This window comes from Choloepus didactylus, chromosome 9 (genome assembly GCF_015220235.1).
Source record: "Choloepus didactylus isolate mChoDid1 chromosome 9, mChoDid1.pri, whole genome shotgun sequence".
In the NCBI taxonomy this organism is placed as follows: domain Eukaryota; kingdom Metazoa; phylum Chordata; class Mammalia; order Pilosa; family Megalonychidae; genus Choloepus; species Choloepus didactylus.
In genome coordinates this window covers 3951341-4023429 of record NC_051315.1, presented here as the reverse complement: position 1 = coordinate 4023429, position 72089 = coordinate 3951341, and the positions used below count along the sequence as shown (strand labels likewise).

The 72089-nt window shown below is 45.4% G+C and overlaps 2 pseudogenes; both read left to right on the top strand.

The window, feature by feature from the left end:
- Window positions 1–58394: 58394 nt before the first annotated feature.
- Window positions 58395–59011, top strand: LOC119544776 (annotated as a pseudogene).
- A 3778-nt stretch (window positions 59012–62789) lies between these two features.
- On the top strand, window positions 62790–64701 carry LOC119544552 (annotated as a pseudogene).
- Window positions 64702–72089: the final 7388 nt, after the last annotated feature.

The following is a 72089-nucleotide window of genomic DNA, read 5'->3' as shown; positions in this document are numbered from 1 at the left end:
AACATATAGACAGAAGATCAATAAGGAAATAGCATGACTTGAATGATACTATAAACCACCTAGACCTAAGAGATAAAAAGAACATTTCACCCAACAACAGAATACATATTCTTCTCTTGTGAACATGGATCATTCTCCAGGATAGATCATATATTAGGTCACAAAATAGGTCTCAATAAATTCAAAAATATTGAAGTAATACAATATATATGAAGCGAAGCTAGAAATCAATACCAAGGAAGAAGTGGAAAATTCACAAATATGTGTAAATTAAACAATTCACTCCTAAACAAAGGGACGAAGAAAAAATCACAGGGGAAATTACAAGATAGTTTCAAGTGAATGAAAATGAAAACATAACATACCAAAACTTATGGGATGCAGCAAAGGCAATGCTAATGGGAAATTTTTAGCTGTAAATGCTTACATTGAAAAAGAAGGAAGATCTCAAATCAGAGACCTAACTCACACCTGAAAAATCTAGAAAAAGAAAAGCAAACTTAACCCAAAGTGAGCAGAGGGAAAGAAATAACAAAGATTTAGAGCAGAAATAAATGAAATAGAGAATAAAAAAATAAAGAGAATTAATAAAATCAAAAGTTGATTCTTTGAAAAGATCAATAAAACTAACAAACCATTAGCTCACTGACAACAAAAAAAAGAGAGAGAGAGGTTGCAAATAACTTTAAAACCAGAAATGAAAAGGGGAAATTACTACTGCCACCACAAAATAAGAAGGACTAAGAGGGTACTATGAACAACTCCATGCCAATAAATTAGATAACCTAGATGAAAAGGACAAGTTCCTAGAAACACACAAACTACCTACACTGACTCAAGAAGAAATAGGAGGTCTCAACAAACCAATAACTTGTAAACAGATTTAATCAGTAATTTGAAAACTCACAATCGAAAAAAAGCCCAGAACCAGACAGCCTCACAGATGAATTTTACCAAACATTCTAAAAAGAACTAGTGCAAATCCTGCTCAAACTCTTCCTAAAAAAAAAATTGAAGAGGAGGAAAAACTACCTAACATCACCTTCATACAAAAGCCAAATAAAGACAAGACAAGAAAAGAAAATTACAGGCCAACAACCCTTATGAATATAGATGCAAAAATCCTCAACATAATATTAGCAAGCTGAATCCAATAGCACATTAAAAGAATTATACACCATGGTCAAGTAGGATTTACCCCAGGCATTGCAAGAGAGTTTCAAAATAATAAAATCAATTAATGTAAAACACAATATTAACAGAACAGGGGGAAAAACACATGATCATCTCAACTGATACAGATAAGCTATTTGACAAAATACAGCACCCCTTCTTGATATAAACACTAGAAATAAAAGGAAACTTCCTCAACAAGATAAAGGGCTTGCATGAAAAATCCACAGGTTACATCATACTTAATAGTGAAATACTGAACACTTTTCTCTTAATCAGGAACAAAACAAGGATGCCCACTGTGACTGTCATTATTCAACATTATACTGGAAGTTCTATCCAGAATAATTATGGAAAAAAGGAAATAAAAAACATCAATTTGGAAAGAAAGAGGTAAAACTTTCCCTATTTGCAGATGACAGGATCTGATATAAAGAAACTCTGAAAAATCCCCAAAAAGCTACTAGAGCTAATAAAAAATTCAGGAAATTGGGCAGGGTGCAAGATCAATATGCACAATTCAGCAGTGTTTGTATACATTAGAAATGAACAATCTGAAGATGAAATAGAGAAAAAAATCCATTTACAAGAGTAATTAAAAGAATCAAATATCTAGGAATAAATCTAACCAAGGATATAAAGGACTTGTGCACAGAAAGCTACAAAACATTGATAAAGGAAATCAAAGCAAACATAAATGGAAGTACTTTCCATGTTCATGGATAGGAAGACTAAATATTAAGATGTCAACACTACCCGAAGCCATTTTACAGGTTTAATGCAATCCCAATCAAATTTCCAATTGTCTTCTTTGCAGAAGTGGAAAAGCCAATCATCAGATTTATATGGAAGGGTAAGGAGCCCCAAATAGCCAAAACCATCATGAAAAAGAAGAATGAATTTGGAGGACTCACACTTCTGATCTTAAAACTTATCACAAAGCTATAGTAATCAAAACAGCATGGGGAGAGGATCTAAGATGGTGGCATAGAGAGGAGTGGAAGCCAAGTAGTGCCCCTGGAGCAACTTTAAAAAAAAAAACAGAAACAACTGGTAAATAAGCTGGAATAACTGCAGGGGGAAAAACGTGACCATCCGCTCATCATACACCAACCTGAATTTGGAGGAATGCCTGAAATCACAGCATAAAACCTGGAAGTAAAATCTGTGGATCTGGTTAGGAGAGACAGGGCAAAAAAACACCTCCATGAAAAATACTAGATAAAGGCCAGAGGGTCACCCAGAACACCAGTTCCAGCAATGCACCAGCTGGACAGGGTCTGCTGGATCTGCAGGGACCATGCACTTGGTGAGGCCAGGAGTCTGCATTCTGGGATGAGTGAGTGGGCCTGCTGAATGTCCAGCAGCCACACTGTGGTGTGGGGAAGCCATGGGTTGGTGTTTGGAGTCAGACTAGTTCTTTTTTAAAAGCCCAAAAGTGGCTGTGGATACAGTGGCGGGGACCACACAGGGAAGCACAGCAGGAACAGCATCTCCACAACCTGTGGGTTCACCTCAGTATCTGGTGTGGATGATAGCCTTTCATACACCCACTGCTAATTGTCTCAGAGCAAGGCAGGCAGAGGTTAGCCAAAAGGAGAGAGAAAGCACACCCCTTGCAGCCATCTTCCTGGTGGGCTGGGAATGCTCCTGCCCAGCACTGGCACCACAGCCCAAAGCTGCGCCAGGAAACCCAGTGTGACAGGACGTGTTTCCAGTAATGCATGCACACACTACAGTGTCTGGGGTGGACAGTGGCCTTTTGCACACCCCCAGCTGGTTGTCCCAGAGCTGGGGAGGGGGCATAGTGGTGTGAAATGGGGGAGATTGGCACATCCCATTCAGCTATCCTTTCAGCAGGCTGGGAACACCCCTACATGGCCCAGCAGCCCAGAACTTCCCCTCAGGGATGGTGCACACTTGTGATGTAGCACAGTCTTCCCTCAGCAGAGGCCCTAGAAGGGCATGGCTTGGAAGAAGGACCCACTCAGAAATCCCAGGGACCATACACCAATACCAAGGACTTGTGGGTCAGTGGCAGAGACAATCTGTGTGAGACCAAACTGAAGGTTTAGACTCTTGGAACAGACTTAAGTCTCTGGGAACACTGGGAGATTTGATTGTTAGAGCCACCCTTCTCCCTAACTGCTCAGACACACCCCCCACACTCAGGGTGGGCAACACCATCTACACACACAAAACTGGTACACCAATTGGACCCCACAAAAATCAGACCCCCACACACCACAAAGACAAAGTGGGGGAGAACTGGCATGAGGGGAATAGGTGGCTCACAGACATCACCTGCTGTTTAGTTAGAGAAAGTGTACACCACCAAGCTGTAGATCTGACAAATTAGAGAGAAGTCTCTGAATCAGCATACATATCTGAAAAGAACCCTATCAAGGTAAGCAAATGCAAAGAGGCCAAAAGCAACAGAAAATTTTAAAGCATATGAAAAAAACAGATCATATGGATAACCCAGACCCAACCACCCAAATCAAAAGATCAGAGGAGACACAGTACTTGGAGCAATTAATCAAAGAACTAAAGACAAACAATGAGACCATGGCACAGGATATAAAGTACATGAAGAAGAGCATGGCACAAGATATAAAAGACATGAAGAAGACCCTAGAAGGACATAAAGAAGAAATTGCAAGAGCAAATTTTAAAAAATAGATGATCTTATGGAATTAAAAGAAACTGTCAACCAAATTTAAAAGATTCTGGATACTCAGTTCAAGACTACAGGAAGCTGAACAATGAATCAGCAACCTGGAGTACGACAAAATGGAAAATGAAAGAACAAAAGAAAAAATGGGGAAAAAATTGAAATGGACCTCAGGGATATGATAGATAAAATAAAATGTCCAAATATAAGACTCATTGGGATCCCAGAAGGGGAAGAGAAGGGTAAAGGTCTAGAAACAGTTTTCAAAGAAATTGTTGGGGAAAATTTCCCAAACCTTCTACACAACATAAATACACAAAGCATAAATGCCCAGTGAACTACAAATAGAATAAATCCAAATAAACCCACTTCGAGACATATTCTGAATGGACTGTCAAATACTGAAGAGAAGGAGCAAGTTCTGAAAGTAGCAAGAGAAAAGCAATTCACCACATACAAAGGAAAAAACATAAGACTAAGTAGTGACTACTCTGCAGCCACCATGGAGGCAAGAAGGCAGTGGCACAACATATTTAAAATTCTGAGAGAGAAAAATTTCCAACCAAGAATTCTTTATCCAGCAAAGCTCTCCTTCAAATTTGAGACAGAGCTTAAATTTTTCACAGACAAACAAATGCTGAGAGATTTTGCTAATAAAAGACCTGCCCTACTTAAGATAATAGAGGGAGCCCTACCAACAGAGAAACAAAGAAAGGAGAGAGAGAGATGGAGAAAGGTTCTGTGATATTAGACAATGATGCATTTTCTAAGCCATATAGTGACCACTGAATATAAGTTTGGCTTTACTATCATCATAGTCATCATAAGGCATAACCCTATATTAAATTATTTTTAATTCCTTATTTCAGAGAGGAATAAATAGACACTGCAGAATGGTGACCTTATGAAGGAGAAAACATGCTTGGTATCACATCCTATTCCATGCTATCATTTGTTTCACTCTATTTCAAATGGATAACTCAGGTTTATGGTATGGCATTCTTTCTGAAACACTAGAAGCCAGAAGATGAAGATACTTGCCTCACTTTTCTGGCTTGCTGATTGTAAATGGGGTCATCTCACTTAACTTGTAAGATAACTCTTAGTTTCCTAATTGATAAAACAGGAATTAGAAAATATAGACTTCTTTTGAAAATCCAAAGGAATACTCTTATACTTTTTGAGACCATTGAAAAATATGTGTTCTCAATTATGTTTTATTGGTTGGTGTAGATGAGATGCCATTTTCTGGAGATAGGCATGGGATATATAGAGCAAAGGCATATAGGGAGCAGTGTTGGTGAAAATGTCTATTTATATATGGAGAGACATCTGTTATTGTAGTCATTGAACCACTGAATTTAAGTGGTAATTATTAACTTCTATTTTATACACTGAAACAAAAGAACATTAATTGTGGACCCAAGATTTGCTATTTATTGCATAGTTAATGGAAAATAGTGAACAATTTTAGCTTCTGAGTTCAGATAGAGAGTTTGGCAAAAAAAAAAAAAATCTGTTTACTCTCTGATCCCTAAGATTGTATAGTTTACAGTGAGAATTCCTATAAACAAAACAAAATTATCTCAATGCATTTAGTTCCTTGGTTCAGATAAAAATAATTTGAATAGCAAGGGTTATGTGTAGACATGTTTGTAAATACACAAAAGAGGAAGAAGGGGAAGTATTGATCTGCATTCAGATTTATTCCGCAACCTATGTATGGTGAGAATAGTGCAACAATGGCCTCATCTGTAAAATTTATAACATGGCCACTATTTTGTGATATCAAATAAGAAGATTATAAATATCTGAAAATTAAGTACTATTCTGAAACTTTAAAAAAATAATAGAGGGGCATATAGGGAAAAAATATACCTATTGCAAACTACTTACAGTTAGTAGTATTTTAATGTTCTTTCATCAACAGTTGCGGGACACTGATTACGTGCCTTAACTTGGCGGGCCTGGGCTGGGGGACCGGATCCACCCCTGGGGAGGGTAGTGGGTACGGGTGAGTGCGCCCTCCACAGCCCCCCGGGCCTGGGAAAGTGAGGCCGGAGGCAGGCCCCATTTCCTCACCCAAAATACCAGTGTTGGGGAGGCTTGCCGGAGGGAACCGCCTTTTCCCCACCCCCTTATCTTGCCCGGACACTCCCCGTTGCCAGAACAACTCCCCCACTGCCAGTGCGCATGCACCGTTGCCAGAGCAACTCCTGCCCGTGACAAACAGCTTCCGCGTCCTCTCAGAACCAATCCAAGCCTTTAACCCTTACAGCTACCCCGCCCTCTAAACTGCCCGATATAAACTTGTACTCTCCCCTAATAAAGTTCTCTCTCTTGGTTTTCATCATCCTAAAAGAAACGTGTCCCGCCTGTTCCTTTCTCGCCGCCCTCCATACTTGCACGCCTCCCGCCGGGGACCTGGCCAAGTCCCCCGCCTCGCCCTCGCCTCCGGGAAAGAGCCCCCGCCGCCGGTACCCTCGGAGCAATCCTGGGAGCCTAGGATTTAGCAACCGGCCGCCACCCTCCCCCAGACGAATCAACTGCGACCGCAAACAGTAACAAATGTACTATAACAATAGTATGAGTCAACAATGAAGGAGGGGTAGTTAGGGGTATGGGAGGATTTGAGTTTCCTATTTTTTTTGTCTGTATTTCTTTTCTGGAGTAATGAAAATGTTCTAAAAACTGAAAAAAAAATTAAGTGTGGTGATGGATGCACAGCTGTATGATGGTACCAGAAGCAATTGATTGTTTGATTGTACACTTTGGATCTTTGGATAATTGTGTGGTATATGAACAATCTCAATAAATAAAAAAAATTTAAATAAAAAAATAAAAATAAAAATAAAAAACAGCATGGGACTAGCACAAGGATGGTAGTTAGGTCAATGGAATTGAATTGAGAGCTCCAAAATCAACCTTCACATTTATGACCAACCAATTTTTGATAAGGGTGCCAAGTTGATTCAATTGGGAGAAAATAGTCTCTTCATCAAATGGTGCTGGGAAAACTGAATGTCCACATGCAGAAGAATGAAGGTAGACCCCTACCTCACACCATATACAAAAATCAACTCAAAATGTATCAAAGACCTAAGTATAAGAACCAAAACTATAAAACTCTTACAATAGTTGTCTTTTTCTTACTCCCTTGTTATGTTATAGTTTGTTTGAAATGTTTTTTTACTGTATTTTTTTTATTTCTTATACAGTTAATTTAAAAAAAAACTTAATTAAAAAAATGAAAAAAATATGCAGAGCCCCCTTGAGGAGCTGATGGAGAATGCAGGGGTGTTGAGCTTCCCCAACTCGATGGTTGCTGACATGCTCACAGACATAGGGGACTGGTGGTTTGATGGGCTGAGCCCTCTACCATGGGATTTGCCCTTGGGAAGACTGTTGCTGCAAAGGAGAGGCTAGGCCTCCCTGTAATTGTGCCTAAGAGCCTCCTCCCGAATGCCTCTTTGTTGCTCAGATGTGGCCCTCTCTCTCTAGCTAAGCCAACTTGGCAGGTGAAATTACTGCCCTCCCCCCTACATGGGATCTGACACCCAGGGGAGTGACTCTCCCTGGCAACATGGAGTATGACTCCTGGGGAGGAATCTAGACCTGGCATTGAGGGATGGAGAACATCTTCTTGACCAAAAAGGGGATGTGAAAGGAAATGAAATAAGCTTCAGTGGCAGAGAGATGCCAAAAGGAATCAAGAGGTCACTCTGGTGGGCACTTGTACGCACAACATAGACAACCCTTTTTAGGTTCTAACGAATTGGAATGGCTAGCAGTAAATACCTGAAATTATCAAACTACAACCCAGAACCCATGAATCTTGAAGACAATTGTATAAAAATGTAGCTTATGAGGGATGACAATGTGATTGGGAAAGCCATATGGACCACACTCCCCTTTGTCCAGTGTATGGATGGATGAGTAGAAAAACGGGGGCAAAAAAAAAAAGGCACTCAGTGTTCTTTTTTATGTTATTTATTCTTTTTCACTTTAATTTTTATTCTTATTATTTTTGTGTGTGTGGTAATGAAAATGTTTAAAAATTAATTTTGGTGATGAACACACAAGTATGCAATGGTACTGTGAACAATTGAATGTACGCTTTGTATGACTGCATCTATGTGAATATATCTCAATAAAAATGAATTTTTAAAAAATCAAAAAAAAATGAATAAATAAATAAAATAAAACTCTTACAAGAAAACCCAGGGGAGCATCTTCAGGACCTTGTGTTAGGCAATGGCATCTTAGACTTGACATCTAAAGTACAAGCAATAAAACAACATAAAAATGGGACCTCATCCAAATTTAAAACTTTGGTGCATCAAAGGATTTATCATGAAAGTAAAATGATAATTGACAGAATGGGAAAAAATATTTGGAAACCATATATCTTAAAAGGGATTAATATCCAGAATATATAAAGAAATCCTACAACTCAAGAACAAAAAGATAAACAGACCAGTTAAAATAGGGCAAAAGGCTTGACTAGATATTTCTCTTAAGAAGATATACAAATGGACAAAAAGCACATGAAAAGATGCAAAACATCATTAGCCATTAGGGAAACGCAAATCAAACACACAATGAGATACCATTTCACACACCCTAGAATGGTTACTATTTTTTTTTAAAATGGAAAATCACAAGTGTTGGGGAAGATGTAGAGAAATATAAACACTTGTCTCTTGTTTGTAGGAATGTAAAATGATGCAACTGGTGTGGAAAACTGTTTGGCTGTCCCTCAGAAAGTATAGAATTCCCGTATGACCTGGCAATCCCACCTCTAGGTATATACAAAAAGAACTGAAAGCAAGAACTCAAAAAGATATTGCACACTGATGCTTATAGCAGCATTATCCACAATTGCCCAAAGATGGAAGCAACCCAAGTGTTCATCAATCAAAGCTATAAACAAAATATACTAGCTGCATACAATGGACTAATATGCAGCTGTGGAAAGGAACAAAGTTCTGATACATGCAACAACATGGATGAACCTTGAAGACATCATGTTGAGTGAAATAAGCCAGACACAAAAGAACAAACATTGTATGATCTCAATTGAACAATTAGAATAAGTGAGTTCATAGAGTCAGAAACTCAAATATTGGTTACCAGGGGTGGGAGACGGGGTAGGGAATGGGGAGCTAATGCAAATTTCTATTTGGGGTGATGGAAGAGTTTGGTAATAGATCATAGAACAACATTATGAATGTAATTAATGGCACTGAATTGTATATTTGAATGTGGTTAAAGGAGAAATCTTAGGTTGTATATATGTTACTAGAATAAAAATTTTAATAAACCATAAGACTGTACAACACAAACAACGAATCTTGATTATAATAATATCCATTCATCAATTTTAACAAAAGTACTACACTAATTCAAGGTGTTAATAATGGGGGGGTGGGAATTCTGTATTTTCTGCATAAATTTTCTGTAAACCTATAACCTCTCTAATAAAAATGTATATTAAAAGATTTAAAAATTTATAATATATGATACAGTGCTATACTATACAATAGACAATATGATGCAATACCATGTGATATGATACACTAAATGATATGCTGCACTCTGATACAATATGATGTGATACAATACATGATACTATATGATACATGATACAATACAATAAAATATAGTAAGTATAAAACTTTGGAGAATAAAAGGATATGCATTGCTCCCTCCCCAGGAAGCTCCCTGCCCCCCAGCCACAGGGATCCTCTCCCCTCAGAGCTAAATGCCTGCACTAATCCCTGGTGCTCTGTCCTTGCTGTCTTACACTTGCCCGAGGTGAGACCATTTACCGTGGTGGGAAGGAGGGGTTCTTCAGAGTCAACCCACCATCCCTCACTGATATTTATGAGGTTGTCGCAAGGTGACACAGAAGTAGTCACAAATGAAAAAAGGGCCTGCCTTCTGATACCTGTATTTTATAGAAAGCTAAGGATGCAGACAGTTTTGGCTACACAGACAAATGACTCTGTACCTGATTATCAAGCTCATGAAACAACTCTTTCACATTCATCCACAGCTAGGGGTACCAAAAGTACTCCAATAAAGCATGTTTATGATATTCAACCCCTCCCCAGGCCACCTATGCCTGCTCATCCTGCCCCCTGAGTGGGTCCTCCCCAATTTCTCAAGGTCTGGTTCCATTTTGAGGCAAAAGGGAAGGAATAGGGAGGTGGAAAGGCAGAGAAGGGGAGGAACACACAAGCACAGATCACCCAACAAGACTGCAAACCTGTACTCCAGTTTTCTGCCCCCAAAATGTAGCATATTTTGCTGCCCAGGGGGAATGCACAGCTCAGTTGCAAAGAATGATGTTCCCAAAGGCCTCTGAAGCATGGGCCTTGGCCTTCCAGTAAAGTCATGGCAAGCCCAGGACCTTTTAGGTGTGGACTCCTGTTTCAAATGCACCCTGGGAAGGAAGCACTATATATAAGATGGATCAGTGGGGGACTGATCTGCATGAAGTGGGTACAGAGCCCTCTGCCCCCCTCATTCCAGCCTGGGGCCCCTGAGGCACAGCCTGAGGGCTCTACAGACAGCCAACCCATCTCTAGACCCCATGGCCAAGGAGGGCCCTCAAAGCAGAGCTGCAGAGCTGGACGGTGCTATTCAGGCACCATGAATTGTGGAGCAGGAAAAGGCTTAACCCGAAGAACACGCACTGATGTTCTCATGGGGGTGTGGTGGGGTCCTCACAGACCCTCTGGGGAAGCTACTCTGCTCTGCTCTGCTGACACTGTGGCCAGCGCCAAGCATGCCCCTCTGGGCCACTCTGCACCTGCAGGTCCTGGGGCCACCAGGGGATACTCTGTCCAGCCCCCAGGACCCACAGCATCTCTGAGGCCTGTGGCGCCAACAGAGTCCCTGCCTTGCTCAGAGGCATGAGCCCACCAAGGATAAGAAAGGCAGAAATGCAAACCCCATAACAGTAGTTTATGAGCTTCTCCTGAACAGGCACAGCTCCTTTCTCTCTCCTACTCCCCATCATCACAGACCTGCCCTGTGACAGCAGGGACAGTGAAAAGGGAGACAGTGACCAGTGCCTTCTCAACCCCTCACACTGCACCGGGAACACTGTGGAAGCCCAGCAGATGTTATTTTTCTTTTCTGACCCCCACCGCAGCCCCATCACCATTGGCCCACCCACCTCCCCAAACCCCCACCCCTGCCTGCCCATGTTCCTTCACCTCTGAGTTAGTCAATGAAGTGCCAACAGAAACAGAATGCATCCCAGTTGGTTCACATGAAGAGGCAACTCACAGAGGCTCAGGTGGGACCAAGAACAAAACAGAGATGGGGCTCTCGGAGGCCACACACAACAGAGACATCAGCATCTTCATCTGCCAGGAGCAGGGCAAGAAGTACCCAGCATGGAGCACAGAAGCAGGGAGACAGGAAAGAAACACACCAGCCCCTCTCTCCTCCCACTATCATCTCCAGCCAGAGCCCTCCACTACCAAGTACCCCTGGAGAAAACAGGCAAGGGAACCCCAGGGTGGGGGTACAGAGGGTCCCCTTCCAGCTCATAGCCCTGACCATGGGTGCAGAAAGTTCCCACCCAGCTCATATCCCAAGACATGGGTACAGAGGGTCCCTCCTGGCTTATAGCCCAGGCCATAGGTGCAGAGGGTCCCTCCCAGCTCATATCCCAGGACATGGGTGCAGAGGGTCTCTCCAGCTCATAGCCTGGGCATGGGTGCAGAGGGTCCCTCTGGCTCATAACCCAGGCCATGGGTGCAGAGGGTTTCTCCCAGCTTACAGCCCAGGTATGGATGCAGAGGGTCCCTCTAACTCATAGACTGGGTTGTGGGTGGAGAGAGTCCCTCCCAGGCACAGAGCAGGGCTGAGAAGCATGAAGAATTGATCAGTGCAGGAGAGCAGCCAGGACACCCCACAAAGAGCACACCTCCCCTGAGACCTACAGCCTGTGGGACATTTGTTACTCTAAGCATCAATTTTCAGTCATCCTGCGGTGGCCGAGTTACCATTTCCTCCTGATGTAAGTCACCCTGTGACAGGGCCAGGCAAGGACTCAGCCACACATAATGGACCTCCCTCCCAACCAGGTTTGTCCCATCTACTTGGGGCAGGGACACCAATATGAGGAACACAGTCCTGTGGCAGGTGCAGCAGGCAGTGTGGAGGGCATGGGACATGGAAGGGTGAATGAGGGGTGCAGAGCTGTAGCAATGGGAAAAGCAGGGTGGCAGAAGCATGGAGGGTGCAGTCGGGCAAAGACCATAGACCCAGGGCAGACTGAGACCTGGTGCAGGGTGGGGCCTGGGTGCTGCCTCTCTCAGGGCTGGTTGAGGCTGGCAATTGGAGTTCCTCCCCTGGATTTGAACAGGGTGCCTGGATCCTGAGGACCATGGAGGGTCCATCCAGTAGGGCCCTGTGCTGAGGCCCCTGGGGCTCTGAGACAGACATGATCAGAGCCAGGCCTTGGGGCAGGGGACCCCAAACACACATTTTTACAGACCCTCTACAAGCTGAATGGCATGCACAAAGTCTGAGCATGTGTTTGATTCAGGGACATGGATTCCATCTGCATGTTATTCGTTTATCCATGTTGATGTGTGTGCATGTGGATTCATGCCTACATGTTCATTTATCTGTGTTGCTGTGTGCATCTGGGTGTTCTTTTATATATGTTGCTGTGTGCACCTGTGTGTTGTATATTTATCTATGTGGGTTTGCATGTGGATTCATGCCTGCATGTCATATATTTACCCACGTTGATGTGTGTGCATGTCGTTTCACACCTGCTTGTCTCTTATTCGTGTGTCACATCTAATCTCCCCTCCTCCTGCAGGGCCTTGTGCCACCCCCCATGGATACTTAAGGCATCCTCAGTGAGGCTGGCTGCCTTCCCGATTCCAACCACAGGAAGGCCTCTGCTCCACATAGTTCAAAGCCAGCAATGGAGACATGAAAAATTTCATCATTTGATTCCCCTAATCATAATCTTGTATGAAGCAAAGCTCTGGGTGACAGTGTTTTTGACACCTTAAAAGAGTTTTGCAGAGTTAAGAGATAAAATGATGTTGGTTGGTTGCTCTTAGATACACCGGATAAAGTTATAAGAGAAAGGGACTAGCTAAAGGCTTCAAATTTGAAACTTAAGCACCATATGACAGATGTAAAGGATTCTATGGGTACCTTGAAAGAAAGTCTTATTTCCTATGGCTACAGACTTGAGATTTCTGAAAACCAGACCCAGAGTCTCATTGTGTGAGTGGCACATTTACAACATAAACTAAAATCTCAAGCTTTCAGGGTGTCTGCTGCTAAAGTAAAAGCATTGATTGGAAAAGAATGGGATCCTGAAACTTGGGATGGGGACATATGGATTGATAATAATGGCAGTGAGGACATTGGAACCCTGGATTCTGCTGAGTCTTTTCTAGCTATACCTGTAATGGTCTGCCCTGAGGAAACAGCTACCCAACCTCCATCCTGCTTTGAGGAAACAGCTTCCCAACCTCCAGTCTGCCCTGAGGAGCCTGCCATCCAACCTCCACCTAAAAAGATTAACCCTTCGGTGCCTGCTAAACCTATAATCATCTCCCCTGAGGAAGCAGCCCTCACTCCTCTGTCTGGAAAGATTAACCCTGTTTCACTAGATGAAGCTGCAATGGAATCTCCTGAGGTAAATGGATTGGGGAATACTTCTAATTCTTTTCATGACCCATCCCCAACATCAGTTTTTGCTTCAAGACATATGACTAGACTAATGTCCTATCAGGCCCCAAAGGATGAGGTACAAAGTGTGACCCATGAGGAAGTATGCTATACTCCAAAAGAACTGCATGAGTTTTCCAATTTATATAGGCAGAAATGAGGGGAATATATGTAGGAATGGATATTAAGGGTGTGGGATAATGGCAGAAGGAATATAAACTTGATTAGGCTGAATTTATTGATATGGGCCCACTAAACAGATTCTGCATTCAATGTTGCAGCATGAGGAGTTAGAGTACAAACATATTCACAAAAAAAAGGAGGAAATATTCATACCATCATAGTCCTCATTTCTATAACTGATTATAGTCCTCATTTCTGTAACTGGTCACATGGTCATAGTTCATATTTATCACTACCTTCTTTACTACCCACTCCATGTTCCCTTTACCATCAGCAAGCACTTCAGCTTTCCATGGTCCTTTGCCTTTTGGGGTGATCCAAACCTTCATTCCTGAAGTTCCTTTGCCATTGGTAGTCCTGCCTGGATTGGGTTGTTGCAGTTTTCCATTGACTTTAATCCCAGGGCATGGTAGTACTAAGAGACACTCTAGGGGATCTCCTGTATTCCAGGAAAACTCTTCTTTACCTCCATTGTGTAGTTGCAGTGCTATTTCTCCTTGAGAGTCAGGATCAATCACCCCAGCCAGTACAGTAGTCCCCTTCCTTGCCTGTTGATTCAGAGACAGGAGAAGCCCAACATGGCCAGGTAACAGTCTTAATTTCCAGTTCAATAGAATTGTTGTTCTGTTTCTTGGTGTAAGCTTTCTTCATTTTGGAACTAAGACTTGTAGACCAGCAGAGCTTAAGGTTGCAGGGACAGGAAGCAAAAATTTTCCTAGTGGATCCTAGGAGTGATAGTGGTGCCACTCCTGTTTCCACCCCTTGATTCCCGGACCCATGAATCCTGGCTATGGGAGAAACAGCACCATAGAGTGGATGCTGATTCAGAGCATACACAGCCTCCTGGAGAACAGTGCCCCAACCATGCAAGGTACTGCCACCTAGTTGGTGTCATAATTGAGTCTTCAAAAAGCCATTCCACCATTCTATCAACCCAGCTGCATCTGGATGACTGGGAACATGGTAAAACCAGAGAATTCCATGAGCATATACTCATTCCCTCCCTTCATTTGCTATGAAGTGGGTTTCTTGATCATAAGTGTTGCTGTGTGAAATACCATATTGGTGGATAAGGCATTCTGTAAGTCCAGGGATGGTAGTTTTGGCAGAAGCATTTCATGTGGGGAAGGCAAACCATTATCCAGAGTATGTGTTTATTCCAGTGAGAGCATATAGCCGCCCCTTCCATAATGGAAGTGGTCCAATGTAATCAACTGCCACCAGGTAGCAGGCTGATCACCTTAGGGAATGGTACCATAGAGGGGAGTGTGGGTCTCTGCTGCTGGCCAGGTCAGCCTTGGTGAGTGTAAGCCCATGTTGCTGAGCTCATGCATAACCTCCATCCCTACCGCTTGACCACTTTGTTCATGAATCCATTGGGCAATGACAGGAGTGGCTGGGGGAAGAGGTTGACTGGTATCTACTGAACTGGTCATCTTATCCACTTGATTATTAAGATCTTCCTCTGTTAAAGTCACCCTCTGGTGAGCATTCACATAGAACACAAATATCTTCATGTTTTTTTGCCCACTAAGAAAGTTCTGTCCACATACCTCTTCCCCGGACTTCTTTGTCACCAATTTTCCAATCATGTTCCTTCCAAGTCCCTGATCATCCAGCCAAACAATTAACAATAGTCCATGAATCAGTATACAAAGTCACCTCTGGCCAGTTCTCCTTCCAAGCAAAGTGAACAACCATGTGCACTGCTCGAAGTTCTGCCCACTGGGAGGATTCCCATCACTTCTATCCTTCAGGGACATCCTAGAAAGGGGCTGCAGTGCTGCAGCTGTCCACTTTTGGGTGGTGCCTGCATATCATGCAAAACCATCTGTAAACTAGACCCAAGTTTTCTCTTCCTCAGTCAATTGATTATTAGGAAATCCGCAAGAGGCCATAGCTGTGGGCTGGGAAAATGAAGGTAAGGTGGTGAGATTGGGGCCATAGGCATTTGGGCCACTTCCTCATGCAACTTACTTGTGCCTTCAGGATCCACTCGAACCCGATCTCATATATATCATTTTCATTTTATGATTGAGTGCTACTGTGCACACCCAACTTTATGGCTTGGAGGATCAGACAACACCCAGCTCATGATAGGCAACTCAGGTCTCATGGTAATTTGGTGGCCCATGGTTAAGTGTTCTGTCTCTACTAAGGCCCAAAAGCTGTTTCTCAAAAGGGGATGTTATCTGCGGAGGATGGTAAGGCTTTACTCCAAAATCCTAAGGGTCTGCATTGTGATTCTTCTAAAGGCACCTGCCAAAGGTTCCAAACAGCATCTCTATTTGCCACTGACCCTTCCAGCACCATTGTATCAGCTGGATCATATGGTCCAAGTGGCAGAGCAGCTTGCACAGCAGCCTGGACATGTCACAGAGCCTCATCTTGTTCAGGTCACCACTCAAAACTAGAAGCTTTTCCGGTCATTCAGCAAATGGACTGAAGTAGCACACCAAAAGAGGGATATGTTGTCTCCAAAATCCAAAGAGAACAACCAGGTGTTGTGCCTCTATTTTTGTCATAGGAAGGGCCAGATTCAACAGATTATCCTTCATCTTAGAAGGGACATCTTTACATGCCTCACACCACTGGACAACTAGAAATTTTACTGAAGTGGAAGGGCACTGTATTTTTTTTTTTTTTAATTTTCTTCCATCCTCTGACATGCAAATGCCTCACCAATAAGTCTAGAGTAGTTGCTACTTCTTGCTCACTAAGCCCAATCAACATAGTGTCCTCAATATAATGGACCAGTGTGATGCCTTGTGGGAGGGAGACATGATCAAGATCTCTGTGGACAATTTTATGATATAGAGCTGGAGAGTTGATAAACCCATGAGGGAGCACAGTGAATGTATACTGCTGGCCCTGCCAGCTGAATATAAACTGGTTCTGGTGGTCCTTACTAACAGCTATCATGAAAAAAAACATTTGCCTGGTCAATAGCTGCATACCTGTTACCAAGGGATGTGTTGATTTGCTCAAGCATATGGAACAGCAGCTGCAGTTGGAGTCACCACCTGGTTAAGCTTACAATAATCTACTGTCATCCTTCAAGACCCATCTGTTTTCTGCACAGACCAAATAGGATTGTTGAATGGGGATGTGGTGGGAATCACCACCCCTGCATCCTTAAGTACTTAAGAGTTGCATTAATCTTTGCAATCCATCCAGGAATCTGGTATTGCTTCTGGTTTACTATTTTGCTAGGCAGGGGCAGTTCCACTTGGCCTTTCCTACCAAAATAGCCTCCACTCCATGAGTCAGAGAATCAATGTGTGGATTCTGCCTGTTGCTAAACATGTCTATTCCAATTATGCATTCCAGAACTGGGGAAATAACCACAGAATGCATGTGGGGACTCACTGGACCCACTGTGAGATGGACCTGAGCTAAAATTCCTTCAATCATCTGACCTCCATAAGCCCCAACTCTGGCTCATAGACCAGAGTGACATTTTAGATCTCCTGGAATTAATATCACTTCTGAACTAGTGTCTAATAATCCCTGAAATGTCTGATCATTTCCTTTTCCCCAATGAACAGTTACCATGGTAAAAGGCCATAGATCCCCCTGGGGAAGGCCAGAAGGAAGATTAACAGTATAAAGTTTTGGCAGTATAACAGGGTCTTTCCCCAAGGGTACATGGCCTTCCCCTCATTCAAGGGACTCTGGGTCTGTAAACTGTCTCAAGTCTGGGAATTGATTAAGGGGCCATGACTTTCTGTTTCTGTAATTCAAGGTAGACCTTTGTTCACTTGACCTAGAATCCTGCTTATACAGATCAAACAAGAATTTAGTAGACTGCCCATTTATTTTATTGCTAGATATTCCATGATCTACTAGCCAAAGCCATAAGTCTCTGCAAGTCAGGTTATTTTGACTGCTGCCTTGAGCCTGTTTTCCATTATAGTAGCCACAGCCACCTTGTCTTTGACCATTAACTGCTGCCATGTGGCCTCTGCTGACTTGGGATCCAATTATCCCCACTGTGTTTAAGGTTTACAGCTCAGTGACAGCAGTGCCTACATTAATACCTGATCTACAGAGAAGGGTAACTACAGAGCTCTTAAGGGATTATGGAACAAGTCTCACAAATTTATTCCTCACTATCCTGGTAAAAAGTGTGTCCTCTGGACATTCCAGGGGTGTGAGAGTAGGTCTTCCATGATCAATCCACTCTAACATTCCAGCCTCTCTAAGCCTTTGAATTCCCTCCTTTACATTATACCAGGGTAGTTCTGGCATTTTGACCTCAGGTAATGTTAGCCACCTTTTGATCTATGTTTCAGCCAACCACTCAAACTGTTAATGCCCTTTCTAAACCCTCAAGATACAGCAATGAATGCATAATCTCTGCTTAGTGGGCCCATATCAGTAAATTCAGACTGATCCAATTTTATATTCCTTCCACAATTATCCCACATCCTTAATATCCATTCCCATGCATATTCCCCTGATTTCTGTCCATAGAAATTGGAAAATTCATACAGTTCTTTTGGAGTATAGCATACTTCCTCATGGGTCACACTTTGCACCTCACTCTTCGGGGGCTGTTAGGACTTTAATCTAGTTATATGCGTCTAGTTATATAGCAAAGACTGATGGTGGGAGTGGGTCATGAAAAGAATTAGAAGTATCCCTCAAGCCATTTACCTCAGGACACTCCATGGCAGTTTCATCTTGTGAAAAAAGATTAATCTCTCCAGACAGAGGAGTGAGGGCTTCTTCTTGAGGGGAGGTGATTACAGGCATTTCAGGCACCTAAGGGTTAATCTATTAAAGTGGAGATGGGATGGCAGTCTCCTGAGGGTAGACTGGAGGTCAGGAAGCTATTTCCTCAAAGCAGGCTGGATGTTTGGTAGCTGTTTCCTCAGAGCAGACTGGAGGTGGGGGGGGGGGAGCTATTTCCTCAGGGCAGAACATTACAGGTATATATAGCAAAGACTCAGCAGAATCCAGGGTTCCAATGTCCTCACTGCCATTATTATCAATCCATATGTCCCCATCCCAAGTTTCAGGATCCCATTCTTTTCCAATCAATGCCTTTACTTAACAGCAGACACAGTGAGAGGTTGAGATTTTACTTTACATTGTAAATTGACTATTTACTCAATGAGATTCTGGGTCTGGTTTTCAGAAATCACAAGTCTGCAGCCACAGGAAATAAAACTTTCTTTCAAGGTACCCATAGAATCCTTTACATCTGTCAAACGATGCTTAAGTTTCATATTTGAAGCCTTTAGCTCATCCTTTTCTCTTATAACTTTATCCAGCATATCTAAGAGCAGCCAGCCAGCATCATTATACCTCTTAACTCAGCAAACCTCTGTGAAGATGTCAAAAACACTGTCACTCAGAGCCTTGTTTTGTACAAGAGTATGATCAGGAGAATAAAACAGTGATATCTTGCATATCTCCATTGCTAACCCATGCCATGGGCTGTCAGTGCCATCTTGATTGTTGGAAATGGAGTCATTGGTGCCTTTGAATCTAATCAGAGTAGAAAACAAATTGTAAAAGCCCATTTTAAGATTCTGTTTCCCAAGAACCACTCCTGGTACCAAGTTGTATTAGTTAGCATTCTCTAGGGAAACAGAATCAATAAGAGATACCTAAGTAGAAGATTTTAGAAAAGTGTCTCACACAACTGTGCAGCTGCATGAGTCCAAATTCCATAGGGCAGGCAGCAAACTGGCAACTCCAATGAAGGTGTTCTATGAACTCCTCAGGCAGTGAACTGGCAACTCCAATGAAGGTGTTTGATGAACTCCTCAGGAAATGCTCTGCTGGCTAACCAAAGAAGAAGTGAAGATCATCTATCTGTCTCACTTAAAAGTCTTCAACTGATTGGATTAAGTCCAGCTGTTTGATTCTCTCATTGTGGAAGACATTCCTTTCATTGGTGTAATCAGGCACAGCTGCAACCAATTGACTGATGATTTAATAAACCAGCATTATGGTTTATTAACCAGCCACAAGTGTCTTTGCAGTAATGGTTAGGCTGGTGTTTGCTTGACCAGACACCTGGGCACCATCACCTGTCCAAGTTGACACATGAACCTAACCATCACAGTGGGAGATGGTTGAGTGGTGAAAACTGTGTGTGAGTCATTGAGTGAATGCATTTGTGGGGTGATTTTGTGAGTGGGAGAGTTTACAGTTGTGCTGGTTTGAATGTGTTATGTCCCCCAAAATGCCATTATTTTTGATGTAATCTTGTGTGGGCCAATGTATTAGTGTTGATTAGATTGTAATTCTCTGAGTGTTTCTGGGGAAATGTGTCCTACCCAACTGTGGGTGATGACTCTGATTGGATAATTTCCATGGAGGTGTTACCCCACCCATTCAGGGTGGGTCTAAATTAAATCACTGGAGCCACATAAATGAGCTGACAAAGAGAAGGAACTCAGTGCAGCTGAGAGTGACATTTTGAAGAGGAGCTACAGCCAAGAGGGACACTTTGAAGAACGCACAGAATCTGAGAGAGTAGCTGCAGATGAGAGACAGTCTGAAGATGGCTGTTGAAAGCAGACTTTTGCTCTGAAGAAGCTAAGAGAGGAAAAATGCCCCAAGAGCAACTGAGAGTGACATTTTTGGGGAATTGCAGCCTAGAGAGGAACATCCTGGGAGAAAACCATTTTGAACCCAGAGCTTTGGAACAGACGCCACCCACGTGCCTTCCCAGCTAACACAGGTTTTCCAGATGCCATTGGCCATCCTCCAATGAAGGTACCCAATTGTTGATGTGTTAACTTGGACACTTTATGGCCTTAAGACTGTAACTGTGCAACCAAATAAACCCCCTTTTTTAAAAGCCAATCCATCTCTGGTGTTTTGCATCTGGCAGCATTGGCAAACTAGAACAATGGTGAAAGGGTGGGTAGGCTTGTGAATGGGTGTTCAGTGTATGTGTTTGTAGATGAGTGAGTGGGTGGGAGAGTGGGTGGGTAGTTGAGTGTTTGGGGCAAGTGGGTGGATGGTTGGTTAGGTGTGAGAGAGGGTAGTGAGTAGTTGGGTGATTGTATGAGTGGGCAAGTGTGGGGGTGAGTCAATGGGGAATTAGTGTGTGGGTGAATTGGAGCATGAATGGGTGGTTCAGTGAAAAAGTAGATGAGCATGTGGGTAAATGGGTGTCTGAGTAGGTGTGTGAGAATGTGTGTGGGTGTGTGAGTGGTTGAGTAGTTGAATGTGCAAATGAGAGAAGGGGTAAATGAGGAAGTGGGTGAGTGGATGGAAGAGCACATAATGAGTAATTGTGTGGGTGGGTGAGTGGGTGAGTGAGTGGGTGTGTGAGAGATTGGGTGGGCAATGGGTGAGTGAGCAGGTGGGAGTGAGGGTGAGAGTTTGCGTGAGTGAATGAGAAGCTGGTGAGAGGGTGTGTTTGTGGGTGATCTAGTGGGCAAGTGAGTGATTTCATGAGTGTCTGGGTAAGTAGATATGTGGTGTGGTGAGTGGATGAGTGTGTGGATGGCTGGGTAGGTGAGTGAGTGGGAGACTGGTCAGTGAGTGGGAGAGTGAATGAGTGGGTGGGTGGGGGTGAGTGGGTATGTTGGGTGAGTGAGTGAGTGGATGAGTGGGTAGGTGAGTAGGTGCATGGGTTTGTGTGTGTTGGGTGAGGATGTGGGTCAGTAAGTTTGTTGGTGGTTGAATGGGTAGGTATGGAAGAGTGAGAGAGCATGAGTGAGTTGTTAAGTGGGTGTGTGAATGGGAAGTTGAGTGGATTAGAGGGTGAGTGATGTGGAAGTGAGCAGGTTCATGGGTGTGTGTGATTGTAGTTGGTGGGTGAGTTAGAGAGTGGGGTGGGGAGAGTGAATGAATGGGTGGGTGAGCAAGTGAGTGGTTGAAGGTTGGGTGCTGCTCTGGTTTGCTAAACTGCCAAAATGCAAAATACCAGAAATGGTTCGTCTTTTACAATGGGGGTTTATTAGTTCACAAATTTACAGTTTTAAGGCCATAAAAATGTCCAAACTAAGGTATCAACAAGAAGATACCTTCACTGAAGAAAGGCCGATGGTGTCTGGAATATCTCTGTCAGCCTGTCAGCTGAGAAGGCACATGGCTGGTGTTTACTGGTCTTTGCTCCCAGGTTGCATTGCTTTCAGCTTCTGATTCCAGTGGTTTTCTCCTCAAGCATCTGTGGGTTCTCACTTAGCTTCTCCAGGGCAAACTCTAGGCTTCATCTCTTAGCTTAGCATCCCCAAATGTCTGGGACTGTGTCAGCTCTCTCCAAAATGTCTCCAGGCATTTTCTCTCTAAGCATCTCTCTTCAAAATGTCTCTGCCTGTTCTCATAGAGGATGCTGTAAAACTAGTTAAGACCCACCTTGAATGGATGAGGTCACACCTCCATTGAAATAATCTAATTAAAATGTACCACCCAAAATAGGTCTGCCTCCACAAGATTGGATTTAAAAAAACATGGGCTTCTCTGAGGCCATAATAGATCCAAACTAGCACAAGTGAGTGGTAGAGTGTGTGTTTGGGTGAGTTGGTGGATTACCAGTTTAATTGAATGGGTGTATGAGTTGGTGAATGGATGGGTAAACAAGTGAATGAGTGAGTGGGTAGATGAAAGACTTGGTGAGTGAATGTGCAGGTGGGTGGGTGGGAGAGCTGATAGGTGGGATTAGGTGAGTGGGAGAGTAGGTGAGTGAGTGAATAGTGAGTGGGTGCATAGATGACCAGGTAAGGGAGTGAGGGTGAGGGAAGGTGAGTTAGTGGTTGTTTTGGTATGTGAGGGAGTAGGTGGTTGAGTGGGTGACTGAGTGGGTGAGAGACAGAGTGGATGGTTGAGTGAGTGGGGGTGGTGGGTGAATGGGTGAGTGGGTGAGTGACTAGTGGTTGGGTGGGTGAGTGAGTGGGTGAATGAGTGTGGGACAGTGAGAAGGTGGGAAGAGTGTAAGTGGGAGACAGTGTGAGTGAGTAGGTGAGTGGAAGAATGAATGAGTGGCTTTCTGTTTAGGTGAGAGTGTGGGATAGTGAGTGAGTGAGTGAATGGAGAGTGGGAGTGAGGGAGTGTGTTAGTGGCTGGGTGAGCAGGTGAGAGAGGGTGATTGAGTGAGTGGGTGATGAGTGGGAGAGTGAATGGGTGGGGAGTAGGAGAGTGGGTGGGTGAGTGAGTGAATGAGTGATGTGTCAGTGAGTGGTTGAATATATGAAAGACTGGGTATGTGAATGAGTAAGTGGGTGGGTGAATGGAAGTGTGTGTTGGTAGCTAGTTGGTGTGTGTATTGGTGAGTGAATAATTACTTGAGTGGATGAGTAGGTTGGTGAGTGGATGAATATGTGGGTAAGTTAGTGCATGAGCAGATGAATGGGTAGATGAGCGAGTGGGTGGTTGATAGAGAGGGTTAGTGAGTTAGTGGGTGAGAAGGTGGGAGAGTGGGTGTTGGGGCATGAGAAAGTGAGTGAATCATGGGTTATTGAGTGGATGAGTGGGTGAGTAGGCATGTGTGTTGGTGTGTGAGAGAATGAATGGGTGAGTGCATACTTTAGTGAATGGGTGTGTGAGTGGATATTTGAGTAACTCAGTGAGTAGCAGGGAGACTGGATATGTGGGTGGGTGGGTGAGTATGTGAGTTTTGGAGTGGATGAATCGGTGAGCAAAGTGGGTGAATGAGTGAGTCAGTGACTGAGTGGGAGGGTGAGTTTGAGTGTGGGTGTGTGGGTGATTGAAAGTGAGAGTGGGTGAGTGGGTGAATGTGTGGGTTGGTGAGTAGGTTGGTGAGTGGATGTGTGGTTGAGAGGGTGGACAAGTCAGTGGGCAAGAAGGTGGGTGAATGTGTAAGAAAGTAGCGATTAGTGAATGCATGAGTTGGTGTGCAAGTGGGTGAGTGTGTAGGTGGGTGAGTGGGTAAGTGGGTAAGTGGGTGGGGAGGGGGTTAGTAAGTGAGGAAAGTATTGGTGAGTGGGTGAGTGATGGAGTGAGTAGGTGGATGAATGGGTGGGTCAGTGGGTCTCAAGCATTGGGGTGGTGGCCAGAGTCTAGGCTCTACCCTCTTCAAGCATCAGAGTGACAACATGCCTTTCCTCAATCCTCAGGCATCTGCAAAACCTGGGCTCATAACAATCTTCCTGAATAATGGGGTGGAGGCCTGCCCTCTTCAAGCTCCAGGGCATACTCACCCTTTCCACATACATGGGTGGGTCCACTCCCTTGGCCCTAAAAGATAGTGTCAGTCAAGACCTCAGCTTCCATGAGGTCTACCTTTGAAGTAAATTTTCCTTCAATCATTCCCTTTTCTGTCCCTTTAGTTCAGGCTGGCAGTGGTTCCATTCCTGCAGCTCTCACAATAAACTTGTTGGTTTCACATGTAGTACACAGGGTTCCAAGCCTTAACACAATAGGATTTTCCACAGATCCTTCCTGGATAACTGCACTTCAAATACTGACTCACACTAAAATTGTAACTGAGCGCTAACTCTTATATTTTACTATAAGCTACAAGGAGGAGGCAGGCTGCACTCCTCACCTAAATATCCAAGTTCATCACTTTCAAATGGGTTAGTGTGTGGGTGGATACTGGTAAGTTGGTGGCTGGGTGACTGGGTGAATGGGTGAGTGTGTGGATGAGTGAGTGGTGGAGTGAATGAGTAGATGAACGAGTGAAAGAGTGAATGGGTTAGGGGGTGATTGAGAAGGTGGTGAGTGGGTGTGTGAGTGGTGGAGTAAGTGAATGGGTGAGTGAAAGGGTGTGTGAGTGGGTGTGTGAGAGGGTAGGTGGGTAGTGTTGGTGAATGAGCTCATGGGTGACAGGATGGGTGCACCAGTAGGAAGGTGCATGAGTGGATGTGTGCATGGGTGATTTATTGGGAGGGTAGGTGGATGTGTGAGTGGGTGAATGGGTGAGTGAGAGGATGTTAGGGTGAATAGGTAAGTCAGTGGAAGGTTGAGTGGGTGGGTGAGTATGAAGGTGCATTAGTGAGTGAATGGGTGAGTGAATGAGTCAGTGGGAGAGTGCATAAGTGATTGGGTGGGTGAGTGGGTGAGAGAGCATGTTGGTGAATGGATGAGAAATTGGTTGGGACAATAGGAGTGATAGGCTGGATAAGTCAGTGGGTGAATGGATGAGTAATTGGTGAGTGTTGGGAAAGTTGGTGAGTTTGTGGAAAAGTGAGTGGGTGAATGATTGGGTGGGTTAAAGAGAGGGTGTGGGGATGAGTGAGTGGGTGAGTTATTGAGTGGGTGGTAAGTGGATTTGTGAGTGGGTAGGTGACTGGGGGTTGAGTATGTGTATGAGTGGGTGGGTGAGTGAGTGGGAGAATGGGTGTGTGTATGGTTCTGTGTGAAGGTAAGTGAGTGGGTGTGTGAGTGGTTGGGTTGTGAGTAGATGGTAGCTGAGTTTGTGAATAGGTATATGTGTAAGTGTGTGAGTTGGTGAGTGGGTGAGTGAATTAGTGGGTGAGTGCTTGGATGAGTGTGTGGGTGATGGAATGGGTAAATGAGTGGGAGGGTGAGCAGTTGGGTGAGTGGGTGAGTGTGTGAGTGAATGAGTGGGTAAGTGACCAGATGAGTGAGTGTCTGGATGAGTGAATGGATAAATGAGGGGTGAGTGAGTGGTGAGTGTGTGGGTGAGTAGGCAGGTGAGTGGTTGGGTTGTGAGTGGGTGGGTGAGTTGGTGAGTGAGAGAGTGGGTGCATTAGAGGGTGTATGAGTGGATGTGTGAGTGAATGGGTGGGTGATTGGGTGAATAAGTGGTTTGGTGAGTTCATGGGTGAAAGCTTGGTGAGTGAGGAGATGAGTGAGTTGGTGGGTAAGTGGATGGGTAGGTGGGTTGGTCAGTAGGTTTTGAGTTTGTGAGTGGGTGGGTGAGATAGTGGATGAGCGGGTGAATGTGTGGGTAGTGAGTAGGTGGGTGAGTGACTAGATGTGTGAGTTAGTGGGTGGGTGACTGAATGGCTGGGTATGAGAGTGGGTGAGAGTGGGGCTGGGTGAGTGAATGGGTGAGAAAGTGGGTGGGTCAAGGGGTGATTGAGTGGTTGGGTGATTGGGTGTGTGGATAGTGAGTGGGTAGGTGAGTGGGTGGATGAATAAGTGTGTGATGAAGTCAGTGGGTTATTGAGTTGGTGTGGTGTGATTCACCAGGTGAGGGTGGAGGAGTGGATAGTGAGGGGTGAGTGAGTGGGTGAGTGAGTCAGTGGGTGAGTTCTTGGGTCAGTGAGTGAGTGTGTGCGTATGTGAGTCATTGGATGAGTGGGTGAGTGCATGAGTCAGTGATTGGATGGTGAGTAGGCAGGTGAATGTGTTAGTGTGTTGGTGAGTTGGAGGGTGCGTGAGTGGTTTTGGTGATTAGGTGGGTGAGTGACCGAGTGTGTCAGTGGATAGGTGAGTGAGTGATTGGGTGAGTGGTTGGCTGAGTAGGTTAATGGGTGAGTGGGTGAGTGAGCGGTTGCTTGGGTGTGTGAGTGGGTAGGGGGTGGATGAGTGTGGGGATTAGTGTGTGGGTGAGAGGCTGGGTGAGTTAGTGGGTTGGTGCATAGGTGAATGAGGGAATAAGTGTGGGGGGGGGCGGGTAGCTGTGTGCATCTTCTGAAGGCTCCTGGACCCTAGTGATATAATTTTAGGGTCTATGTGCTTGTGTAAAGGCCCCCAAGGAGAGACAGGGGTTCAGAGTCAGAGTACCATATCCCCTGAGAGAAAGCCCAGGGAAAGGTGGGTCCCTGTGATAGCGTGCAAGTGGGGTCCCTTACGAGCTGGGCTAGGGTCACGTGGGAACCGGGCTGGGGACTCAGCAAGGCTGGCAGGGATGGGAGCGGGACTGGGGCGTGTGGGAGTGGGGCTGGGGAGGGGTGGAAGTCGGGCTGTGGATGGAGCAGGGTAGAGGTCGCGTGGCAGCGGGGTAGGGTGCTGAACTGTCTGTGGATGCGTGGGAGCATGATGGACTGACAGACGCCCCCTCTGAGCTGGCCTTGGAGGACAGGCAGGAATTCAGCAGCAAGCCCAGGAGGCGACTATGGGCAGGGACTGGCAGCAGGACACATGCCAGACGGGCTCGCGGCCCACAGGTCGCGTGAGGGGTTGGAGGAAGGAGTCTGGCTTCTGCGTCCAGGACACAAATGTGCGTGGAGGCAGCGGTAGAGGAGGGAGGGCGACTGAGTGGTCTGGGCATGTGAGGAGTCCTGGAGGCCGGGACGTGGCAGGCCTTGGGAGTGGGTGGGGGTCTTCAGAGTGGACCAGGCGCCATTCAGGGTGGCGGGAGTGGGGTGAGGGACAGGGTCGGGCGGGTCCTCTCTGGCACCGCATATTGGCCGCTCTGGCCCATCCCCACCACACTGGACGCCCTCTGATGGCCGCCTGGACACCCCGACGTTCCACCTCGGGGGCGGGGAGGCTCACTGCCGCAGTCAGGAAAGTTCAGGAAATGCGTCCTGAACCCACGGCGGCTCCCCAGGGACCTTCAGCGAAGTCTTTTCCTCTCAGGACTTGGATCAGGTCCCTTTCCTCAGAGATAGGGACACAGCCGCATAGGATCCACGAGACAGCGCAGCTGGGAACTCCGAAAGGGGACGCTCGCTGTGAGCCAAGTTCCACCCAGAGCGTGCAGAGTCCTGGAGCCTCCAGCAGAGTCCTCCTCCGGACACCGCAGGTACTGGGCTGCCTGGGAGGGGGAGCGACCGCAGGACTTTCCTGGGGCTGCTCTGACACCAAGTGGCAGCGAGCAGAACAGCAGCAGCTCAGAGGAGGCGCTCCTACTCCAAAGCAGGGGACTGTGAGCTTGTGGGGAGGGGGAGAGGAGAGAGGGGGGTGGGAGAGGGTGGGAGGACACCCTCACCCCACACATCCCATATGAACATGGAAACTCATCCTTAGGCGGGATCTAATCCCATGGAACTAATCCTGGTGATGCCCTGACCCCATATATGCCATATGGACACAGGGCCTCATTCCTAGAGATGCGCTGACCCCATGTGTCCTATAGGGAGTTGCATATTAATCCCAAGAGAAACCCTGACCCCATACATCCCTTATGTACCCAGAAACTCACTCTGAGGGAAACCCTGATGCCATAAGCCCCATATGGACCTGGGACCTCACCCCAGGGGAGCCTTAAGCTCATAAGTCCCTGTGCTGGTTAGGTTCATGTGTCAGGTTGGTCAGGTGATGGTGCCCAGGTGTATGGCCAAGTAAGCACTGGCCTAACCATTACTGCAAAGGTATTTTGTGGCTAGTTAGTAAACCAGAAGACTAGTTTATTAAATCATCAATCGATTGCACCTTTGGCTGATTACATCTACAATCAACTAAGGGAGTATCTTCTGCAATGAGAGAATCCAATTAGCTGGATTTAATTCAATAAGTTGAAGACTTTTAATGGAGAAGACAGAACTTTCACTTCTTCTTCAGCCAGCCATCCTCTCCTGGGAAATTCACTGAAGACCTTCATTGGAGTTGCCAGCTCACTGCCTGTCCTTTGGAATTTGGACTCATGCATCCCCACAGTTGTGTGAGACACTTTTATAAAATCTCATATTTACAGATATCTCCTGTTGGCTCTGTTTCTCTAGAGAACCCTGACTAATACAGCTTGGTACCCAGAATGGTAATTGAGAAACAGAATCTAAAAATGGGCTTTTACAATTTATTTTCTACTCTGATTGGATTCAAAGGCACTAATAATACTATTTCCCATAATCATGATGGCACTGACAGTCCATGGTGTGAACTGGCAATAGAGATATGCAAAATATCACCATTTGATTCTCCTAATCAGACTCTTGTATGAGGCAAAGTCTGGGTGACCATTTTACTGGCATCTTAACAGAGTTTTGTGGAGTTAAGAAGTATAATGATGTTGGCTGATTGCTCCTAGGTATGATGGATAAAGTGATAAGAGAAAGGGATGAGCTGAAGGCTTCAAATTTGCAACTTAAACACCATGTGAAAGATGTATGCAGGCCCTGAAAGAAAATGTTATTTCCTGTGGCCACAGACTTGAGATTTCTGAAAACCAGATCCAGAGTTTCATTGTGCAATTAGCAGATTTACAACATAAACACTAAAATCTCAAACTCGCAGAGTGTCTGCTGTTAAAGTAAAGGCACTGATTGGAAAAAAATGGATCCTGAAAATTGGGATGGGGTCATATGGGTTGATAATGATGGCAGTGGGGATATTGGAACCCTGGATTCTTCTGAGTCTTTGCTAGATATACCTGTAGTGATCTGCCCTGAGAAAAAAGACTCACCACCTCCAGTCTGCCCTGAGGAGACTGTCATCCAATCTCCACCTAAAGAGATTAACCCTTCAGTGCTGCTAAACCTATAATATCCTCTCCTGGGGAAATAGCCCTCACTCCTGTGTCTGAAGAGATTAACCTGTTTCACCAGATGAAACTGCAACAGAATGCCTGGAGGTAATTGGCTTGAGGGATACTTCCAATACTTTTAATGACCCACCCCACCACCACTCTTTTCTTCAAGACCTATAATGCAAGTCCCAACAGATCACAAAGGTGAGGTACAAAGTGTGAACCAAGAGGAAATATGCTATACTCCAATAGAACTGCATGAGTTTTCTAATTTTTATAGACAGAAATCAGGGGAATGTGGGAATGGATATTAAAGGTGTGGGATATCGGTGGAAGGAATATAAAGCTGGATCAGGCTGAATGTATTGATATGGGCCCAGTAAGCAGAGATTCTACATTAAATGTTGTAGCTCAATGGGTTAGAATGGGCATTAAGCATTTGTTTGGGTAGTCAGCTGAAACATGGATCAAAAGGTGGCCAACATTACCTGAGGTTGAAGTGCCAGAACTGTCCTGGTATAATGTAGGGGAGGGGATCAAAAGGTTTAAAGAGATGCAAATGTTAGAGTGGATCTATCATGGAAGACCTGCTCATAAACCCCAGGATGTCCAGAGGACACACCATTTACCAGGATGGTGAGGAATAAATTTGAGAAACTAGCTCCATCATTGCTGAAGAGCTCTGTAGTTGCCCTTCTCTGTAGATCATATATTAGCTGTGGGAACTGCTATCACCAAGCTGGGATCCTTAAACACAGTGGGGATACTTGGATCCTGAGTTAGCAGAAGCCAAGTGGCAGCAGTTAATTACCAAAGACAAGGTGGGCATAGCTACATAATGGACAGAAGACTCAATGCAGAAGTCAAAATAATCTGACTCACAGAGACTTATGGCATTGGCTAGTAGATAACTGGGTACCTAGAAGTAAAATGGATGGGCAGTCTACTAAATTCATGGTTGATCTTTATAAGCAGAAGAATTCTAGGTCAAGTGAACAAAAGTCTAACTTGAATTACAAAAACAGAGTCACGGCTCCTTAATCAATTCCCAGACTTCAGACAGTTTACAGACCCAGAGCCCCTTGAATGAGGGGAAGGCCAGATACCCTTGGGGAAAGACCCTGTTATACTGTCAAAAATTTATACTGTCCACCTTCCTCCCAGTCTTCCCCAGGGAGACCTATAGCCTTTTACCAGGGTAACTGTCCACTGAGGAAAAGGAAATGATCATATATTTCAGGTATTATCAGACAGTGGCTAAGAAATGACATTATTTCCAGAAGATCCAAAAGTTTACTCTAATCCACCAGAGTACGGGCTTATGGAGGTCAGGTGATTGATGGAGTTTTAGCTCAGGTCCATCTCACAATGGGTCCATTGAGTCCCTGGACACATTCTGTGGTTATTTTCCTAGTTCTAGAAAGCATAATTGGCACAGACATAATCAGAAACTGGCAGAATCCCCACATTGGTTCCCTGACTCATGGAGTGAGGGCTATTATGGTGGGAAAGTCCAAGTGGAAGCCACTAGAACTGCCCCTGCCTAGCCAAATAGCAAATTAGAAGTGATATTGGATTCCTGGAGAGACTAGAGAGATTAATGCCACTTTTAAGGACTTGAAGGACACATGGGTGGTGATTCCCACCACATCCCCACTCAACTCTCCTATTTGGCTTGTGCAGAAAACAGATGGGTCTTGGAAGACCACAGTGGATTATTGTAAGCTTAACCAAGTGGTGACTCCAATTGTAGCTGCTGTTCCATATGCAGTATCATTGCTTGAGCAAATCAACACATCCCCTGGCACCTGGTATGCAGCTATTGATCAGACAAATGCTTTTTTCATGATAGCTGTTAGTAAGGACCACCAGAAACAGTTTATATTCAGCTCGCAAGGCCAGGAGTATACATTCACTGTCTTACCTCAAGGGTACATCAACTCTCCAGCTCTATATCATAATCTTATCTGCAAGGACCTTGATCATTTCTGCCTCCCACAAGACATAACACTGGTCCATTCATTATATTGATGATATAATCTTGATTGGGCCTATTGAGCAAGAAGTAACAACTACTCTAGACTTACGGATAAGGCATTTGCATGTCAGAGGATGGGAGATAAATTCAATAAAAATACAAGGGCCTTCAACCTCAGTAAAATTTCTAGGTGTCCAGTGGTGTGGAGCATGTTGAGATATCCCTTCTAAGGTGAAGGATATGCTATTGAATCTGGCCACTCCTATGACTAAAAAAGAGGCACAATGTTGGGTTGGGTTCTTTGGATTTTGGAGACAACGTATTCCTCTTTTGGGTGTGCTTCTCTGGCCCATTTACAAAGTAATCACAGAGGAGGCCCTGTGACAGGTCAAGGCTGCTGTGGAAGTTGCTCTCCCACTTGGGCCATTTGATTCAACAGATCCAGTGGTGCTGGAAGTGTCAATAGTATACAGAGATGTTGTTTGGAGACTTTGGCAGGCTCCTATAGGAGAATCACAATGCAGACCCTTGGGATTTCACAGTAAAGCCTTATCATCCTCTGCAGATAACTACTCTCCTTTTGAGAAACAGATTTTGGCCTGCTATTGGGCCTTAGTAGAGACAGAACGCTTAACCATGGGCCATCAAGTTAACATGAGACCTAAGTTGCCTATTATGAGTTGGGTGTTGTCTGACCTGCCAAACCTTAAAGTTTGGCGTGCACAGCAGCACTCCATCATAAAATGGAAAAGGTATATACAAGATAGGGCTCAAGCTGGTCCTGAAGGCACAAGCAAGTTACATGAGGAAGTGGCCCAAATGCCCATGGCCCCCACTCCTGCCACATTCCCTTCTCTTTCCCAGCCCAGAACTATGTCCTCTTGGGGAGTTCTTTACACTCAGTTGGCCTAGGAAGAGAAAACTCAGGTCTGGTTTACAGATGGTTCTGCACAATATGCAGATACCACCCAAGAGTGGACAGCTGCAGCACTGCAGCCCCTTTCTGGGATGTCCCTGAAGGACAGTGGTGATGGGAAATCCTCCCAGTGGGCAGAACTTTGAGCAGTACAACTTGCTCATTTTGCTTGGAAGGAGAACTGACAAGAACTGTTTTTGTATACTGATTCATGGGATGTTGCTAATGGTTTCACTGGATGGTCAGGAACTTGGAAGGAATCTGACTGGAAAATTGGTGACAAAGAAGTCTGGGGAAGAGGTATGTGGATAGACCTTTCTGAGTGAGAAAAAAATGTGATGATATTTGTATTCCATGTGAATGCTCACCAGAGAGTGACTTCAGCAGGGGAAGATTTTAATAATCAAGTGGGTAAGATGACCTGTTCAGTGGATACCAGTCAGCCTCTTCCCCCAGCCACTCCTGTCATTGCTCATGAACAAAGTGATCAAAGTGGTAGGGATGGAGGTTACGCATGGGCTCAGCAACATGGACTTCCACTCACCAAGGCTGACCTGGCCACAGCCACTGCTGAGTACCCAACTGCCAGCAACAGAGACCCACACTCAGTCCCTGATATGGCATCATTCCCTGAGGTGATAAGCCTGCTACCTGGTGGCAGATTGATTAAATTGGACCACTTCCATCATGGAAGGGGCAAAGATTTATTCTAACTTGAATAGACATATAGTCCAGATACGGGTTTGCCTTTCCAGCATGCAATGATTCTACAAAAACTATCACCCATGGACTTATAGAATGCCATATCCATCATTGCAGTATTCCACACAGCATTGCTTCTGATCAAGAAACCCACTTCACAGCAAATTGAGTGCAAGAATTTGTACACGCTCTTGGAATTCTCTTGTCTTACCATATTAATCATCATCGAGAGGAAGCTGGGTTGATAGAATGGTGGCAAGGCCTATTAAAGACTCAGTTATGGTGCCAACTAGGTGACAATACCTTGCAGGGCTGGGGTAATGTTCTACAGGAGGCTGTGTATGCTCTGAATCAGCATCCTGTCTATGGTGTTTTTTCTCCCATGGCTAGGATTCATGGGTCCAAGAATCAAGGGGTGGAAATAGGAGTGGCAGTACTCACTAACACCCCTATTGATCCACTAGAAAAATATTTGCTTCCTGTCCCTGCAACCTTAAGTTCAGTTGGTCTACAGGTCATAGTTCCAAAAGGAGGAGTGCTCCTACCAGGAAACACAGCAATGACTCCATTGAACTGGAAGTTAAGACTGCCACCTGGCCACATTGGGCTTCTTATGCCTCTGAATCAACCAGGCAAGGAAGGGGATTACTGTACTGGCTGGGCTGATTGATCCTGACTATCAAGGGGAAGTAGCACTGCAACTACACAATGGAGGTAAGGAAGAGTTTTTGTAGAATACAGGAGATCCCCTAGGGCATCTCTTAGTACTACCATGCCCTGTGATTAAGGACAATGGAAAACTGAACAACCCAACCCAGGCAGGACAACCAATGGCTCAGAAACTTAAGGAATGAAGGTTTGTGTCACCCCACAAGACAAAAAACCATGGCCAGCTGAAGTGCTTCCTGATGGTAAAGGGAACATGGAATGGGTAGTAGAAGAAGGTAGTGATAAACATGAACTCTAACCCTGGGACCAGTTACAGAAATGAGGATGGTGATGTTATGAATATTTCCTCCTTGTTTTGTTATGAGTATGTTTGTATTTGTATATAAAGTAAATATCTTTGTCTTCTTTTCTATCTTTTCCCCTTATCATATGACGTAAGTTGCATTTTTCATTTCACAGTATGTAGGCTAAAGGACATCAAGTTTAAGAATGAATATTATCCAAGGACTTTCACCCTGTTCTGGAGAGATTTTAGTGTGTTTCCAGTTGTATGCAGGACAGCTGTGTATTGTTAGACAAAACAGATGTCTGTTTTTGTTTTCTATTTAGAGGTTAAGTACGGTTTAAGTTGATGTGTATGGTGAGGTGCATGTTTCAACTTGGCCAAGTGATGGTGCCCAGGAGTCTGCTCAAGCAAGCACTGGCCTAACCATTAGTGCAAGGACATTTTGTGGCTGGTTGTTCTAAGTTTGCTAACGTTACTGGAACGCAAAACACCAGAATGGACTGGCTTTTATAAAGGGGGTATATTTGGTTACACAGTTACAGTCTTAAGACCATAAAATGTCCAAGATAATGCATCAACAATCAGGTACCTTCACATGAGGATGGCCAATGGTGTCCAGAAAACCTCTGTTAGCTGGGAAGGCACTTGCTGGCATCTGCTCCAAGTTCTGGTTTCAAAATGGATTTCTCCCAGGACGTTCCTCTCTAGGCCACAGCTCCTCTTCAAAATGTCACTCTCAGTTGCTCTTATGGTGTTTTTCATCTCTTAGTTTCTCCAGAGCAAGACTCTGCTTTCAATGGCCATCTTCAAACTGCAGCTCCTCTCTCAGCTCCTGAGTGTTCTTCAGAGTGTCCCTCTTGGCTGTAGCTCCTCTTCAAAATGTCACTCACAGCTGCACTGAGTTCCTTCTGTTTGTCAGCTCATTTATATGGCTCCAGTGATTTAATTTAGACCCACCCTGAATGGGTGGGGTAACATCTCCATGGAAGTTATCCAATCAGAGTCATCGCCCACAGTTGGGTGGGGCACATCTCCATGGAAACACTCAAAGAATTACAATCTAATCAACATTGATGCATCTGCCTGCACAAGATTACATAAAAGAAAATGGTGTTTGGGGGGACATAATACATTCAGACTGGCACATTCCACCCCCTGGACCCCAAAATGACATTGTCTTTCCATATACAAAGTACATTCATCCCACAACAATATGACAGAAACTTAAATCATTTCAGTAACAATAGTTAAGTACAAGATTCCACTAAATAAGTTACAGGTGTGGTCTGTCCAAAAGCAAAGTTCCCCTCTGACTGTGGACCTGTAAACTTAGAACAAGTTATGTGCTTCCAATATACAAAGGAGGGACATTCATAGGATAAACATTCCCATTGCCAAAAAGAGAAACTGAAAGGAAAACAGAGTCTAAGGGAACAAAACCATTCCTAAAACCCACAGGACAAACTCCATTAGATTTCAAAGTCTGAGAGTCATTTACAGAATGACGTTGCATCCTTGGGGCTTGAGAGAGTGGGAGTCTAACACTTCCTAAGGGCCTTGTGGCAGCCCTTTCCTCTCCAAATGCTGGGGTGAGTGCTCCAACATATCCACACATAGACGAGACCACCTTCTTGGTCCCACCCTCCTCAAACACTGGGGCAGCACCTGGATACCCTTCCATCTCCAGGGCACACACTCAACCCCTTCAGAACAGGGGGGAAGTGGCCAGGCTCTCCCCATTCCCCTGGGAATGTGCTCCACACTCTCTGGGTCCTGGGGTGGAAAAACTCTTCTGGACCATTGATAGAGAAGGCCCACCCTCAACCTCTGGGGCAAACTCAAGCTTTCCATGCATGTTGGCCACTGCGCTCTCCCAGCCTGAGACCTCTTGACTCCAGAACTCAACCTCCATGGCTCTGTCTTTGAAAAAATTTTTCCTTCAATTTGTTCCTTGTCTGTCCCCTCCAGTTCAGACTGGCAGTGCCTCCATCTATAAAGATCTCACAAAAATTTTGTTGGCTTTGCATGAAGCATGCAGGGATCAAAGCCATCAGACAATAGGACTCTCCACAAATCCTTTCTGGATAACTCCATCTCCAATCTTGGCTTGTACTGAAATGGTGGCTGGGTTCCATGTTTGGTTAAACCCTCACATTGGGCTGTAGCTTCTGGGGATCCACCCCCTGGAAGCCTGGAATTTTCCAAACCATCAGTCTGGTTTCTTTGAATCCAAGAGTTCAGTTCTAAGTTTATCTCTGTCCTGTCGCATTTTACTATAAGCTGCAAGGAGAAGCCAGGGTATATCCACCACACGTAGTCTGGAGATCTCCTCAGCTAACTATTCCAGGTTGCCACTTTCAAATTCTTCCTTCCATCTGACACCAGAACTCAATTTTGCCAAATTCTCTGCCACTTTAAAACAAGGATCGCCTTTCTTCCAGTTCGCAACAACACATTCATCATTTTCGTTCAAGTCCTCATCAGAGGTATCTTTAGAGTCCATATTTCCACAGTCTCTTCAAAACAGTTTAGGCCTTTTCTATCAAGCTCCTCAAAATTCTTCCAGAATCTTCCCCTTATCCATTTAAACAGCCATTCCAACATGTTTGGTATTTGCAAACTCAGCAGCAAAAGCACCCCACTTCTCTGGTACCAAAATCTGTTCTCGTTTGCTAATGCTGCCAGAACTCAAAACACCAGAAATGGACTGGCTTTTATAAAGGAGGTTTATTTGGTTACACAGTTACAGTCTTAAGGCCATAAAATGTCCAAGATAATGTATCAACAATGGGGTACCTTCACTGGAGGATGGCCAATGGTGTCTGGGAAACCTCTGTTAGCTGGGAAGGCACATGGCTGGCATCTGCTCCAAGTTCTGGTTTCAAAATGGATTTCTCCCAGGACGTTCCTCTCTATGCCACAGCTCCTCTTCAAAATGTCACTCTCAGTTGCTTTTGGGGTGTTAGTCATCTTTTAGCTTCTCCAGAGTAAGAGTCTGCTTTCAACGGCCATCTTCAAACTGCAGCTCCTCTCAGCTTCTGGGCATTCTTCAGAGTGTCCCTCTTGGCTGTAGCTCTTCTTCAAAATGTCACTCACAGCTGCACTGAGTTCCTTCTGTTTGTCAGCTTATTTAAATGGCTCCAGTGTTTAATTTAGATCCACCCTGAATGGGTGGGCTAACACCTCCATGGAAATTATCCAATCAGAGTCATCACCCACAGTTGGGTAGGGCGCATCTCCATGGAAACACTCAAAGAATTACAAACTAATCAACACTGATACATCTGCCCACACAAGATTACATCAAAGAAAGTGGTGTTTAGGGGGACATAATACATTCAAATTGGCACACTGGTTAATAAACCAGAAGGCTAGTTTATTAAATCATCAGTCAATTGATTGCATCTGTGGCTGATTACATGTATGATCGACTAAGGAAGTGTCTTCTGCAATGAGAGAATCCAATTGGCTGGATTTAATTCAATCAATTGAAGATTTTAAGGGAGAAGAGAAAACTCATTTCTTTAGCCAGCCATCCTCTCCTGGGGAGTTCATCAAAGACCTTCATCAGAGTTGCCAGCTCACTGCTTGCTGTATGGAATTTGGACTCCTGCACTTTGCCCCATAGAATTTGGACTCATGCATCCCCACAGTTGCATGAGACACTTTTATAAAATCTCATATTGACAGGTATCTCCTGTTGGTTCTGTTTCCCTAGAAAATCCTGACTAATACAGTCCCATATGGACCTGGGGCCTCATCTTTAGGGGTTCTCTCATACTCAGGGGTGCCCTGACCCCATACATCCCATATTGCCTCGGGTCCTCATTCCGGTCACTGCCCTGACCCCATATATCCCATATGGACCTGGGTCTTCATCCTCAGATCTTCCCTGACCCTATAGATCCCTTATGGACCCAGGGTCTTGTCCTGAGGGGTGCCCTGACTCCATATCCATATGGACAAGGAGCCTATTAAACAGGAATGTTCTGACATCTTAGTCCCATATGGACACGAGTCCTCATCCTCAGGATTGCCCTGACCCATAAATTTATTATGGAATCAGCACCTCATCTCCAGGTGTATCCTGATCCTATAAGTCCCATATGGACACAGAGCCTCATTTCTGGGGTTACCTGACCCCATACATTCCATATGGATATCTGGCCTCATTCCCAGGGTCACTGTGGTTCCATATGTCCCATATGGACCCTGAGCCTCATCCCTGGGTGTTCCTTGAACCCATTGTCCTATAGGGAACTGGGGCCTCATCCTATGAGGAACCTTTCTCCATATGTGCTATAATGACCCATGGCCTCATCCTCTGAGGCATCCTGACAGTATATATCTCATATGGACCCTGGGTCTTATTCTCTGGGGCACACTGACCTCATATGTCCCATACAGTCACCTGGACTCACCTCCAGGTGCACTGTGAACTCATATGCCCCATGGGGACAAGAAACCTCTTGCTCTGGGGTACCCTGACCACTTATGTCCTATGTGGACACAGAATTTCATCCTTTTGGGCACATTGGCCTCATATTTTCTTATGGACATAGAGCCTATCCTCTGGGGCACATCAAATTTCTATATGAATTCAGGGCCTTATCCCCTGTGGCACCCTGACCCCACATTTCTCATGTGGACCCAAGGCCTCATCCTCTGGGGCACTCTATTCCCATTGTCTCATATGAATACTGGACTTTATCCGCTTGGGCACCCTGAACCCATATATGCATTGTGGATGTGGGGCCCCATCCTCTGGGACATGCTAAACCCATATGCCCTATTTGGAGCCTTGGCCTCATCCTCTGGGGCACCCTGACCCTACATTTCTGATTTGGACCCAGGGCCTCATCCTCTGGGCACCCTCAACACTATGTCCTATATGGAATTGGGGCCTTGTCCTCTGGGGCATCCTGACCCCATATGTCTTACATGGAATCAGAACTTCATCCACTGGGGCACTGTGCTGGTTTAGATCTGTTATGTATCCCAGAAAAGCCTATGTTGTTTTCATTCAGTCTTGTCCGGGCAGACCTATTGTGGGTGGCACATTTTGATTAGGTTGTTTCCATGGAGATGTGACCTCACCCATTCAAGGTGGGTCTTAATCCTCTTGCTTAAGTCCTGTATGAGAGGATAAATGGCAAAGACATTTTGGAGAGAGCAGAAAGAAGCTAAGAGATGTAATCCAGAGTTTGCCCCTGGGAGAAGCAAGGAGGACCCACAGGAGCTGAGAGTGCCATTTTTGAAACCAGAGGCCAGATCAGCAGACTTTACCATGTGCCTTCCTATATGAGAGAGGGACCCTGAATGCCAGCTGTCTTTCCAGAGAGAAGGTATCTTCCTCTTGATATGTTAATATGGACACTTTCATGGTCTTAGGACCATAAATTTGCAACTTAATAAATCCCCATTGAAAAAGCAACCCATTTCTGATATATTGCAGAAGGCAGCTTTGGCAAACTAGAACAGGCACCCTGACAAATTACGTTTCATGTGAATTGGAAGCTCATCTTCTGGGACACCCTGACAGTCTATGTCCTGTAAGGACTCAAGGCTGTATCCTCTGTGGCACCTTAATCCCATGTATCTTATATGGACACATGGCCTCATCCTCTGAAACAACCTGACCCATACATCCCATGTGGACCTGGGGTCTCATCTTCTGAGGCACCATGAACCCATATGTCCTATGTGGAACCTGGGCTTCATCCTCTGGTGAAACCTGACCCCATGTAGCCTGTGGACTCAGATCCACATCCTCTGGGGCATGCTAATTCCATATGTCCCATATGGACTCTGGGCATATCCCAGCCTCCACTTGTCTACACCACAGGTACATGGGCTCTGAGCAGGGCCCTAGCATCGACCTATCTAAATTTCAGGAATTTGGGCTCTGATTCGAGCCTCACCCTCCACCTCTCTACACCACAGGTGTATGGCCTCTGAGCCGGGCCCTAGCCTTGACCCATTGACTTGGTAGGAATATTGAGTCCATGTCAGGTCCCAGCCTCCACCTTGCTACACCACAGGTATGTGAATCCAAGCTGAAACCCTACCTATATCCTTCTACCCTGTAGTGATATGGTCTCCAAGCTGACTCAGTCTTCCACCCATCTGCCCCAAAGGTATATGGGCTCCAAGCTGGGCCCCTGCCTGTACTTGTCTGGACTGTGGGTGTATAGGCTTTGAGCCAGGCACCAGTCTCCACCTGTCTACACCAACGTATATGGGATCCAAGCCGGGCCCCACTCCTCCACCCATCTACACTGTGGGAATATGCTGTCCAAGCCAGGCCCCATGCCTCAGCCACTAGACAACACATTTATTTGGGCCCCAAGACAGGCTCTAGCATCTATCTGTCTACACCACAGGTATTTGGTCTCTGAGCCAGGCTACAGCCTCCACCTTTGAATCCTACAGGTATATGGATTCAAAGCTGGTCCCCAGCCTCCACACATCTCCACACATCAACTTGTCTACCCCAGAGGCATATGGGCTCTAAGATGGACCTATCTCCACCTGTCTACTCCAGAGGTGTATGGGCTCCAATCTGAGTTACAGCCTCCACCTGTCTGCACTGTGGGAATATTGGCTCCAAGCCATGCCCCAGCCTCCACCAACCTACCCCACAGGTATATGTGCTCCAAGCTTGGTCCCATGCCTCCATCTCTCTACACCAAAGTTATTTGGGCTCCTAGCCAGACCCAACCTCCACTGTCTACACCACATGTATATGGGCACCGAGCCAGGGCACTGGCTTCCACCTGTTTACATTGTGGGCATATAGGCTCCAAGCCATGCCGCAGCCTCCACCTGTGTACCCTAATGTTTCTGGGCCCTAATGGAACCCCAGTATCCTCCTGTCTTCTCCACAGATATATGGGCTCTAAGCCTGGCTCCAGGCCTCCATCTAGCTACACAACTGTTATTTGTGTTCTAAACCAGGCCCCATGCCTCCATCCCTCTACATTGTCAGAATATGGGCTCTAAGCTGGGCCTGGCCTCCACCTGTCTACCCCACAGGTACATGGTCCCAAACTGGTCCCCAGCCTAAAACAGTCTAAAACGTGGGCATAGGGGCAGCAAACCAGGCCTACCTTCCACCTGTCTGTACCACAGTTATGTGGGCGCCAAGGTGGGCCCCATGACTCCAACTCATCTACATCACAGGGATATGGGTTCTGAGCCAGGACCAAGCATCCCCTTCTCTTGCCCACAGATACATGGGCTCAAAGCTGGGCCCCAGCCTCCACCTGTCTACACCATATGTATATGAGCTCAAAGCTGGGCCCCAGTCTACATTTGTCGACACCATGGGGATATGGGCTCCGAGCTGGGTCCCAGCCTCCACCCACCTACCACACAGGTTTATGGGCCTCCACCCTTCTACATTATAGGACTATGGGCTCTGAGGCAGGCCAACCTCCACCTGTCTACCCAGCAGGTCTATGGCTCAAAGCTGGGCCCCACATCTCTACCCATCTACACGGTGGGAATATGGGCTCTGAGCCAGGCCCTAGAATACATTTGTCTACCCCACAATTCTATGGGCTCTGAGTGTGCCCCAACCTCCTCCTGTCTACCCTACAGGTATGTTGGATCCAAGTTGTGCCCAGCCTCCCCCTGAATACATTGCAGGAATTTAGGCTCTGAGTTGGGCTCTAGGCTCCACCTGTCTACATCACAGGTATATGGACTCAAATCTGGGCCCCAGCTTCCAGTGTATAACTCACAGGTATATGGGCTCCAAGCTAGACCCCAGTCTCCGTGTGTCTACACTGTGGGGATATGGGCTGTGAGCCAGAACCCAGGCCCCAACTCTAATCCAAAAATAATATAGGCTCAGAGCCTGAACTGATCTTCCACCCATCTACATTTCTACATTGCGGGACTATGAGCTCCAAGCTTAGCACCCCCTCCACATGTTTACACCACTGTTTTTTGGACTCTAAGCTGCTGTCAACCTATATCTGTCTATCTATCGGGATATGGGCTCAGAGCCAGGCCCCAACCTTCACCTTTCTACACCAAAGGGATATGGGCTCAAATTGGGCCCCAGTTCCCACCTGTCTAAATGCTGTTGCTATGGGCACTAAGGTGGGCCAGTACTCCACCTGTCTACACCACAGGTATATGTGCTCCAAACTGGGACCCACGGCTCCACCCATCTACACTGTGGGGATGTGGGCTCTGAGCTAAGCCTTAGAATACACTTGTTTACCCCGCAATTATATGGGCTCCAAGTGTGCTCCAGCCTCCTCCAGTCTAAATTGTGTAGATATGGGCTCCAAGGCAGGCCCTAGCCCCCACCTGTCTCCATAAACTCTATGTGGGCTCGGAGCCAGGCCCCAGTCCCCAATGGTGTACACCAAAGGTTTATGGGCTCCAAACTTGGACCCATGCTTCCAGCTGTCTACAATGTGGGGATATAGGCAAAAAACTGGGCTCAAGCCTCTACCCATCTACACTTCGGGTATATGGGCTCTAAGCCCAGCCCCTACCTCCACATGTCTACCCCACAGCTCCAAGCTGGGCTCCAACCTCCACCTGTCTACACTGTGGGGATAAGGGCACCAAGCCAGGACCTCACCTCCACCCATCTACATTGCTGGAATATTGGCTCCATGTTGGGTCCAAGCTGCAGCCTATCTACCCCACAGGTATATTGGCTCTGAACTGGGCCCCACCCTATACCCACCTACACTTTGGGGTATGGGCTCTGAGCCAGGCCCAAGTCTCCACCTGTCTACACCACATATACATGGGCTTTAATCAAAGCCACAGCCTCTACCTGTCTACATTGCAGTATATGGGCTCTGAACCAGGCCATAGCCTCCACCTGTCTATACTGTGGGTCTCTGGCCTCTGAGCAGAGCTCCAGCCTCTACCTCTACACCACATCTTTTTGACTCCAATCTGGGCCCAGCCTTCACCTGTTTATACCAGTTATATATATATATATAGGCTCATAGCTGGGCTGTAGCCTTCACCCATCTACACTGTGGGGATTTGGGCTCTGAGCTTGACCCCAGTCTCCACACACCTACCCCAGTGTTATATGTGCTCAAAGCTGGGCCCTATGACTCCAACAGTCCACACCACAGTTATTTGGGCTCCTAGCCAGGCACCAACCTACTCTTGTCCACACCATAGCTATATGAACCCCGAGACAGTCCCCAGCCTCTACCTGTCTACATTGTGGGAATTTAGGCACCAAATCAGATCCCAGCATCCCTCCATCTATACCAGAGGTAAATGGGCTCCAGGCTGGGCCCCAGTCTCCACCTGTCTACACCACAGGTGTATGGGCTGGAAGCTGGGCCCCAGTCTCCACCTGTATACACTGTGGGTATGTGGGCTCTGAGCTGGGCCCCAGCCTCCAACAAAGTACCCTAGAAATTTATGAGCTCCTGGCCAGACCCCATGTTTCCACCCGTCTATACTGTAGTGACATTGGCTTCAAGTTGGGCCCCATCTTCCACCCATCTACATTGCAGGAATATGGCCTCCAAGCTGGGCCCCAGCATCCAGCTGTCAACCCCACATGTGTATGGGCTCCAAGCTGGTCCCCAGCCTGCACCCATCTACACTTTGGGATAGACTCTGAGGAGGGTCCTGGCCCCAAGCCATCCACCCTACAGTTATATGGTATATGGGCTCCATGCTGTGTCCCACATCTCCACCTGTCTACACCACACTTATTCGTGCTCCAGGCCAGTCTCTAGCCTCTACCTATCTAAACCATAAATATACGGGCTCCAAGCTGGGCCCCAGCCTCCATCTGTCTACACAACATGTATATGAGTTCAAAGCTGGGCTCCAGTGTACATCTGTCTACACTGTGGGGATATGGACTCTGTGCTGGGCCTGAGCCTCCACCCATCTTCTCCACAAATGCCTGTACTCCAAGCTGGGCCCCATGCATCCTGCATCCTGCTGCCTACACAGCAGTTATTTGAGCTCTGAGCCAGTCCCTAACCTCCACATGTCTACATCATAGGTATATAGGGTCCAAACCAGGGCCCATGCCACCACTGGTCTACATGGTCGGAATAGGGCTCTGAGCCACACCCTAGCCTCCATATCCCTACCCCAAATGTATATGGGCCCAAAGCTGGACACTATCCTGCACCGGTCTTCATTACATGAATATGGACTCCAAGCTGGACTCCAGACTACGCCTGTCTACACCACAGGTATATGAGCCTGAAGATGGTCCCCAGCCAAAGCCTGTCTACACTTTTGGGCTATGTTCCCTGAGATGAGCCCCAGCCCCCACCCATCTTCACCAAATGAATTTGTGCTCCAAGCTGGCCCCAGCCTCCACCTATCTATCCCACAGGTATGTGGGCTCCGAACCAGTACCCAGCCTTCATCTGTCTACACCACAAGAATATGGTTCTGAGCTGGGCCCCAGCCTCACCCATCTACATTGTGGGAATATGGGCTCTGAGCCAGCCCCATCCTCTACCTGTCTACCCCACAGATACATGGACTCCAGGCTGGACCCCAGACTCCACCTGTCCACACCACAGTTATATGGTCTGTAAGCCAGGACCCATAACTCCAACTGCCAACACCAAAACTATATGGGCTCCAACCTGGGCCCCATCCATCCACCTGTCTTCAATGTTGGGATATGGGCTCCAAGCTGGGACAAACCTCCCCCCATCTACACTGTGGGAGTCTAGGCTCTGGGCTGGGCCCCAGGAGCAAGCCATCTACTCCACATGTATATGAGCTCCAATTTGGGCCCAGCCTCTACCTGTCTACACTGTGGGGGTATGGGTCCAAGCCTGGCCCCAGCCTCCACTTGTTTGTGCTCCAAGCAGGATTCCGGCTTCCAACTCTACCCCACAGTTGTGCAGGCTACAACACAGACCCCAGCCTCTACCTGTCTAACCACAGGTAAAAGGGCTCCAAGATGGACTCCCTGCAGGAGAGGGGAGTTTCCAACATGGCCAGTGCAGCCCAGGGCACTGTGCTCACAGATTCCTTTCCAACCTGCAGCATGGGCTGGGGCCTCTCCCCAGCTGAATGACTCTGTCGCCTTCTGTGTTCTCTATCGGGGTGACTCTAAAGTGTCTCCACATTTCTACCAGAGCCCCAAACTCCAGCAAAAATCAAACAGCAGAGGACACACGGGCTGCACATGTCTACTCCTGGCAACCTCTGTGGCATGGTCCCATGGTGATCAGGAAACCCCCATGGGGAGGGTGGTGTGTGCTGGGGAGTCGGCTGCACCCTTTGCAGAGGCCATGTTCCATTTTGTCCCTGGCAACCACGCGTGGGCCTGTCCTCTTCTTGATGGCGAGGAGACCACAGGACAGCAGGCAGGGCCAGGGTGAAACCCCAGCCTCCGCCTCGGGCAGGAGCAGCAGCTGGGGTGTGGGGTTCAGGGTGGGGCCTGCTGCCTGCTTGGAGGGTGGGCAGGGAGCCTGTGTCAGCCCCTGTGCCCACATCTGCAAAGGCCTAGTTTACTCTTGTTTTTAACCTTCTAAAGGTGTGTGTGTGTGTGAGTGTGTGTGGTAGAGAGAGTGCAGTGTACACTGCTTGATGCTCCCACACCCAGCCTCCAATGGTTAGGAGTTCCCCCTACGTGCAGACATGGGTCAGACAGTCTTGAAGCCCAGGGGGCCATTGTGAGCATCACCTGGATCCGGGAAGCTTCTGGCCATTGAGTTGTGCTGGAGAGAAGCTGCCTGGTTGCAGGAAACAGGAGGAAAAGGCAGAGATTCAGGTGACTGTCCAGAGCTGAGCGCACGAAGTAAAGGGGTTCTCCTGCTCTGTACAGTCCTGTGGCCATGACTGGGTGGCCATGGAGCCCTTGACATGTGGCACCTCCCAACTGAGGTGTGCGGAGAGTGTAAAACGTGTGTGGGGTTTCCAAGAGTGTGTGGAAAAAACAAAAATAGAATGACATGGATGGGGAGAAAGTCTTCCCTGAGTGGTCTGACCCAGGCTTTATCGGGGCGGCATCTGCTGACATGGAATGTCTTGGCCCCACAGGAGCAGAGTCATATAAGGTGAGGGGGCACGGACATGCATGAGCACCTGCCTGTGCTGCTGCCGTGCTCAGGAGCGGGGCCCAGAGAAACCAGATAAAGCCAGGGGGAGCGTGTGCTCCTCATGGGGAAGGGCAGGCAGGAATCTGATGAGCACACACAGGCATCACTCCGGGGGTGATGAGGACAAAGAGGAGGGACCATGGGTGTGGGTCCCAGTGCTGGGGCCACGGAGGTGATGACAGAGACACGAATGACAGCAGGACTGGCCAGGTGGTGGGAACACCCAGTTCCCACAACTGGAAAAATGTCCCAGTGGCTGAAGAAGAGGGACCTTGGCAGGTGTGAGGGGGTGAGGAGCCCCTTCCTGGGAGCCCAGTGGCTCATCAGGGGGCAGAGGCCAGCAGAGCCTTCCCTGGAACAGCAGTGACGGGTCTGCTGCTCCCTGTCAGACCTTCTGTGGAAACCCTGCAGAGCTCCTCCGCTAAGGGTTCAGTCACATGATCACCCCAAGGGGTCAGGGAGCCGGGGGGACATTGCTGCATTAGACAGGGCCTGCAGACCCCAGTGAACTGCTGTTAGGGGGAAGCATTGAGACATGGAGCCGCTTTCACACCCCGAAGTGCTCCCAGCCTAGCCCAGGAGAGGCGAGTGGGACTGGTCCAGACATGCATTTCCTGAGCTCAAGGCCCTCCTGGAGTGGGAGCCTCCCCAGCACCCACCTCTCACTGGGGTCTCCCCTCCCCTGAAGTTCTCAGTCCACAGACCCAGTGTCAGAGCCCAAAGCTCCATCAGCAAAGGGAGTGGACACAGCACTGGCATATGAATGGTGTGCACATTCCCCATGGGGACCCCAGACCCACCTGCAGTGAGTTGGTCACGGCTTTGAGCCGGAGCAGGACTCTGGGCTAAACCGCACCGTGTTACTGGAAATCCCCCTCACTGCCCCATCCCAGAGTCCTCCAGGCCCCTGAGGAAACGTGGTGGCAGCTCCCCAGGCTGCCTACAGTTAGTTCAGGTGAGGCCAAGTGCTGGTCACCACCCCCAACCCAGTGGCCAAATCCAGAACAGACTGAGGGGGGTGGGGGCTGCACAGAGGGAGAATGGTAGTGCGGAAGGTCCCCTGGGCAGGGAATCAGCAGGGCATGACTAGGGGGCCGGTGGGGATGGAGGGCGGTGACCTCATGGGGGAGGGGAAGGTGACTTCATGGGGAGGGAAGGCGGTGATGTCACTAGAACCAAGCTGAGTCCTGCCAGCTGATTGGTGGGTGGGTTTGGGGGCGGGGCTTGGATACAAGGCAGTTGTCGAGGACTGAGGCTGAGCAGAAAGCCTGAGTGAGCCAAGATGGCACTGCTGCTGCTGCTCCTGCTCCTTCTGGCCGACCTGCTCAGGTCAGGTGAGGGGTCCTCCCTCACACACACATCCCATACCAGGAACCCCGTCCAAACAATGGGGTCTCCCTGGATTGCATCCCGCATTACTTTCTGTTGTGGGCCAGGGAATCCGTGGACCTGCACTCGACACCTGACATTCCCCCTCCTGCCTGGGGAAACCTGGTTCCTACCATCCACCATTGAGTCCTCGATGATCCACCGACAACTGTGCACCCACAATCGAGGTCCCTGGGGAGACCAACCACCTGCACAACCCCTGACCCGACCACCCAGCTTCCAGCCCCTGTGGATCCACCAGCAGTGGTGGGACAACACACACTGCTCCTTGGAAGACAGCCTGTGTGCATGACGGCTATCAATACTATCCACTCTCAAGACACCAATACACTGGCAGCTGCAGACCAACAATTGGTGATCCTTGGACCACACACTCCCTGTGGAACCAATGTACCAACCACACAACTTCAAGCAGCCACTGATCATCCTGAAGACGTGGACTGACAACCAATGCCCTTTGGGTGACTTCCAGTGTTCACAGGCTCTGTCGCAATTCTCCACCTTTGATCCACCACCAATCCACCAGCAGCCTTGGACCCACACACAGCAATGCTTGGACCCCCTCCCACCTGAAGAACCTCTGGTCCAAACATCCAACACCAAGCCACAAGTGAAAAACCAGAAGTCAAGGGCCAACATTCAATGCTCCATGGACAACTTGCAGTGTGTAGATGTCCTGTCTGCATTGCCCAACATTGAGCCACCACGGAGCCACCAGCAGTTGTGGACCTACATTCCAAGCCTGTTGGATGACCTCTCTCCAGCCCAAATGCCATCACAACTGTCTACCTTGGAGCATACACTGATCCACCTGAAGCTGCAGACTTCCACTTGGCAACCCTCCATCCCTATCATGTCTGAGGTCCCCTTGTCCAAACTGGCCATCATCAAGACCCTGCAAATCAACTGGCAGCTGCTGACCTGCATTTCACACCCAATGGGCAATCTCCTGCCTCTGGACCCCTTAACCCAGGTTTCTGCCTTCCAGCCCCTGATAATCCACCATCAGGCACGGACCTCCACTCGATGCCCCTTGTACCCCTTCCTGTGGTCAGAACCCCTGTCCCAACCTTCCATCATTGAGCCCCAACAGATCCACCATCAGCCGTTGATCCACACCCAGTTCCCCTTGGACCCCATCCTCCTTACAGAACTCCTGTCCCAAGAGTCCATCTGTGAGCCCACAGAGATCCACTGGCAGCCAGAGACCTGTCCCATGGGACTCCTCCCATCTCTGGAACCCTCAAACAATCCTCCATCTTCCTGCCACTGCTGTTCCAATGGAAAATTAACACCCAGATTTCTGGGGACACCTGCCTGCTGAAGAACCCAGGACAAGGTGACCCAGTTAATATTGATGGTTTAGGGACCAGTTTTGAGGCACTGGCAGTACCCAGAACTGTTCACAGTGCAGTTCTCCCTCTGAGTCACTCTGCTCAGGGCATGGCATTCCCATGGCCAGAAGACCTTGGCCTGGGGACTGAGTTGTCCTTGCCCTGGATCTTCTATGGAGCCCTTTTGTTCATTGGCATTGTCTGGTTTAAAGTGTGGAATGGATGGCGAGGTCGTGAAAATCAGATGGACCTGGAGTTGCAAGAGATCTGCAAAACCAGAAAGCTTGTAGGAAAGTCATTGTTAGACTGTGAGGAAGCACTTGAACACCTAGAGTTGAATTCTAGAGTAACCATGAGTGTTACTGCCAATCTGCTGAAGGAAGTCTCTGAGATAAATGATGCACTCAGAGTGTGTGAGCTGGAACACTTAAGGATTTAAAGGTTATGCCAGAGAGCCCATTCTCCCTGTGTACATTATAACAAAGGGAGTTGTGAACAAGTTCCTGAGGAAACCCAGGGCCTAGGGATGATCATGCTGGACCAGGTGAAGCTCACCCAAGTGCTCCCTCACTCAGCACAATCATCCTCAGGGCCTGGGATTCCTCAGGAACTTGTTCCCAATTCCCCTTATCATCTGCTCATGGGCTGAGGGAGAGCTGGATCTCCAGGATCTCCTTTAAATCCTATCCTTCCTAGGTCATCAAGCTGAGAAGGGAAATTTGCAGCAACCATTTGTTTTCTTGCTCACACACTCTAAGTGCATCTTTTAGCTCAGAGACTTCCTTCCAAAGATTGCCAGTAACACTCATGTTTCCTTTAGAATTTGTCTTTTTGTGTCCAAGTGCTTCCTCATAGTCTAAAAATGACTTACCTACAAGCTTTCTGGTTTGGGAGAACTCTTGCAACTCCAAGCCCATCTGCTTTTCATGAACTCACAATCTTTTACACTCTAAAGAAGACAACTGGGTCAGAGTATGGACTCTGCTCTGAAAGTCCTGGGTATTCTTGGGGCCTTGAAACTGAGCGATAGACCATCAGTGCCCATTGTCCAATGTCAACACCCTCAACCTTACTGGCCAAATCCACGTCTGGCCCTTCCATTGGAAGTTGCATTCCAGCCTGAGCTAGTGGTTTGGATTTATGTTTCATGGGTAGAAAGGAGAAAAGACCCATGGGGAAGGATTAAATTGTGTTATAACCATCTCCGTGTTGTGACCACCATGGGAAGGATCATGAAGCCCATGGACTCTGAACAAGGCCGCCAGGACCCAAAACCCAAGTCCACCCATCTCACTGTGTTCCCTTGGGCAACTGACTTACCCTCTCTCTTTCTTCACTTATGAAATTGGATAATAATAATAATAGTAATAAAATAATAAAATTTCTTCTGCTGTGATGGTGATTGAATCAATGTTTGTAAAGCTTTTGTACCTGGCCAGTCACAGTGGAAGTGTGATCTAAGTGTTAAGTCTGTTTCCAGAGTCAACTATCTCCTCCAAGGGGAAGTGGTAGCTCCTGGGGGAAGAGCCCTGTTGCAGCTGGTTGTTTTCCTAGCAACTCCATTTTTTCAGCCTGCATTTGAAAGGGCAAAGGAGGACTTAGGGGCAGGGTGGCCCACACAGTCTGCATGGTGTCTCATGGCCACCGGCTGGATGGATGTGGCCCAGAACACTGGCATGGCAGTGAGCTAGAACCAAAGGGGCCACTGGAGGCCTTTGAGGCAAAAATGGCAAATGCAGCTGGACTGAGCTTGTGAGAGCTGTGCTGAGGAGAGATCTGTCTGGACTGGCTCATGGCCCTGCCTGCCATGCTGGCTGCCTTAGCCTTGGAGGCCAGGACCTGTTGTAGTCCTCCTTCTGCTGGACGTTGCTGTCTGCTGGTCCTCAGTGCCCCTCCTTGCTTCACTCCTCCTTCACTGCTCCAGTTCTTTGCTGACCGCGTGGTTTCCCCCTGTCCCCCAACGCTGCCTACACAGGCTTCCATTTCAGCCCCCCCCCCCCACTCTGGGGTCTCCTTAGCAATTTTCAGATTTAAAGCTACATATTGTTTTCTGGGAGTACAGGGAAAATTGGAAATAAGTCACGTGATATAATTTTTACTTCAAAGAAAAAAGTGTGGCCTTCAATCCACAGAACTGCAGGCTCTGGTTATAGAAAAGACCTTACAGGTCTGACCCTCCTGCCCCCAATGATGTCTCAGCACCCACAACCCCAGGCTGCTCACCACCTCCTTGGAAGATGGCACATTTGGCAACCATCCAAGAGCAGACCCCTGCCTCCCACTTCCACCCAGTCATCTTTATTCTGCCCACTTCATTCTGAGTCACTCAAAATGAAGATATATGTATATATTTGTATCAGAGAACTTAAAATATTACAGAGAAATCATGCAGGAAAGACAAAGCTACTGTACACCACTCTAGCACTGTTTTCCCTGTTATCCAAACTTTACATTACTGTGGTATCTTTGCTGCCACTGACAAAACAATATTTTATATTTATACTATCAACTCTAGGCCATTGTTTACATTAGGGTTTACTGTTTCTGTTGTACAGCCCCATGGTTTTTAAAACATTTTTATTCAAATAACTTGTCATTCAGTCTTTTTTAAAATTATGCTTCATAACTTTGGATGCTGAATATTATGGATGAAAAATTGTGAAGGCTTTGGATAATATTCTCTTCCTACCAAGGGGACAATGAGGGCAAAAGGGGTCTGGGTAGCCATACCACCCACCCCAATTCCAACCCGGGAAACTGGGATTATCCCCCTACTAAAGTCTAATTGTGGAGGGAAGGTGATTCCAGCAGGGAACTCACCAGGAAGCCCCAAAGGCCAGTCTCCCCTCCCTGCATCAGCCAGGAGCAGGCCTGTGGCTCTCTCACCTGCTTGGGTCTCTCAGGGACTGGAGCCCTAGTTGGTCCCTCCAGGAGAGCAGGGCTGCCTCAGGGATTCTCCATCCAGGCAGCAATTGCAGACCATTCCCAGGGCTGGCCCCATCCTTGCACATTCTTCCAAGACCCAGGCAATCTTCAGATGAGTTGCCCTTTACAAAGGTCAGCCAAGGCCATCTTTTCTGATCCACCTGAGGCCCCCAAGTGAAACAGTACTGCTGAAAGAAGGTGACTTGCTCGTGTCACTGCAGGGCTATGTCCCACCATCCTCCCCCAGCACACATGGGACAGACATTTCAGTCTGGGTCTGTCTACACACCAGATACTTCCCCATATGGCCTGCAAAACTGGTCCACAGACAAGTGATTCCCAGGAATCCCAGCATCTCAGGACTCCTGCTTGGAAAGGCCTCCCCAGCCCCTGTGAACCCCATGGACCAACCACCCCACCCTCCCCATGCCAGTGAGTTTCCTTTCTCCTTCCCGCACTGCTCACCCCTGGTTGTTCACATCCTACAGCCTCCCGCACTCCTCCCTCAGCAAGTCACTGCCCAGTTGGGGGTGCACCCCTCCCACACTCCAGACCACAGCTCTGCCTCCAGGCCCCCAAAGCCCCATCCCTCATGCCCTGATTTCCAGGCCCAAGCAGCCTTGCCCCAAAGCCCACTCGCAGCATCTCCCACCTCACCTCGGCCAAGTGTTCATGGAAATCAAAGGATCTGTGGGAACTGCCCAAGGGAGCCAATTCCCTGTTCCTGAAAGGGGAAGAGAAAAACCAGAGGAGCGATGACCTGGACGAGGGAAACCGCCCTGTGGAGCAGTTGCTGTCTGGTGTGTGCAGATGCAAAGGGTGCTGGACCCACTACTCACACCTCACAGTATGAATTCACAACTGCAGCATGGTGCTGTGCACAGCTGACTGTACACTGTGGATAGTTGTATGGTATGTGAACACATCTCAATAAAACTAAATTTTATAAAAAGGATGACAAAGATTTCAGACTTCAATTAGAGACATGATCGAAATGGACTTGGTTGAGACTAATGTAAATCAGACTAAAGAATAAAGGATGTTATTCATTGTGTTTTAAAACTTCAACTTCTATGTGAGATCAAAGGAAGAGATATTTATTTGGTGCAAAATCTATATTTTCTGTAGCACACTATATTATTAAACTTGTATGGTCAGTTTATTAAAACACCACACGTATATGGAACCTTGAATAGGGGATGAGATCTGTTTAGTTTTTACAGGTTAGTGTGAAGGCCTGATAAATCCCAGAGTAATTTGGGCAGAGAATAAAATCCCTCTTGAGGGTCTGGGGGAAAACATGGTAATATTAAACTTCCCTGCCTGGGGAATTCCTGATATTCTTGGAAGCATTGGGGACTACTAGTTGGGTAGGCTGAGCCCTTGATTTTGGGGCTTGTGCTCCTGAAGCTTGTTACAGTAAAGGAGAGCCTAAACCTACTTATAATTATGCCTAAGGCTCACCCCCAGAGACCCTCTCTTGTTGCTCAGATGTGGCTTCTCTCTCTAAGCCAACTCTGCATGTAAACTCACTGCCCCCACCCTCCCAAATGGGACATGACTCCCAGGTATGTAAATCTCCCTGGCAACATGGGACATGACTCCCAGGGTTGAGCCTGGCCCTAGTATCATAGGATTAAGAAAGCCTTCTTAACCAATAGGAGGAAGAGAAATGAAACAAAACAGGGATTCTGTGTCTGTGAGATTTCAAACAGAGTTGAGAGGTCATTCTGGAAGTTATTCTTATGCATTATATAGATACCCCTTTTTAGCTTTAGTGTAATAGTATAGTTAGAAGGAAATACCTGAAACCATTGATCAGCCACCCAGTATCCTTGATTTTGAATATAATTGTATAACTACATAGCTTACGTGATTTCCCTATGTAAGGGGGCAGTGAGATCACCTGCCAAAGTGGCTTATTTAAACAGAGAGGGCCACATCTGAGCAACAAAGAGGCACTGAGGGAGAGACACTTAGTTACAATTATAAGCAGGTTTAGCCTCTCTTTTGCAGCAAGAAGCTTCATAAGGACAAGCCCCAAGATAGAGGGCTTGACATACCAAGCCGTCAGTCCTCAATGTTTATGAGAACATCAGCAACAAACAAGGTGAGGACATTCAACACTTCCACATCCTCCCCCAGCTGCTCAAGGAGGCCCTGAATATACGTTTTTATTCTCTGCCTGTGTGTCCTTTTTAAGAAATGTAAGATATTCCAGCTATGTTTTCTTCTAGAAGTTTTACTATCTAACTATTTACATTTAGATTTATGATCCATTTCAAATTGATTTTTTGTTTAATGTATGAGAAATTGACACCAAGGCTAATATATCCCCATATGCATATCCAAATTATACAGCACAATTTACTAAAAAGACCACTCTTTCCCCCATTGTATTGCAGAAAACCTTTGTGTGAGCCAGGTAAATGACTATATATGTATTTCATTCCATTCTGTTTGTCCAGTTTTCTATCCTTGTGCTATTCAACCCTATCTTACTTATTGTAACTTCCTATAAGTCTGTGTATCTGGGAGTGTAAGTTCTAAAGCTTTGATGTTCAATTTTTTTTGCTATTGCAGATGCTTTGTTGACTTTACTGGTTATAGTGGACATCTGCATCTTGTTTTTAAACTCATGTTCAATAGTTCACCATTAATTATGATATTAGTTGTAGGACTTGTTGCAGGTACCCATGACAGTAGTAGGAATGAACTAGAAATCCCAATAAAATATAATTAAAGAAAAACAAACAAACAACAGTTTGGAAATTAAGCAATATATTTTTTCCCAATTTTATTGAGATATATTCACCTACCATGCAGTCACACAAAGCATACATTCAATTGTTCACAGTACCATTATATAGTTGTGCATTCATCACCAAAATTAATTTTTGAACATTTTCATTACCACACACACAAAAATAATAAGAATGAAAATTAAAGTGAAAAGAACAATTCAAGTACACAAGAATACTGGGTGCCTTTCCACCCCCCACCCCCCATTTTTCTACTCATCCATCCATACACTGGACAAAGGGGAGTGTGGTCCATACGGCTTTCCCAATCATACTGTCACCCCTCATAAGCTACATTTTTATACAATCATCTTCAAGATTCAAGGGTTCTGGGTTCTGTTTTGTAGTTTGATAGTTTCAGGTATTTACTGCTAGCTATTTCAATTCATTAGAAACTAAAAAGGGTTGTCTATAGTGTGCATGACAGTGCCCACCAGAGTGACCTCTCAGCTCCTTTTGAATCTCTCTGCCATTCAAGCTTAATTCATTTCCTTTCACATCCCCCTTTTGGTCAAGATGATGTTCTCCATCCTGTAATGCTTCATCTAGATTCCTCCCCAGGAGTCATATTCCATGTTGCCAGGGAGATTTACTCCCCTCAGTGTCAGATCCCATGTAGGGGGAGGGCAGTGATTTCATCTGTCAAGTTGGCTCAGCTAGAGAGAGAGGGCCACATCTTAGCAACAGAGGCATTTGGGAGGAGGCTCTTAGGCACAATTATAGGCAGGCCTAGCCTCTCCTTTGCAGCAACAGTCTTCCCAAGGGCAAGTCCCATGGTAGAGGGCTCAGCCCATCAAACCACCATTGATGGTGGTAACCAATACAGTTTTAAACAGAGCTGGGAACAGGGTGAGGCAAGCAAGGGGCCTAAATTGCAAAGTGCCATTTGCCCCTGTACTTTCACAGACCTGAGAGTGAGGTGCTCCTTCATTTTGTGCTCGAGGATCCTTGTTTTCCCCATTCTAGTCCTGCACCTGTTATAAATAACCCATAGATCCATATTTGGGAAATGAAAATATTTATGAAAATGACTTAAAGCAGTTTTTGGAAATTTATTTTTTTAAATGCATACATTTGAAAAGAAGAAAGGTCAACAAATCAAATCACTGCTCTCCAGAAAAATATCTCAGAGCATGGAAATATTCTGTATTTGCACTGTCCAATATAATAACCACTAAACACATGTGAATTGATCTCTTGTTCAGTGACTAGTGTGATTAATGTACTGAGTTTTTAATTTAACTTTGATCTTCCTTACCAAAAAATCCCAAATAACTTATGTAGATTCACTCCCTCTATGTAGTAGAATTTAACTCCCCTCCTTCCCCACTTCCAACCCCCCTTCATTACCTGAGTGGAGTTTGGGACTTAGTTACTTCCATCCAATAAACAGTGTATGAAAAGGGGAAAATAACTCTACAGTGGAGAAACTTCCAACAGAATCCTTCAGCAGCTGTTCAAGGTGATAAGTCAGGTTGAGAGCAGGTGTCCCTGCTATGATGTGATGAGAAGGGCTCATCACTTTTGTGGTTTTCCATAAAACCCATTACCCCAGTGTGATGGTGAGAAAAACAGCAGAGAAACCCAAATTGAGGGACAATCTACAAAACACCTGATCATTAGTTATTCCTTAAAATTGTCAAGGTCATGAAAAACAAGGAGTCTGACAAACTGTTCAGAGACCAGAGTAAGCGAAGGGATGTGATGACTAAATGTGTTGTGGTATCCTGGATGGAATTCTGGAACGGACAAAGGACATTAATGGAAAAACCAGTGAAACCCAAATAAAGACTAGAGTTTATTTCATAGTAAAATACAAATACTGGCAATTACTGTTAGGTCTAAGGATGCCATTTCTCATGTATAAATTTTAGACATTGCATATGTCTTTAAATCTATGATGTCTTAATTTTGACTATGAACGGAAACCTTCAAGCTCAGAGTATCGATCATATTTAGATTGTGTGATCTTGATACCATTAGAAAACATGGTTCTAAATAGTCAGGCCTGCCGGAGCCCACATCAAATAGAGAAACAAGTCTCCTTGCTTTGGTGAGAAGGTGAGTTTATTGAAGATGCATCACCAGGGAGCTGGAGGAAAAAAAGAAATTTCCTTGGCAGTGCAGGATATTACTCCCAGGATAAGCCTGGACCCAGCATCTTGGGATTGAGAACATCTTCTTGACCAAAAGGGGGCAGTGAAGTAAAACAAAATAAAGTTTCAGTCTCTGGAGGGCATTCTTATGTGCATATAGATATCCCTTTTTAGTTTTTAGTGTTTTTGGAATAGCTAGAAGGAAATACCTGAAACTGTCGAACTGCAACCCAGTAGCCCTGATTTTTGAAGATGATTGCACAACTATGTAGCTTATGTGGTGTGACTCTGTACATGTGAGAACTGTGTGACTCACACTCCCTTTATCTAATATATGGACAGATGAGTAGAAAAATGGGGACAAAAACTAAACAAAAAATGGAGTGGAGTGGGGGTGGATTGAATACTTGAGGTGTTCTTTTTTACTTTCAATTTTATTCTTATTTTCATTATTTTTGGAGTAAGAAAAATGTTCAAAAATTGTTTGGGGTGATGAATGCACAATTATATGATGGTACTGTGAACAGTTGATTGTGCACCACAGATGATTGTATGGTATATGAATATATCTCAATAAAACTGAATTAATAAAAAAAAGAAAAACACCTTGGGTTGATAAAATTGACTCCTATCTTTCTCTCACTTCCCAAGTCTCACTCATTAGCAAATTACACTGGCTCTCCCTTTAAACTCGGACCAAACTTAACCTCCACTGCTGTCACACCAGGCCTGGATCATCCTGATAAGTTCCTATGTGATCCCCCTGCTCCTGCCTTTATCCCCCCTTGTCATTATTCCCAGCACAGCAGCCAGGGGGATCCTGGTAAAGTATAGGTCAGCTCACAGCCCTCTTACCTTCGGTGGCTCCACCTCACACAGATCAAAGGCAAAAGTCCCTAAAACAACCTGTAAATTGCAGTAAGAGTCAGCCCCCCACTTTCCCTGTGATCTCATCTGTACCACTGTCCCCTTGCTCATATGCTGTGGTCATAAGCCTCTCACGGCTCATGGATGACCCAGGTCCAGGCCTGCCTGGGCAGCTGACAGCTCCCAAGTCTTAACTCTTTACTCAAATAACACCTTCTAAGCAGGGCATGATTCACCTGAAATTGTGCCCCCACCTTCCCAGCCCCTCTCCTTTGCATCTGTCTCCATAGTGCTTCTGCTCTCTAATATATGATTATTTCTTATCCACACCTGCTGTCTCTTTCCCTGAGGAACACGTGAGTTTCCCAAGGACAGGGCTGCCTCCAGTTTGGTCCTCAGTTAGGCCCCTACAGTCCTAGCACATTGCCTGGTGCCTACTTGGCACTCAAACAGTATCTTTTGAATATATGAATGAATGAACAAATGAACAGGAATACTGAAAGGACCAGGCAAAATTAACGTGACTGTGGTGGTTTGGAGCTGTGTGTACCCCAGAAAAACATGTTCTTAAACGTAATCCATTCCTGTGGGTGTGAATCTTTGGTAAATAGGACATGTGACGAGGCTACTTCAGTTTAGTTTGGCAACCAAGAAAACTTAAACAGTGACTTGCTAGAAAAATCCTGTATTTGTCACCAGTACAGCCCCAGCCAGGCAGGGAGCAAGCTCTGAGGCCCGTGCCCATGTTCTTCACAATAATCCTCCTGCATTCCTGAATCCTTTGTACTTTATGTAATTTAATGATAGCAGTTACCAACTTATTGAATCCAATTTTGTCAGGCTCAGTTGAAAGCCCCTCTGTATTACACAGAACAAACCAAAACTATATCTGCCTCAGCTTTTTGTCTTCACTTGCTGGGCTCTCCTGAACTAACCATGAGCCATGGCATCTTGCTCTTCTTTGGCTGCCTCCTAATAGGCTGAAGATCAGCAAACTTTTTTCTATAAAGGATCAGATAGTAAAAGTTTTCAGCTTTGTGGGCCACACAAAACTTCTGTCACAACCACTCAACTCTGCTGTTGTTAGTATGTAGATAAGGCCTTGGCCAAGTGTCCTTATACAAAAGAACACCTTGTATTTCAATAAACCTTATTTTAAAAATAGTCTGGGGCCCGGGGGCTGGGCCAGGACTCCTACTGGTCACTCCCTGTCCTCAGTGGCAACTGGCACCGGCTTCTTCTGCCTTACGCTTCTGACCACAGCCGCTGAGCCATGCACATGCAGCAATAACCTGCCAGCCCCTTGCCCGTCGTCATGCCCACAGCCCACAAGGCCACCACAGCAGTTATTATTCTTCACGGATTGGGAGACACAGGTCATGGATGGACAGGAGCCTCTGCAGGTATCAGAAGTTTATCAAATATATCTGCCCACATGTGCTGGTTATGCCTGTTACATTAAATATGAATATGAGTATGGCTTCTTGGCTTAATATAATTGGACTTTCACCTGATTTACAGGAAGAGGAACCTCAAATCAAATAGGCAGCAGAAAATGTCAAAACTTTGATAGACCAAGAGGTGAAGACTGGAATTCCTTCTAACAGGATTATTTGGGGAGGATTTTCCCAGGGAGGAGCTTTAACTTTCTGTACTGCTCTTACCACACAGCAGAAGCTGGTAGGTGTCGTGGCACTCAGTTCCTGGCTTCCACTTCAGGATTTGTTTCCCCAGAGTACTATCAGTGGTGCTAATAAGGATATATCTATCCTCCAGTGCCATGGAGATTGCCACCCCTTAGTTCCCCTAATGTTTGGTTTTCTTACTGACGAAAAGCTAAAAACATTGGTAAATCCAGACAGGGTAACCTTCAAAACCTATGGGGGCATGATGCATAGTTCATGTCACCAGGAAATGATGGATATCAAGCAATTCATTGATAAAGTCCTACCATCAGTTGATTGACATCACTAAGAGGCCTTGGGAGGAAGTACACCAGCATCGTTGTAGTAGAAATTTTCAAATGTGTCCAATCTGAAACTTCCTGTTTGCAGCGTTAGAATGTTTTGCAAATACATACCAATGACAAAAAGTAAATAATGTTTCCTCATGGGAAATGTACATTCTTTTAAGTTTCTATTCACGTATTTGTATAATGTAATCCCAGAGTAATACAAGTATTAAAATATGTGAAGCAGCTGGCTTCTTTTTCCCAAATGAAATTCAGAAAAACAATAAAATACTGCAACTGGAATATTTATCACATCATTTGGAAATTATTAGTATGCTTAAAGAAAATTGTTCAGGTATAAATGAGCAATTAAGATATAAATGATTTAAGCACACTGTGACTTAGACTGTGGATTTATTCCCAAACCACACAGTCACCATACAGTGGCTGTATTTTTATATATTTATTCATATATATATAATAATTGTAATACAAAATAATGAAATGATATTATGTTATTCCTAATAATAGGGATAATACTTTTAAGTGTTAATGAAGGGCCTCAATTAATGGCCCTTTTATTTGGGGGGCCAGCCATTTTTTCTTATCTTTTCCATTTAATACTCTTTTCGGCTCTCTAGAAAAGACACGTGTTTTTCCTTTAATATCCTCATAGGAAACCAAATATTGTTTCCCTGCCATAGACATCTGGTGTTAATAAATGCCGCAATTTGACATTCTGAATCACAGACATACGGTATTTATGATGTATTTATACTTATAATGAAACCAGACATCACTTAAAACTCCTTTACTACTTATTTCTTCAACTGTATCTGAGTCAAAATTTAGACTCATCCAGTTGTTAGAACTTTTAATTCAGGGAACAGGAATGGTTCTGTGATTTTAATTTTCTGTAATTGACTGCAAGAATAATTGGATCATACTTTAGTACGTTCTGAAATATTTAAGACAATCTTAAAAATTGTAATTTCTAAGGTGATTTGATGTAAGATGATTCTCCTTGTAGTACAGAGTTTAATTTTACTTACTTTGTACATGTTTGAAACCAACTACGTGGAAAATTAGAATCAATCAGAAAATGTAGCTTTATTTTTATCTGCCAATGAACTTTGAAATTCTGACTTTAATCAAATGATTTTTAATTAGTTTTTGTGCAAACATAAAAATAGCAATCCTTTGATTTTATATAGCCAATATTTTCAGATAACTGGTAAAAATTATTTGAAAACAAATTTCTGGGTTATAAGGGTAGTCAGAACTTGAAACATGTGGTATAATTACCACACAGTTTAATATTTTTTGAACTGTATGCTTGGCATTTTTGAATTGTTAATTTGGGGGCTGTATTCCCACTGATCAAAACAATGATGGGATGGCATCTGTATAAATGGGTGCTAATTGTTAATAGAAATAATTTGGCAGTGTACAATATAGAATGTTAATAATTAAGCCATATGTTTATGTCTGGATTTAAAACTTTTAAAGAATCATTTACAAATGCTTTGCCATTTATTTTGAAGAACAGAAACAGTTATATTAAGTTATACATTCCAACATCTTATTTATTGTAAGCTATCTTACTCCATTGAAAAGTTTTGCTGTAGTGTGGGAAAATATGAAACTTTTTCACAGTTTCTATCAATGTGAAATAAAATTTAATTCAGAAAAAAAAAGCCTGGGGTGGGATTTGAGACCTGTGGTTTGCTTACCCTTGTCTTAGTGTTAAAGGATCCCAATCTTAGAAACTAAACATGGAGTAATATAGACAAATTTCATCTTATTTAGAAATAAAGGAATTAAAATGCAAATTCCTAACAACTCACAATCTGTCCTTTGAGGCCCCTCCACCCACAGGGTGTCCTCAACTTTCACCACAACCTGCTTCTCCTTGTCTTTCTCCCCGGTGCCCACAGAAAGCAGGATGGAAATCGTCCCCTCCCTGTCCCCAGAGGGAGCCGCCTGAAGTGGTTATGGCCAAGGAGGTAGAGAATGAAGGCTGCCCCTTCTGAATAAAGTGACAGAACACACAAGGAAAGGCTTTTGCCCTCCGCCCTCGGTCCTTCCCCTTTCCCCCTGCCTGCACTGCAGGCCCATGTCTGCACCATCCTGTGACTGGGAGGAAGTGAGCCATGTGCTGGGGGTGGCCTGGTTCCCAGGGGCATCTCCCAAATGCCCCCGTGGCCCAGCCCTGCCACCCCCAGAGGTCCTGGGAGGACAGATAGGTGCCCAACTTTAAACTACTGTGAGGTGGGTTTTCCTTTATGCGCAGCAGAATGAAGTCCTAACATACATCTTGTTGAAGCAATTTCAAGGAAAGAAATAATTTTTCTGGGGGAAAATAAGACAGTTCATTTCAGAATAAAGCTCAGAAGAAAATATGTCTCTGGAAAAACTGAAGCTTCATGCTCAAATCTGCCTAGATCTTAGTGATGACATGGAATAAATTGTAACTAATTTTTTCTGTCTATTTTGTCTGAATGCAAAAATCTCCATAATTAAAATTAACCAAAAAAAAAAAAAAGTAAACTCAATTTGGTGAGAAAGATCAAAGGCCATCAGCAAATTATATCTTCAAAGCTGGAGGTCAATAATTGTTGTGCCTCTCCTATGTATGTGTCCTTAGTTCATCTGTTTTCAAACAAAAATTCATGTTTATATTATCTTTCTTATTAAAAGAAGAAGATTGAAGATCATTCAGTGTTTGGTGATTTTTTCAGTGTCAGCCATGTGTCAGGCACTTCTAAAACAGCAGTGTCTGCCCTCTGGGGTGTTGGGTGGGCTGCGATGGGCCCAGGGAGGCTGGCAGAGGGCACCAGGCCAGCTTAGGGGAGGGCCTCCCACCTAATGGGGCAGGAGGTCAGGGAAGGCTTCCCAAGGGAAGCAGGTGGGCACTGATGTGAAATGAAGAAAGAGAAGTGGGCAGGATCCAGAAGGCCCAGAGCCTCACACAGCATGCTACGGGGTTTGAACTTTCTCCCAAGGGTCTTGGGGAGCAAAGAAGGGCTCTATGCCTGAGAGCTATCTGATCAGATTTGGAGCAGAGACAGAACACCCTGGCAACAACACAAAAGATGACAAGGGAGCTGGACCAGAGGACTGGAAGTCTGTGGCCACCTTTGATGAGGTACAAAAAGGAAGATATGGTGAGAGAGGCCCCAGGGCCTGACAGGGTTGGGGTATGTTCTGGCAGCTTGGCCACCAAAGGGCAGGGTAAAGGAAATTTAATTCTTGTATATTTAAAAATGAATATGATGTGTGTGTGTGTGTGTGTGTATACACATATATATATTTGATGGAATATTATTCAGCAGTAATAAGGAATGAAGGATGACATATTTAAAATTCTGAAAGAGAAAAATTCTCAATCAAGAATTCTTTATCCAACAAACCTCTCCTTCAAATTTGAGTGACAGCTTAAAATTTTCAGACAAATACTGAGGGAATTTGCTAACAAGAAACCAGCCCTACAAGAAATACTAAAGCGAGCCCTACTGGCTGAGAAAAAAAAAAAAAAAACAGGAGAGAGAGGTCTGGAGAAGGGCACAGAACTAAAGAGTTTTAGTAAAGGTAAGTTAAAGGAAATAAAAAGAGAGAGAAAAAATACATCTGACAAATAAAAATCAAAGGATATGATGGCTGATTCAAGAACTATCTTTGCAATAATAACCTTGAATGTGAATGAATTAAACTCCCCAATTAAAAGATATAGATGGAAGAATATATTTAAAAATATGACCCCCCCCCCCATTCCTCTGCACCCCCAGGACCATGGCCATGCAGGCGGGTGAAGATGCCTGGAGATGTCGGGGCTGTGGGAACCACGTTGCACAAGCCAGAGGTTGTACAGGACTGCCAATGAAGCCCGGCACAGCTCTTGCTTCTGGTGTTCAGATGCCAGGAGTCCCTCACCAGCTGGTACTATGGGAAGAATGGGAAGCTCCACTGCCACAAGGACTACTGGGGAAGTTTGCGTAATTCTGCCATGGGTGCTCCCTGCTGATGACAGGGCCGGTCATGGTGGCTGGGGAGTTCAAGTACCACCCAGAGTGCTTTGCCTGAATGAGCTGCAAGGTGACCATCGAGGATGGGGATGCATATGCTCTGGTGCAGCATGCTACCCTTTACTGTGGGAACTGCCACAATGAGGTGGTGCTGGCACCCATGTCTGAGAGGCTTTCCACAGAATCTGTACAAGACCAGCTGCCCTACTCCATCACACTCATCTCCATGCCAGCCACCACTAAGGGAAGACGAGGCTTCTCTGTGTCCATGGACAGTGCCTGCTCCAACTATGCCACCACCGTGCAAGTAAAAGAGGTCAACAAGATGCACATCAGTCCCAACAGCTGCAACGTCATCCACACTGGGGACTGCATCCCGGAGACCAATGGGACACCTATGCGCACACTCTGAGTGGAGGAGGTAGAGGACGCAATTAGCCAGACGAGCCACACACTTAAGCTCTTGATTGAACATGACCCCATCTCACAGCGCCTGGACCAGCTGCAGCTGGATGCACAGCCCTCTCCCCACATGCAGAATGCTGGACACTCGCATACCCTCAGCACCTTGAACACCAAGGAGAATCTGGAAGGGACACTGAGGAGACACTCTTTGAGGTGCAGTAACAGCATCTCCAAGTCCCTGGTCCCAGCTCCCCAAAGGAGCACCTGCTGCTTAGCCAGGACATCAGCCACTCAGAATCTCTCTGCTGTTTCAGCAGTTACTCACAACAGATCTTCTGGCCATGTGACCTGATCCAAGGGGAGATCCTGGGGAAGGGCTTCTTTGGGCAGGCCATCAAGGTGACATACAAAGCCACAGGAAAAGTAATGGTCATGAAGGAGTTAATTTGATGTGATGAGGAGACACACAAGACTTTTCTGACTGAGGTGAAAGTGATGCGCAGCCTGGACCACCCCAATGTGCTCAGGTTCATTGGTGTGCTGTATGAGGACAAGAAGCTGAACCTGCTGACAGAGTACATAGAGGGGGGCACACTGAAGGACTTCCTAAACAGTATTGACCCATTCCCCTGGCAGCAGAAGGTCAGATTTGCCAAAGGCATCGCCTCTGGATTGGCCTATTTGCACTACATGTGCATCAGCCACAGTGACTTGAACTCACACAACTGCCTCATCAAGCTGGACAAGATGGTGGTGGTGGCAGACTTTGGACTGTCATGGCTAACAGTGGAGGAGAGGAGAAAGCCCCCAGTGGAGAAGGCCACCAACAAGAAATGAACCTTGTGTAAGAGTGATCACAAGAAGTGCTACATGGTGGTAGGAAACCCCTACTGGATGGCCCCTGAGATGCTTAATGGAAAGAGCTATGATGAGACCATGGATGTCTTCTCTTTTGGGATTGTTCTCTGTGAGATCATTTGGCAGATGTTCACAGATCCTGACTGTCTGCCCTGCACACTGGACTTTGGCCTCAATGTAAAGCTTTTCTGGGAGAAATTTGTCCCCACAGACTGCCCCCCAGCCTTCTTCCTCTGGCTTCCATCCGCTGCAAACTGGAGCCTGAGAGCAGACCAGCATTCTCAAAACTGGAGGGCTCCTTTGAGGCCCTCTCCCTGTACCTAGGGGAGCTGGGCATCCTGCTGCCTGCAGAGCTGGAGGAGCTAGACCACCCTGTGAGCCTGCAATACGGCCTGACTCGGGATTCACCCAGCTAGCCCTGGCCCAGCCTCCTGCAGGGGCATGTACCACAGCCAGCATTGCCCCCTCATGCCCCATCTCTACTGAGAGCAGGGCCATCCAGACTTCCTGTTGATTGGCAGCTTGTTTAGAAGTGGAACAAGACATCCTTACTACCTCCCCAGGAGGCGAGTGGGCACAGCACCAGGGAAACACATCTCCACAGTTTGGGTCCTGGTTACTGTCTCTAAATCCAGAACTTGCCTGAAAGCTGTGAAGAAAAAAAGAAACTTGGCCCCTGGGCCAGGAGAAATCTGTAACTTGGGACCACTTGGGAACTTCCTGGCAATGGGTTCCCACCTCCAGAGATTCTGGAAGGCCCTTGCTTACACTAATCAGCATGACCTGGACCTGCTGGGCAGGATCTCCAGTGAACCTGCCCAGGGACCCTTAGTCAAGCTGGATGCATAAGAACTGTGGATGAGACAAAGACTGGGAGCCAGGAGGCACTCTACGGGTGTGAAATGGTGGTAGTGCTGCTCCTCCTTACACTCCAGGTCCCGCCCTCCCCTGGGACATGCTTGAGGGAGTTGGTTTTGGAAGAGTTCCTTAGTGGGTTTGTGGTGAAACAGGTCAGGGGAAAGGCTGGTTTCTGCTCACCAACAGGGACTACAGCCCAGGGACTACATCCACGGGAGGGAGCTCTTCCACCTCATATTCTGAAACCAGTACTGGAGGCTGGCCGAGAACTTCCGGTAAACATCCTTTCTGCCTGCAACAGGCAATCACCCACAAACACAGGAAGAGGCTGGAAGTTGGAAAGAAGGAGGCCCTCTGCTCTAGAAAGGCCATATCCTGGCAACTGCCACTTGACTCTCTGGTGGCCTCTCATCTTTTTTGCTGGGCTTCTAGACTTTTTACCTAGAGCTACCTGGGTTCTGGAGGACCAGGTGGCTCAGGCAGGAGAGTGGGAAGAGTGGGCCTTGTCCATGCAGCAGCCACTGCTCACCCTGCAACACCCCTGATCCTGGCAGCAGTTGGGGCTGGGAAGAGAAGGTAGCACAGTTCTAGAGTGGAGATGCTGAGGGAGGCAGCTTCTTGAGCTGGGCCATCTGGCTTCTACATCCCCTGTTGCCTGGCCCAGCTCACTAGCTCTTGATTGCAGCCCCCTGAGCCACAGCCCAGCACCCTCCACCTTGGTTTCTGGAGCTCCAGGGACTCTTTATTTAGCACTGGATCCCCCTCCTCCTAAGTGTGTGTGAGTTTGCCCCATATTTAATAAATTGGGAATGGATTTGGGGTATTGATACAAGTGTGGTAGTTGTACTTTGGGGAGGCAGGGGTGGAAGTGATCCAAGAGACTGGTTACTGTTAATACTATGTTGTTGTTATATCTACTGGGTGATGTATGAAATATTGTACATAGACCTGATGAGCTGTGGGATCAGAAAAATAAAAAATAAAAAATAAAAATATGACCCATCAATAAGATGGACAATAAGGAAACTGAAAATCTAAATGTGATAAATGAATTTGACTTAACAGACATATACAGAGCATTATGTCCCAGATCACTATTCTTCTCTAGTGCTCATGGAACTTTCTCCAGGGTAGATCATATGCTGGGGCATAAAACAAGCCTCAATAAATTTTAAAACATTGAATTTATTCAAAGCACATTCTCTAATCACAATGGAATACAACTAGAAGTCAATAGCCATCAAAGATCTAGAACATTCACAAATATCTGGGGTTTAAATACCACACTCCTAAACAATCAGTGGGTTAAAGAAGAAATTGCAAGAGAAATTGCTAAATATCTAGAGATGAATGAAAATGAGTTCACGACATATCAAAACATGGGATTCAGCAAAGGCAGTATCGAGGGGGAAATTTATAGCTCTAAATGAACACATTAAAAAGGAAGAAAGATCTAAAATCAAAGAACTAATGGAACAACTGAAGAAGCTAGGAAATGAACAGCAAATTAATCCTAAACCAAGTAGAAGAAAATAAATAACAAGGATTAAAGCAGAAATAAATGATATAGAGAACAAAAAAAAAAAAATACAGAGAATAAATAGAACCAAAAGTTGGTTATTTGAGAATATCCACAAGATTGACAAGCCCTTGGCTAGCCTGACAAAATCAAAATGAGAGAATACCCAAATAAACAAAATAATAAACGAGCGAGTCGACATTATTGTACATCCTGAAGAAATTTTAAAAAGCCATAAGAGGATACTATGAACAACTGTACACCAACAAACTAGATAATTTAGAGGAAACGAACGACCTAGACTGACCAGAGAAGAAATACAAGACCTCAACCAACCAATCACAAGCAAAGAGATCCAGTCATCAAAAAGCTTCCCACAAATAAAAGCCCAGGGCCAGATGGCTTCACAAGAGAATTCTACCAAACTTTCCAAAAAGAACTGACACTAATCTTACTTAAAGTATTTCAAGAAATTGAAGAAAATGGAACACTACCTAACTCATTTTCTGAAGCTAACATCACTCTAATACCAAAACCAGGCAAAGATGCTACAAAAAAAAGGAAAATTACAGGCCAATCTCCTTCATGAATATAGACACAAAAATTCTCAACACAATAGCTGCAAATTGAATCCAAAGACACATTAAAAAATCATACATCATGACCAAGTGGGATTCATCCAGGCATGCAAGGGTGGTTCTACATAAGAAAATCAGTCAATATAAAACAATACATTAACAAATCAAAAAGGAAAAATCAAAAGATCATCTCAATAGATGCTGAAAAAGCATTCAACAAAATCCAGCATCTTTTTTTGATAAAAACACTTCCAAAGGTAGGAATTGAAGGAAACTTCCTCAATATGATAAAGGGCATGTATGAAAAACCCATAGCCAGAATAATACTCAATGGCAAGAGACTGAAAGCCTTCCCTCTAAGATCAGGAATGACACAAGGATGCCCACTGTCACCACTGAAATTCAACATTGTGCTAGATGTGCTAGCCAGAGCAACCCAGCAAGACAAAGAAATAAAAGGCATCCAAATTGGAAAGGAAGAAGTAAAATTGTCATTATTTGCAGATGATATGATCTTATATTTGGAAAACCCTGAGAAATTGACAACACATCTACTTGAGGTAATAAATTTACCAAAATAGTGCGCTACAAGATTAATGCACATAAGTCAGTAATGTTCCTATATGCTAGAAATGACCTAACTGAAGAGACGCTCAAGAAAAAGTTTCCATTCTCAATAGCAACTAAAAAAAATCAAGAACCTAGGAATAAACTTAACCAAAGATGTAAAAGACTTCTGCATAGAAAATTATATAATTTTACTAAAAGAAATAGAAGGGGACCAAAAAGATGGAAAAAATACTGCATGTTCATGGACAGGAAGGCTAAATGTCAATAACATGTCAATTCTAGCCAAATTCATCTACAGATTCAATGCAATTCAAATTCAAATTCCAACAACCTACTTTGCATACTTGGAAAAGCTAGTTATCAAATTTATTTGGAAGGGAAAGTTGCCTTGAATTGCTAAAAACACTCTAAATAAGAAAAACAAAGCGGAAGGACTTACACTTCCTGACTTTAAGCTTACTATAAAGCCATAGTAGTCAAAACAGCATGGTATTTGCATATATTGATCAATGGGATGGAATTCAGAATTCGGAGATAGACCCCCAGATCTATGGTCGACAGATATTTGATAAGGCCCCCAAAGCCACTGAACTGGGACATAATAGTCTCTTCAACAAATGGGGCTGGGACAACTGGATATCCATATCCAAAACAATGAAAGAGGATCCATACCTCATGCCCTACACAAAATTAACTCAAAGTGGATCAAAGACATCAATATAAGAGACAGTAGCATAAAACTCCTGGAAGATAATGTATGGAAACATCTTCAAGACCTTGTATTAGGAGGTCATTTCTTAGACTTTACACCCAAAGCACAAGCAATGAAAGAAAAAAATAGATAAATGGGAGCTCCTCAAAAGTAAAAGCTTCTGTACCTCAAAGGAATTTGTCAAAAAGGTGAAGAGGCAGCCAACTCAATGGGAAAAAAATAATTAGAAACCATCTATCTGGCAAAAGACTGATATCTTGCATATATAAAGAAATCCTACAACTCAATGACAATAGTACAACAACCCAATTATAAAATGGGCAAAAGATATGAAAAGACAATTCTCTGAAGAGGAAATACAAATGGCTAGAAAACACATGAAAAAGTGTTCATCTTCACTAGCTATTAGAGAGGTGCAAATTAAGACCACAATGAGATATCATCTCACACCCAATTAGAATGGCTGCCGTTAAATAAACAGGAAACTACAAATGCTGGAGAGGATGTGGAGAAATTGGAACTCTTATTCATTGCTGGTGGGACTCTATAATGGTGCAGCCAATCTGGAAGACAGTTTGATGTTTCCTTAGAAAACTAGATAAAAAATTACCCTTTGATCCAGCAGTTTCACTTCTCAGTATATACCCAGAATATCTGAAAGCAGTGACACGGATATTTGCACACTGATGTTCACAGCAGCATTATTTTCAATTGCCAAGAGATGGATACAATCCAAATGTCCTTCAACAGATGAGTGGATAAGCAAAATATGGTATATACACATGATGGACTACTACAAGGCCATGAAACATATGGCAACATGGATGAACCTTGAAGACTTAATGATGAGTGAAATAAACCAGATACTAAAAGAGATATTGTTATGTTACCACTAATGTGAACTCTGTGGAAAATGTAAAATAAATGCTTTATATTGTAGAATGTAGGGGTCCTAGAGATAGACAGCAACTAGTGAAGGGGGAATGATAATCTAATAAGAACAGATAAGTTATGGAGGGTAATCTTAATGTTATGGGAATGCTCAGAAATAACTATGGTTTATCAATTTTCTTGGGGTATGGTAGGAACATGTTGGAGGCAATGTAGTAATTTTAGGTTATTTGTTTTTCTTATTTATTTGTTTTTTTATGGTTTGCTAATTTTCATGGGGTATAGGTAGGAACATGTTGGAAGCAGTGTATTTATTTTAGGTTGTTTTTCCTATTCCTTTGTTTTGCTTTGTTTGAAATGTTGGGTTTTTTCTTTTAATTTTTTGATAAAGTTTTAAAAAAAGAAAAAAAAAGAAGGAATGAAGTTCTGAAGCACATGACAACATGGATGAACCCTGAAGACATTATGTTGAGTGAAATAAGTCAGACACAAAAGGACAAATATTGTATGATCTCAATAATAATCTCAATAATATGAATTATTTCTAATACAAAAATTCATAGACATAGAATCTAGAATATAGGTGATAGTGGGACAATAAAAAGTACTCAATATAATTCTTTAGCTGGAAAATGCTTAATATAGCCTTCAGTAACTAGAAAACTGTTTATTATGATCACTTCAGTTAAGCAGCCTTGAGTTACTTTAAGCATGAAAAGCCATTGTTGAAATAGCTTGCTATCAATCTAATCTCAAAAAAACCTTACTCTCTGTTCCCATAAACCCTCCCAGCATTGCCTGCAGGATGATGCAAGGGAAATCACCATTTGTTCTGATAAGCAGTGCCTTCTTCTCCTTGAAAAACAAGCCTGAACAAAGGGAGGACGTCTAAGATAACAGGGCATGATTACCAAACTGCTTCTTCTCTTGTATTTTTTTCTTCTGCTGCTTTCTTCCAGATTATGGCCATTTCTTTGTTTGTTTGGGTTTATAAAAGCTCAAGTCACCCTCCTTACCCTGAACTGCTCTAGGAAAAACTTTCCTCCAGGTCCTTGTTGAGGCATCTCTGATAAACTCACCTCCTCACCAAAGCAAAAAGACTTGTTTCTTTGATTCAGGATCAGGTGGGCCTGACTCTTTAGGACCATGTTTTCTGACAGTAACATAGGTTACCAAGAGATAGAATGAGGCTAGAGAATAGGGAGTGGATGCTTAATATGTGCAGAATTTTTAACTAGGTTGAATTTAAATGTCTGGAAATGGATAGAGGTGATGGTAGCAAGTTATTGTATGAATAATTAACAGTGCTGAATGGTGTGTGAATGTGTGCAAAGGTGAAGTTTACAGCCATGTCTGTCACCAGAAGGAAAGCCAGAGATTAAAACATGGGAATGTATAACATGGTGAATCCTGTGGTAGATGATGACTGTGGTTAGCAGTACAAATAATAAAGTTCTTTCATGAACTAGAACAGATGTATAACACTATTACAAGGCATTAATAATAGAGGGGTATATGAGCAAAATATACCTGTTGCAAACTGTGGGCTATAGTTAACAGTAATACCTTAACACTCTTTCATCAATAGCAACAAATGTACCACACCAATATTAAGGCTAAATATAGAGGGGGATAAGGAGTATGGAGTGTTTTGGGTTTTCTTTTCTATTTTTGTCTTTTTGGAGTAACAAAAATGTTCTAAAATAGACTATGGAGATGAATGCACAACTATGTGATGATACTGTAAGCCATTGATTATAAACTTCAGATGAATTGCATACTGTGTGAATATATCTCAGTAAAATTGCATTAAAAAAACAAAAAACAAAGAAATACCTAATATGAACCCAGAGACTGTTTCCAAGCATTTCCCATGTTTGCAAAGTACTCACCTTCCTGATTTTAAAAGGTCTTTTTTTGGTCTGCTCTTTGTCGAACTGCTTATCCCAGTTTCCTTTGAAGCAGATGGCATTCACAAGGATCAGGGAAGTCATGGAGCTGACAGAACCAGAAGACAGCAAGTCTCTGATTTTACCGGTAAGGAGGAATTAAAGAACCCATTCACTAAATCAGTTTCTGTGGTCGCGTCTACTGCGTCGGGGGGCGGCCGGTTGCTGAACCCTCGGCTCTCGGCGTTGCTCGGAGGGTACCGGCGGCGGGGGCTCTTTCCCGGAGGCGAGGGCGAGGCGGGGGACTGGGCCCGGTCCCCGGCGGTGGCGTGCAAGGAGGGCGGCGAGAAGGAGCAGGCGGGACACGGTTCTTTTAGGGTCAGGAAGCCAAGAGAGTTTATTAGGGGAGAGTACAAGCTTATATCGGGCGGTTTAGAGGGCGGGGTAGCTGTAGGGGTTAAAGGCTTGGATTGGTTCTGAGAGGGCGCAGAGGTCGTTTGCAAAGGGCGGGAGTTGCTCCGGCAACGGGGAGTGGGCGGGCAAGGTAAAGGGGGCGGTTTTCTCCGGCAAGCTTCCCCTGACAGTTGTACTTTGGGGTGAGGAAATGGGGCCTGCATCCGGCTCCACTTTCTCAGGCCCGGGGGGCCGTGGAGGATAGTACTGTCTGTGCCCACTACCTTTCCTAGGGGCTGATCAGTTCCCCTGGCCCAGGCCCGCCAAGTCAGAACTCGATAACAGTGTCCCGCAAGTTTCCCAATTCATGCACTGGGAGCAATATCAAGATGGG